At 48.3% G+C, this 70,555-nt stretch overlaps 4 protein-coding genes and 1 pseudogene across 5 annotated transcripts; 2 read left to right on the forward strand and 3 right to left on the reverse strand.

Moving 5' to 3' along the window:
• Positions 1-18,459: 18,459 nt before the first annotated feature.
• Positions 18,460-23,732, forward strand: LOC120649811 (magnesium transporter MRS2-I-like). The gene is made up of 11 exons (XM_039926709.1): positions 18,460-18,950; positions 19,331-19,360; positions 19,613-19,757; positions 20,707-20,828; positions 21,625-21,699; positions 22,399-22,626; positions 22,715-22,759; positions 22,871-22,915; positions 23,003-23,032; positions 23,258-23,377; positions 23,467-23,732. The coding sequence occupies exons 1-11, from the start codon at positions 18,723-18,725 to the stop codon at positions 23,551-23,553; spliced, it is 1,155 nt and encodes a 384-aa protein (XP_039782643.1). The 5' UTR covers positions 18,460-18,722; the 3' UTR covers positions 23,554-23,732.
• Positions 23,733-24,061: 329 nt separating this feature from the next.
• Positions 24,062-25,149, reverse strand: LOC120649812 (two-component response regulator ORR41-like). Of its 2 annotated transcripts, XM_039926712.1 has the most exons (4): positions 25,010-25,149; positions 24,755-24,904; positions 24,533-24,652; positions 24,062-24,369 (listed from the first exon to the last, which is right to left on the reverse strand). In XM_039926712.1, exons 1-4 carry the CDS (start codon positions 25,079-25,081, stop codon positions 24,316-24,318), a joined length of 396 nt encoding a protein of 131 aa, XP_039782646.1. In that variant the 5' UTR covers positions 25,082-25,149; the 3' UTR covers positions 24,062-24,315. The 2 variants fall into 2 exon arrangements, with proteins under 2 accessions (XP_039782646.1, XP_039782644.1); XM_039926710.1 differs by having other exon boundaries at positions 24,533-24,904; positions 25,010-25,147.
• A 5,916-nt stretch (positions 25,150-31,065) lies between these two features.
• LOC120649813 (E3 ubiquitin protein ligase DRIP2-like) lies at positions 31,066-36,319 on the forward strand. Its single transcript, XM_039926713.1, has 7 exons — positions 31,066-31,412; positions 33,109-33,208; positions 33,926-34,337; positions 34,454-34,884; positions 34,982-35,032; positions 35,534-35,606; positions 35,857-36,319. Exons 1-7 carry the CDS (start codon positions 31,292-31,294, stop codon positions 36,076-36,078), a joined length of 1,410 nt encoding a protein of 469 aa, XP_039782647.1. The 5' UTR covers positions 31,066-31,291; the 3' UTR covers positions 36,079-36,319.
• A 2,381-nt stretch (positions 36,320-38,700) lies between these two features.
• On the reverse strand, positions 38,701-41,040 carry LOC120649814 (PRA1 family protein B6-like). The gene is made up of 2 exons (XM_039926714.1): positions 40,016-41,040; positions 38,701-39,336 (listed from the first exon to the last, which is right to left on the reverse strand). The coding sequence occupies exon 1, from the start codon at positions 40,851-40,853 to the stop codon at positions 40,053-40,055; it is 801 nt and encodes a 266-aa protein (XP_039782648.1). The 5' UTR covers positions 40,854-41,040; the 3' UTR covers positions 38,701-39,336; positions 40,016-40,052.
• A 3,355-nt stretch (positions 41,041-44,395) lies between these two features.
• On the reverse strand, positions 44,396-48,585 carry LOC120647671 (annotated as a pseudogene).
• Between the last annotated feature and the right edge of the window lie 21,970 nt (positions 48,586-70,555).

Below are 70,555 nucleotides of genomic sequence, written 5' to 3' on the forward strand. Positions count from 1 at the left end.
TGATCCTATCGCTGAAGTGCACTCCCAATGCCAGAAGCTTGCGGATCCCGTCCTTGATGTCCGTATTGGCCGTGATGGAGTGCGGCTGCGGGTCCTCGCCAGTGTTTAAAATAGCGGGTTAAGGCATTTAACGGTTGGTGTTTGTAGAGGCTAAGAAAGCCTATAGCAGGCTACAATATAGCTAACTCATTTAGTGGTTTTATAAATACCAGTGTCGGCCCCCTAGCCTTGACACCAACTTCTTCTTCTGCAGAAACTATATCTACAGTATACTAAGAAGACCTTTATCTAGATACTAATATGATAGACCAATTCTATATGAAAACTCAACTCTTTATTCATTGTAACTTAATACAATACTCTTGCACTCTTTATGTGGCTACCCTAACATGATACTACTACACTACATGACAATCTTGTCATCTCCTTTAGACCTCTTATGCCATGATATGGCAAAAGGGGAGAGGAGCACCCCTATTTATAGGACTCCATTGCTCATATGATTTTGTCATGTGTCTATCTTCTACGTACTCTTTACAAAATATGTAACTCTTGAATTTTTTTTCGTACTTATCTAACCACACAAATATCTAATTTCTATAGTATTCCATATTTCACTATAATGTATGGTAACCCTGGTTCATGCATACTCTCTGATCTTCTAAAATCTTCTCACAATTATGCATTTCTACTTCAACACCATGCATAAATCTATGAGCAATTTTGCATAAAAATGAAATCAAAAAAATTTTATGTACTGAAGTACGTCTTGGGTTCATTCCCTGTTACATCATTGACAAAATACTAAATTTTGTAAATGATGAAGTATTAATACTCAACTAACAATAAATAAAAGATTAATTATATGATTTAGCGGGCTAAATAATCCTTAATTTAGCAGCTATAGCGGGATATAGCCGGCTATTAGCAGATTTAGTCCTTTAGAGCTAAGAGATGGATATTCTAGCTTTCACCCCTCCTAAAGGCTATAGCAGACTATAGTGATAGCTATAGTCAACTATTTAGAACCTTGGTCCTCGCTGAACTGGTACACCGTGTCCTTCCAAATGCCCTCGCTGAGCTTCGAGATGAGCAGGCCCAGCGCCACACAGACATCAAGATGTACTCCACGCTTGGACGGTGAGATGTCGCAGACGGCCAGGCAGTTTTGGAGGCCCTTACTATGGTGATGCTTGACCACAGCTCTCCACTACACCATGCGGTGCCAGTTGAGACGCCCACCTTTGCTGGTCATGGAGGCAGTGATAGCCTTAGAAAAATGAGCGTGCCAGCAGTAGCGATGCTTAGATTCGCGGGGAGTACACCGGCGATCTTGGTATTGCGGATGGCCTTGAACGCCTCGAACCGCTCCGGGTCGTGCTGTAACACCTCTGGTGTTTAGTACTGTTTAAACATGCAATTAATATGAAATGACAAGTTAAACCCCCAAATTTTCAATTACTTATAAAGCCAGAAATCCGTTAATAGACCGAAAAGTCAACTCTCACACCTTAGCTCAAATGAAAATTTGCCCAAAACAAGAGTTGTAGAGTTTTACAATACAAACAACTTTCGTATTCAAAGTTTTTCAAGTTACAACATGAAATTTGGAGCAAACCCCGAAAAACAGTGGGTTTAGGGGGTTTTCATTTAAACTTGAATTCAAATTTTTAACTTTCAAATCATTGCTCAAACGAATTTTTGCCAGAAAGGAAAGTTGTAGGCATTTGAATTCTGAACAACTTTTGTGTTCAAACATTTTCGAGTTTCTATGGAAAATTTTGAGAAAATTTTGAGTCAACACGTTGACCTCTCTCTTTCTCTCTCTACTCTCTCTCTCCCCCCCTTTCCCCTCTCTGCGTTGACGCCGCGCGCGCAGCGCCACTCGAGCGTGCACGCCCGCGCTGCTGCGCTGCTGCCGCACGCCCTCGCTGTGCCGCTGCCGCCCGCTTGCTGCTGCCCTGCCGAGCACTGACCTTGGCCGCGCACGCGCTCAGTCCCGACGGCCGCGCCGTGACAACCACGCAACGCCGCCCGCCGTTGACCCGAGGGGAGCAGAGTGGCATGACGGCCGCCATCTCCGCTCGCTGCGCTCCACTCATGGCCTTCCATGATGAGCACGCAGCTCGCCCCGTCCCGTCGCCGCTGCGACACCGCCGCCTCCTCGCTGTGCCCCTGCCCAGCTCGATGAGACGACGTGCCGACGCCGCACGCCATGGCGCACGCGCCTGCCCGAGCCGCTGCCCACGGCCGGCCTTCAATGCCGTGCGCCACCGACCCCCCCCCCCCCCCACCTCTCCCTGCAGCGCCTTTCCTCCCCCTTTTGCTGCGCAACAAAGCCCCCTCCCCTCTGCTCTCCGCTCTCTCCCTCTCCCAGAACGAAGCCCGAGCACCCACGGCGCCCAGGAAGCCTCGCTGTCCGCCATGACCGCCGCCTCCACCTAGCCCGCCGTGGGGCCCCCTCCTCCAGCCATCCTCCACCCTCGGGAGCCCTCTGAATCGGTTCTCCACCTCCCACTGGTCCTCTCCGGCCAGTCCTCGCCGCTCCTCCCTCGCCGGAGCGCCGCCGCGTGCCCCCTCCGCCGGAGCTGCTGCTCAGTGGCACCGCCACCACCGGCCGTCCCAGCTCCAACCGAGGCTATCCACGGGTTCCTCTCGACGCCGTGGAGCTTCTCCCCCACTTCTCCCACACCTCCGGTGAACCCCCATGCCGGATTCCGGCCAGCCATGTTCGCCCCACCTCTGTTTTCCGGCCAGGGACCTATTTGTAATCGCCCAAATCTTTCTAGGGGCCTAGATGCAAGATCTCATTTTCTTTTCTATTTGTTTTCAAAAATAGCGAACTTTTAAAATCGATATAAATTCGTAGAAAACTCGATTGATATGAGTTCCTTGTTACTAGATCTACAACTTTAATTACATGCACTTTTTCATTAGCTCACTGGATTTTGTTCTATATTAAATACAAATTTATTAGTACTTTATTTATATCTCAAGTTCTAGAAATGATCTGTAGGTGAATTTTGGAAAAATTGTTGTAGACTAAAACTGTAGGACACTGTAAAAATTTGAGGTCCATTTGACACTCCTAGCTATAGGTTTTAATTAGGACTTGATTTATGCCTAGGATAAATAGTTTTCTTTACCCAAGTTGATATGATATGAGTCATGGGTTCAAACTTTTACAATACCTTTAGTTTAGTTCCCAAATTCTACAGAAAAAGTTTGAGAATTTTTAGTTAAACCCAACTGGGCTAAATGAATTTGGGTAGTGATAAATACATTAAATCATGAAAAATAGTTTCCGTACCTATAAAAATCTTATATTTTTACCAAATCTGTAATTTGTGTACTTAATATTTCTGGAAAAATATGAACCTCTGAAACTTAGTAAAACTACCTGTGTAAATTATTTTTATTTACTGTAGTTGTACATTGTTATATTTTTCATGACATGTATGATGCTTAATTAAATGTGAAAATTTTACAGAATGCTCATATTTTGGTAAATAACATTTAGTAAAAGTTTCATTATCAGAACTTGCATATTTTTGCCCTGTAAAAATTCGTCTTGTTTTCAGCAGAGGCTAGGTAAAAGATTTTTCTTGGTGTTTCTGTTGCAGGAAATGAGCTGAAATTTTTATTGTAGATTTCTTATCATGAATTTCCTGCTGTGTAAAAATTTCATGACCAGGGAGTGTAGGAAACTATGGATTTTGATTTATACATGGACAACTCGTGTAAATAAAGTATTTTTGAGTTGCTTGGTTGAGTAGTGTTTTGGGAAAACCACCCCGGTTTCCTGTGAACTAAATCATGTTAGATAATACCCGATAAATGATTTTCCTGTGAGATGATTTTGAAAATGGTTGTTTTCAAAGTTGGGTTTTGTTGGATTACAACTCTATAGTGAAGAAATGAATGAATCGTTACCACTAAAGTAACTCACGCATATGCATTCATGTAGATTTGACTACTCTCGCTGACGGTACATACGAGCTGGTGCCGGAGTCCGAAAGTGAGCAGCGTCAAGCTCAAGTTAATCTAACTGAAATTACTGAAGACCTGAACCAAATTTCAGAAGAGCCCAAGGCTAGCTCCGCTCAGGAAGGCAAGCCCCGGAGCATGTCTCGTCTATTTTTAAATTTATGCAACTTATTGTTATTCCTATTGATTTATGCATTTAAGTTTACAGGGGTTGATTGGAACCTTAGTTGCATGATCCTAGGTACCTATGCTTGAACACTAGTATGTGTAGGTCGCTAGTTGGCTATGCTAATGGTCTGGTAGAAGTCGAGTGATTTCCTGTCACTCGCGAGAATTATAGGAGTTGGATGTTTACTACATGCTGCAACTATAAGGTCTACGGGCGGGGCTGTGGTACTTGTGAGGCCCCGTCTGTTTAGGGAAATTTGATAAGGCCGCAGTGTGTGGTAGTGGTGGTTAAGCGTTTGAACGTACTAACCACATGCCGAGAAATATGGTAATCGGTAAGCATAAGTACCTGATTGGCCCGGCAAGTGGACTTTACTTTCACCTTCTTTGAACGTCGTTTCACATGCGCGCACATGCGGGTGCAGAGTCGTCATACTCTGTAGTCGAGGACGGTGACCCTGATCCACAACCCGGAAATAAAGGGGAAATGTTGCACGTGTGACTCTGGGAGTAACCACGTGACGTGTGTTTAGGTCTGCCTTACAAGGTTAACAAATTCGATTCGAATCGTCCGCCTCTCATGGATATTGGGACTGCTTAACCCTTTTGCCACATAGAGTAAGAAGTGGAATAATGATGATGAGGAATATGGTTGAATGATGAAAAAAATTGTTTTTCACCATGAATGATATTGGATAGATGCTAATATAGAATGGTTAATCAAACTAGAACTTGAAGGCTAAAATCTGAAAATAAGGACTTACTCTTTGTTGTTTTTCGTCAAAAACAACCCCTCAAGCCAAAAACCTTGCATGTCTAGTTAGAGGGCTAAGTATATCCTAGTCGGGTAAGCCTTGCTGAGTATTAGTATACTCAGCCTTGCTTGTGGCTCAACTTTGTTTTCAGGTGATACGTTTGAAGATCAGATAGCTAGCTTGACTTGGCCGTGTACTTTACCTCCTGGTTGGTCGGTAGAGTGGGATACGACTCCGGCCAACGATGACAATGCCAAGTGATGTCATGTACGGGGCTTCATCATGACATCTTGTATCGTCATTTAGAACTCGCTTTATTTCCACTGCAGTTGAACTCTGAACTACTTTCAATTTGAACTTCAAGCATCTTTCTGAGATTTCGAACTTGGTTTGTAATAATTTAGTTAAGACTCTGTAATGTAATGTATTTGTGAAATGTTGTACTCTCTGGACTCATCTTCGTGTGGGTTGCATGTAAGCTTTGGGTTCGATCGACGCTCAGGTGGATTCTTCGGGACTTTACCCGACAGCCCTGCCGGATTACTCCGTTTGAAGTGCGTGTTAGCCAAGATTAGCTTTAGGGTAATGGTTAGTGCACTTTAGCCGGATTAATTTGGGCGGTACTGCCACACGTGCTTCAGGAACAAGGCCTCATAGCGCTCTATGGCCATGGAGGCCACATGGTTGTAGGGCAGGTTGGATCACCGGTTCTGGCACATGAGCACCTCGCGACACAGACGCTTGCGCGCATGGAAGGCGTCATTGTTCGACAAGAGGCGGCGAGTGATGGCTTCGCACAGCAGCGTGGCTTGGTCGAAGGATGAGTCCAGCGAGGGGCACCACTTGTCGGCGAGACCGATCTCGTGCGCCTTGCCGCTGTCGAGCTTGTCAACGTCAGAACGTAGGTGGTCGGCAAAGAAGCCGGCGATGGAGTCGAAGAGGAAGGCGCAGGTGCGGTCATTGTGGTACCTTCGCAGCGCCAGCTGGGACAGCATGGCTACCTTCATTATTTTGTTGCTGTTCGCCGCCGCCGCCTTCTCCTTGGTGCCGAACTCGGAGTAGTCCTCTTCCACGGCTCTCGGCTTGATGCAAGTTGTTTGCTTGGACGAGGGCATGGGGGTCGTCGGTGAGGAAATGGGATCGTCGTCTCTGTGGGCGCGCTTCCAGCGGCCTTGGCTTTGGTCGGCCCATGCCACGGCCTTAGACTTGGCTTCCTTGCGCACGTCAGGGCCCTTGATGAGATGATAGAGGAGCTCGGGGAAGTCCTTAATGTAGCCAAAGTCGGCCAAGGTGGGCAAATTGCAGGCGAGGGTGCGTGGATGGTATTGGTGCATCCAGAGCGCAGTGATGTAGAAGCCCTCCCTGACAGCCTTGCCGGTGCCGCGCATGCTGCGGAGGTTGCAGATGAGCTTCAGCGCGATAGGGGCGTCGTGGTCCTAGGAGGCGGCGAGGAGCTCACAGAAGCGGTTGGGCGATGTGTTGGCGTCAGCGAGGTATAGGTCGAGTCAGGGGTTGGCATAGGTGGCCCAGTTGGTACGAATGACGGCTTGGAGGGCCGCGAGGTCTGGGACCGGACGGGTCTCAAGCTCATCCGCATGGGACGGCTACAGCGCATCCACGGAGAAGGGGCGCGCGACGGGAGGGCCCAGGAGGCGGGGGTGGCAGAGGAGGACATGGCAGTTGCGGAGGAGGCGGGGGTTTGGGGTGGTGAGGCCCTCCATCTCCATGCCTCTTCGACGGGGAGCGCCCCCAAACCCCTTGCCGGCTTGTCCCCATGCCCTTGATGCGCGGCAGTGGGCCCACTCCACCTCAAAGTAGTGGAAGCACATATCTCAAAGCATGTGTGGCTTCCAGCGGGTGTGATATGGAGCGACTCAGCCTGATTAAATGCCCACCTGACAGCCTTCTCTTCCTCCTCCTCGCATTCTTTTTTCCTCCACTCCCTGCTCGACCCGACCTCCATGGCGCCGCCCCTCCCCCTCCCGCTATAGATCCACTCCATCCAACACCCGTTTCGAAGGAAAAACAAAGGAAAACCGATCCTTGAAGGTAGCTCCCCCTTGCTAACTGATTGATTTTCCCCCATTTTGTGGATTTTGTAGGGTTTGAGTTGGTTAGGGTTTAGGTAGGGTTTGAGTTGAAATGAGGATTGACTACGAAAGAGGTTGGATTAGTTGTGTTGTATCGTGCAATTGGGCGATGGTGACAGTTTTTGTATCGTGTAAAAACTGTTGCATGTATCAATTTGGATGTGATATTGTTGTTTAGATTTGTGTATTCCACTTGCATAAAGAACTAAGGTGTGAGAAATAGACGTAGTAGCAAACCTATTTTTCGTGTATTTTGGTAAATTTTCTTATTTTATGGTATATAAAGTTATATTATCTTCGCATTGTATGAAATAATAAAGTATGTAGTCACCCTAATCAAGTTATGTCTTAGTCATTTTGTGTATATGTATGTGTGTAGATGGATCGTTTAGTTCATTTATTCTTTGGTGGGACGGTCAATGAGAATGAAGCGCTTGCAAGAATGAGGCAAGAAGGTGCCATATTCGATGTGGCATCCTCATTTGATGATATAATGTGTCGAGTAAATTCCTTATTTAAAGTTGAAGCCCCTCTCTATAAAAAAGTTCGAAAAAGCCTTCGCCCTCCTATTCAACGGGGCCGCAAGATGAGTGAATGGAGTTAAAACTATACATGGTAGGTTTGATGTCGGAAAAGGAAGGTCTCCCTTTGTGTTAGTGCCAATTTCCTGTGAGAATAATTGTTTGTTTTACAAAGAGTTGGTCAAAGGTTCACATGTTGGTTGTGCAGAGATAGCGATTGATGTGTGTACTCGATGTCTGGATGTGCCTAGTGATGGTGTACACCTGACTCAAGAAGCCATTTAATCGGATAATGATTCTGATGCACCGAAGGAAGATGAAAATTGTGGTGATGATCTTTCTCATGACTCAGATAATGATGACAGTGGTGACCAGGTTGGGTTTGACACATGTCGTGTAAACTATGATTTCGATGAAGGCTGATTTGAGAATGAAGAGGTCGATGAAGATGGCATATCTCAAAGCTTGGAGGAAAATGAGGGTGGTGAAGACAACAATAATATATTATTTTCAGAAATTCTAGGAACACATCTTGGGCAAGAAACACATGTGGCAGACTCGGTTAGGGTGTCACAAGCATCTCCATTCGTGGCAACAGCACCCCAAGCAACTCCTTTGGCGCCACCAACACCGATGGCAGCTGAAATGCTGAAAGAGGTAGTTAGAGAGGATAGATCAATAATTTTTGGTATACGTATACCCCAATTTACTATAGTTGAGTTAAGGCAGTTGAAGGTTGTGCATGTGGAAGTTCCTGAGTTCCCTATTTTTCATTCTATTCCAAAATGCTCCGCCAACCATGTTGATGTCAATCCTGTAGGCTTCTCATGGTTCAGGTGGGTGCACTCCAAACAACAGTTCTACTCTATCTCTCCATCCATTTGGACATATGGTCCCGGACACAACTCTACCATCTATACAAAGTCCAAAGAGCGTGGCCACATCTTGCAGTGTAATTGTGATCTCATCGGTGGGAAGGTGGAATGTGTGTCTCAGGCCTCCATCGGTCGACAAGTGCTGTTAGAGCCGCATTATCTATCCTGGGGAGCTTAGCCTTGACCAACCACGCCAACAGGAGGAATCCATCCCGTTTAAGATACGGTGCATACCTATCATCTCAAGTGAGAGGCTTGTGAAGGCGTGACGTAAAGACTTCAAAACCTACAAACGTATTACTTTAACTTCTATACGCCCTGGAGAGCGAGGCCTGAGAGGCGCTGGTTGTCCGCGTGCTGACCCATGGATGGTTTTGGGGGCCCGCCAATGGCGCCGGAGGCAGACGCTCGACGCAGGCCGTGGAATCGTCGCGCTCGCATGCCACGCACACACCGCCTCGCTGCCGTGGGCCCGGCTGTCGCACCACCTCCCTGTGCTGTGGGTCTCAGCCTCCAAGTATGTCTGATAGCACAGGCCTACGCCTTCCGTACTCCACAAAGACCACGACTCACACCAGCACACGCAAGCAGCACCGGCGCGGCGAAGCGCGCCAATCCTCCTAGTATATATACACACACAAGATGCAAGATAGTATCACTGAATTGTCCTCCTGCGTCTCCCGGTCCGCCCCCGCCACGGCGGCTGCTTCCCGCGAGGTGGCATCAGGGGATGTATGTATTACACCCGTCGTTGTACGGGTACGGCGCATGCTCACCACACACGCAGCGTGCTCCAGTACCCACCTGCTCTGGTCCGTTGCGTCCCTCCTTCCGATCCGTAGGTGTCTGACCTCTGGCAGCCACCGCATTCCCGAATGTCAACAATCACTTGCTCCGAGGCGCCGCGCAAGAATGACTGCGCACTAGTACACCAGCGTGTTCTACAATTTACAATTTAGGGCGTCCGCAACGGTCGACGATTTGTCCGGCGATTTAGTTTTTTAATCGAATGAACAGTAACGCACAGTTGTCGCTAGCGACTCTTTCCGCGCTAGCGCGCACGCTTGCCGATGTCATCTCCTCTCTCAGTCACGCTCGCCCACGCTCCCGCTAGCACTGTGCCGAGCTCGTTTGAGCCGGCGACGTCGCTGGGGCTCTGTTTGGTTTGTTTTTTCTAGAAATAGTAATATTTTGACTGCTAATTATGGTGTCGAACAAAATCAGTTTATAAAAACTGAAACCAATGGGCCTTATTTACTCCCTCCGTCCCTAAATAACTGTCGCTTTCGCTTCCTGAGAAACAACTTTGATTAATTTTATATAAAAAATATTAGTATTTATGATACATAATTGATATCATTAGATAGATCTTTTAATCTAGTTTTTTAATAAATTTATTTGAAGATACAAATATTGCTCGTATTTTCTACAAATCGAATTAAACTTGTGGTAGGCACATGAAAGACGATACTTAAAAAGGGACAGAGGTAGTACTCCGTATGCCAATCCAGGGGGCAAATGCATATTTTTTTTTCCCAAGGTGAGACGAGATCATTCTTTAAGTTTGGGCCACGCCACACAAGCGCGGCGCGGTAATTACTGAACGTCTTGATGTGGGGGCGTTTTGGCGCGTAGCGTCAACGGAGCCTGACGTGGATCCAGTTCGGGAAACCTGGGATTATTTGTCATCGAATTGTTTGGATTTGGAGTCGTCTGTGGAATCTATGCCCGTTGCCAGAGACGTTGCTCTCACCTCTGAGTTTCAGCAAGCTGCAAGCTCGATCAGAGTACGCTCGCCGCTGGCAGCTGGACCTAGCTACCTTTGTACTCATCGCCTGATCTAGAGATCCACCATGGCCAGCCGTAGGAATCTTGACAAAACCTTTGTACGATCAGAGTGCTTTACGAATCTGGACAAAATCTGAGCCGTAGAATTTGAGTGATAACCACATAAATAATCACCCGATAGACACATTGAAATTCCGATATATCATCTACCATAAACCACCTGTTCCATGTTCCCATGTGAACCCAAACCAGGCCCATATTCGATTGTTGTGGCGTTTAAGAATGACCTCCAGCGTCTTTTTGGTCACCAAGTCCACAAATGTTGAGTCACAATGGATAGTCAAAACATCACACAAAGTATAATAACTATTTTTTTTGTTTCAAATCAATTTTTTATTATTGGAACAATTGTTATTGTTCGAGCAACAAAACAATTACTCTGTTATGCTGCCAACAAAACATAAGTGGGCCGGTTTGTTGGGACAATTTTAAGCCCAAAACACAACATCCTGAAAGGGTGGGAGTGGTGTGACAGGTTCACTCGGGGTCACACGCGTGATCCCGAGGAGCACCCACCGAGCAGGCGAGCAGCAATGGGAGAGAGAGAATCTCAGAGAGAGATAGGTTTTCTCGAGCCACAATAGAGTTGGGACTTGGGCCGTGCTGTGAGGCACTCTCGTGTCTTGTGTTGTTCGGGTCTAGGCTTCTAGGCATGCTCGACCCATTGTGTCGTGCCGTGCTGACACGCCGAGTCTTTTGCCGCATCCAAGTAAGGCCCGTGGCACACCGGCACGTCTCCTTGCCGTGCCGTTCCAAGCATGATCTTCCAGATACTCGCAGCCGGATTCAATATGCATCGATAGAGAAATGTTATTGCAATTAGCAAGCACATATTAGAAGAAAATTATGTGATTTTCTTGAATGAATATTTCCTTCCATGATGGCTACCAATTAGAAATGAAGATTAACCGCCTTGGTAGAACTGCGGGCTACATGTGGTCCGACATCCTATTTTCATACCGTGCTGGCCCAAGCATGATCCAAAATACGGACCGTGCCGTACAACCCATCGTGCTGAGATCCCAGGCACGGCACGGACCTTATGTTCGTGTCGTGCCAGCACGACTCACAATATTTTGTGTCGTGCCGTGCTTCGGGTCGTGCTAAAAGATTGTGGCGTAGCCTGCTCAAAAATGACACGGCCCAAAAGTCCCAGCTCTAGGCCACAAAGACATTCAGACAATTTCATTCAGACGATTTTGGCGGGTGCACCTAACCAAAAGATTAATTCCTCCAATCAGCCACCAGATAAATCTTCCTATGTTTTCTTTTTGCACGAGCAACACCACTAGAAGGCGCATCCGCGCATGCGCTACGTCTCCCGAGATATGAAAGTCCAATTGCTACTTGAACATCATTGACAATCATACTATCATCATTTGAAGGTCTAATACTCTACTTGTTGTCCTCCTCAAGGAAGACCGGCAATCTCAGTATGTGCCCTGGGCTGTAGCCGTTGCGTGAATCAGGAAATCAGACGAGTGAATCTGTTGCGTCATGCTGTTAGCAACCACCTCTGATTATGAAGCACAAATATAAGATCCAATGCAAATATAAGATCCAATGCAACTGATACAAGATGGATCTCGGGAAAAGGCAACAAGCAGGGTATTGGAGATAGGAGGAAGAATACTGGGACAACTCTAGAAGTATCTAGAAGATCAACGGTACATGAGAGAGAGGTAGAGGAGGAAGAAAAATAGTAGAGGAATAGGGAACAGATGGTTTTGATTTCTGAATAATCTTCGATGCCTTTCCATTACTAGCCTTAGTCGAGCCCTTATTGAGAAAGCTCACATGCATAGCACCATCTTCTTCTTCCTACACCCCCTACACGCACCGTGCTAGATTGTACCGGTCCCGTCGCAGCCTCCTCTCGTACAGAAGGCTCCTGTCCCGGCGCCGGCGGCATCAGGGGATGTATGTTACACATCAGTACCTCACACGCGGCGTCCTCCACCAGTAGCCACCTGCTCTGGTCCGCTACATCCCTCGCTCCGTACGTGTCTGTCTGGGGCGTCTGGCAGCCACCGCATTCCCGAATGTCAACGACCACTTGTTCCGAGGAGCCGCGCAAGAATGACAGTGCTAGTATTAGTACTAGTCACTTTGTTTGCTGGGCTGGAGCTGCAGCTGGTGCTGGAGCGGTATGAAAGAAAAATATTATTGGGCTGGAGACTGCTGGAGCTGCCGAATAGAGTGAGTGTGTTCTGCAACTTATTTCATTATGTGCCAATCCAGGGGGGCAAATGCATATTTTTCCAAGGTGAGATCATCCGTACGTTGACGTGGACGCGCACCGGTGAAACACTTGTTTATTAAGTATTTTGATGAGCCACGCCACACACTGACACAAGCGCGGTAATTACTGGGACGTTTTGATGTTGGGGCGTTTTGGCGCGTAGCGGCAACGGAGCTGGACGTGGATCCAGTTCGTGAAAGGCAAAATAGGCCTCCTAGTCCCTCAACTTTCCATCAAGGTTCAAGTTGGTCCCTCAACTTTGAAATCGGCCAATCCAGTCCTTCAATTTTTGTTTTTAGGTCAAGTCCTTAACTTTCAAAATGGTTAATCTAGTCCCTCAAGTTTTATTTTTGGATCAGATCCATCCATCAGGAGCTCATTTTGTAAATATCTAAATATGTTTAACATCTTCCATATACTTTTATGTGTATGTTTGTTACAAAGATCGACTGCTACTTCTTTTTAACTATATGGTAAGTCTAGAGTAAGCATTCATATTAAGTTTGCCAAAAATAGTTAGCTTGCGGAAGTCCGGATAAACATGCAAATTACCGAGTTTGAACTTAATTGGATATATATATATTTTTTAAAATAAATTGGTCTAACCAGATAAGTAAAGTGGACAATTGGGCAAAAAAAGTTAGTGACTTACCGTGCGCATAAATATATTGATTAAGCACATAACCCAAAATAGATACAATAGATATAAAGCATTAATATAAGCTGCCTAAGAAATTATGGTGCTTCAAAATAGTGAAATGAATATAAAAATAGAATTTGAGGGATTACTTTGGCCAAAAATGAAACCTGAAGGACTAAATTGGCCGATTTAAAAGTTAAGGGATGAATATGATCTAAAAACAAAACTTTAGGAATTAGATTGGCCAATTTGAAAATTGAGGGACCAATTTGATCCTTGGTGGAAAGTTGGGGGATCAATTTGTCTATTTTGTCTTCGTGAAACTAGGGATTCTTTGTCTCTGAATTATTTGATTTGGAGTCGTCTGTGGAATCTATGCCCGTTGCCCAGAGACGTTGCTCTCACCTCTCAGTATCAGCAAGCTGCAAGCTCGATCAGAGTACGCTCGCCGCTGGCAGCTGTACCTAGCTATAGCTTTGTACTCATCGTCTGATCTAGTAAGATCCACCATGGCCAGTTGCCAGCCCTCAACCCTGTCTCATCTTCCTTCGGGGGCAGTGAAAACTTACAAACCATGGAAAAGGCAGTAGATTAGTAGGAGTACATCCTAATATGTGTGTGTTTTTGTTTACGAAAAACTCGAGGACGTGACGAGATGCGTTGGAACAGCGCTTCTGAAGTTTCTTGCTTCAAGGCGGCCGCAGTCGAGCCGGTCAAATCAAGGAGCGCCCGGGAAAAGGAGTGGTTAATAGCAACTCCAGCAGTACAGTAAATGAGCTGTCATATAAAAATTTAGTCAATGGATATTAAAAATCAATTCCAGCAAAGAGAATAAATAGGCTGTCATTTTAATGGGTCTTCTAAATTTCTCTCCCCATTCCCAATTTGGTGGTCTTCTATGTAGGCTGCCAACTGTTGGAGGCCCAATTTACTCGGCCTGCTGTAGTGGAGGTTCATATTTAGATAAGTAAAATTTAGAAATGAATTTTTAAATAAATATTTACTCACCCAAATTTAACAGCACTAGTGCTCTAATATAATCTAACGCCTTTACCGAACGCTCTTCACAAATCACCATCGCGCGTATTCCTACGTTAGTTTTTACTACGCTGACGCCTCGACGGCGACGGCCGCACGGAATGCTGCCCGCGTCTTTTCAGGAAAGAAAAAAAAGAAGGTGAGCAGAGGATGAGTCAGGAGGAGGGTAGCCATCCGCGGTGACATCAGATGGCCTGGCAGCCATCCGCGCGCCGACCAGTAGCCTCAAGGGATTGAGATCCGCTGCAGTTGGGGTGGTTGACTTTGAGCCACTGCATGTGGGGCCCACTAGCACTGGGGCCCGCTGGCAGTGACCCAATGTCAGCAGCCCCAACGTCAGCTGATGCCGTGAACCGACACGCGTACGGGGGAACGCACGCAGGCAGCGGGGGCGGTTGCAGTTGCCGTTTCGGCGGTCGGCGGCGCTCGCCGCCGAGGCTGCGGGGACCGGAGGCGGAGAGGGCGGGCTGCCAAGCACCGCCGGGAAAAGAAAGATGCCTTTGGGTGCCGACGGCGCCCGGGCCGGCCCTGCACCCCTGCTCGCGCGGCGAGAAAAGCGCGGACCAACCAACCAGACCCCGTGACCCAGCACCGGCTCTCGGCTGACGGCTTTGGGATCGGCACGCCAAGGGCGCCGGGCGCGTGGCCACGGCCGGCCAGGCGGCAATCCGGTGGGCGGGCATCCAATTCGTTTCAGGAGCAGGGCCCCACCCCACCCCCCACCAGCCGTCAGCCGAGCCGCGTCGCCGTCGCGCGGCCGCGCACCGCGGCGCCGAGCATCTCGTGCGCTCGGCGGGCTGTGGACTCGACTTCAATGGAGACCCTGCTACCTCGTCGATGCTTTCGTATGTTCCACGCAAGACGCAACGTACGTGAACCTCGGCGATAGATCAGATTTATATTTATATAAAAAGAACCTCAGCCATAGTGAATGCTTCTACTACGGCAGCAGGCGCGTAGTGCTGTATAGTCAGCACACAGACAGTGTAAGTGCAACTGATGTTTGCGTTGAGGTAGAGCTTTCTGTATGCTTCCAATTATACTTTATGGCAGCAGGCTTGTGCTGTAAAGTCAACGTACAGGTTCGTGATACTTGCATTGAGATGGAGCCTTTTCTACCTGCGGAAACCGTATAGGCTGAAGGGCATCGAAGATGCCTCTGCGACATAATTGAAGCATGATACTGAACTTACAAACATTTCGAAGTAAATAAGGGCGTGTTTAGTTCCCTCTAAAATTCAAAAAAATTTCATCACTACAGTAGTTTCGAACGTTTGACCACTGATTAGAAATATTAAATGTGAATAACTGACAAAACTCATTCCATAACCCCCGGTGTAATTTCGAGACAAATTTTTTAAGCCTAATTAGACCATGATTGAATAATGTCGTGCTACAGTAAATAATATCTAATGATGAATTAATTAGATTCATTAGATTCGTCTCGCGATGTACAATCCATCCATGCAAAAAATTTTATAAATATACTTCATTTAGTACTTCTAAATGCCAAGATTCCACTTCCAATTTTTTTGAAAAATGGAACTAAACACGGCCTAAATACACGCGCAAGACGCGAATCCGACATGTTTTCAACTAGTGCCCGCTTGAGGAACCAAAACTAAAGGACCATTAGTTTTTTTCCCAGCTATATACATTTGCATGCTTCAGATTTCATAACAATTCCTGTCTAGGAATGTCGAGCACATTCAGTAAAGAAAGAATACCCAACAAATCTTGTGTCGGTTTTTGAGCAAAAAAATACCGTGCCATTTTTCATGGACTACCTTAGGGTGTGTTTGGTTGGAGAGCGAGGTAGAATGGAGGGGTTCCATTCCAGATTGGAGGAATGGAGTGGCTCCGTTTTTATGTTTGGTTGGAGGGATGGAGTGGCTCCATTTTCTGTTTGGTTGGAAGGATGAGCATTAACAGACTTCTTATTCCGTTAGCCCCCGTTTGGTGGGACCCACATGTCATGCACTGGTCTTCTTCCTCCCCTCCCCTCCGTGAGCCTCTGCACCCGGCGCACCCGCTGCCCGCCGCCGTCGCGGGCTTGGCCGCGCCCTGCCCGCCGCCGAGCTCCGCCCGAGCCGGCCGCACTCCGCCCGCCGTCGAGCTCCGTGTGCGCCGCCCTCCTCTGAGCTCCGCTCGCGTCCGCGGAAGAAGCTCCTGCTCCACCGGAGCTCCAACGCACCCGTGCCGCCAGATTCGTCGCTCCCTGGTCGCCGCGCCGCCGTCACCCTCCGCCCAAGGTCCGCCCAGCGCCGCCGCTCCGGGTTCGCGCTGCCTCCACCGCCAGGATCTCCGCGCGCCGCGCTTCCCGGTCTTCCCCGAGCTCCGCGCGCGCCGGCTGGCTCCGCCCGCGCCTCCAAGCTCCACGCGCGCCGGCCGCGCCTCCACCGCACCGCCCAGGGTCCACCTCGCGTCGCTCGAAGCTTCGCCGCCGCCCCTCCGCCCGCCCCGCCAGGCCCCTGCGCCGCGGCGGTCGTCCCGGCCGTGCGGCCCCTCCGCCTGCCCCGCCCGGCCCCTGCGCCTCAACGGTCGTCCCAGCCGCGGCGCCACCGCTCGGCTGCCCCACCTGCCGCGCGCCGCTTGCCCCGGCCGCACTTCTCGCCGATTAAATCGCACAGGAGCCCGCATCTTGTTGCCGGACGGGAGAGGGAAGGAAGCAGAGAGAGGGAGGGGCGCATGACGGAAGTTGAACGCCGTCGAAGTGGGATGAACTGGTTCGGTCGTTTTTGTCAAACCAACTCATCCCGAATCTTAAAAGAATATTCCTCTTTCGAGGATGAGTTCATCCCTACGTTCTCCAACCAAACACTGCAAAAAACGGAATGGAGCGGCTCCGTCCTGGTTGATTCCTCCAACCAAAAACGCATCCTTAAGCGTTTGACAAAAAAAATCAAATCAAATGAATGCGTTAGCATTTCAACTAAAGCAGGTCCTCCATATGAAATAAGATCAGGGTCTTTACTGCAAAACAGCCTGTCAATTCATACAGCCATTGATTATAGGAAAGCTTTAACTACCATGAGCATATATAATTGGGTTAATTTGTTTGGTGCCATTACAATTTTACAAGTTCTGAATTCTACCATTACAATTCACCTATTTAGATTCGTGCCATTACAATTCTGAAGTTGTTCGAGTCGTGCCATTTTCTACGTCGTTGATGCTTTTGGGTCCACACACAGGTCATTATATTTTTGTATGGACCAAAATACCCATGGTGTTGCTCTCTCTCCACATTACCGTCTAGCAGGTCCTACATGTCATATCCTTCATCATCCCACGCTACTGCACCCAGCCAGCAAAGGCGGAGAAAGCCAAATCGAGGCCCGAGGACACTCGATCTACGCCCGGAGATGACGAATCGAGGCCCGGCGGCGGCCGAAGGTTGATGATGGATGGCGCAACGGCCACCAGGCGGACGGACGGCTCGCCCATGAGATCCGCAGGAACTGCGCAGACGAGATCAGGTGGGGTTGGCTTCGATGGGCAGCTTCTCCCCTCCTGCGATTGGACGGAGCGGAGCCGCAGAGGAGAGCGCCGCCAGCTCGATGGGTGGAGCTGGACGGGCTACTGCTTCTGCTATGACAAAGCTACTAAAAACAAATGGGGCTCCTGGTGTCTCGATCAGCATGCCGCCTCCCATTGATCCAAGGTGGGGTACTGAGGTGGGCTGTAGCGGATTTGCTCTGCCCCTGGAGATTCACCGCCGGGAGGGAGCAGGACCACATCTGCCCGCCGCTTGCGGTCTTGCGTGCGCCATTGGGAGCTCACCCCTGCCACGTCAGGCATCAGGTCGCGTCGCATCTCTTGTCCTCCGCAGCGACCTCGCGGTGCTACAGATCGGATGCACGGGGACGGCGGCCACCGGCCAGCCGGCTGCTGACGGCTTGAGGTCGCTGCTCGCACCAGCAACGTTCGAGGTCCCCTGCCGCTTCTATTGCCGAGGACCATAGTGGGATCGGAGAAGAAAGATATGACATGTGGGACCCGCTAGACAGTAATGTGGAGAGAGAGCAACAACATGGGTATTTTAGTCCATACAAAAATACAACGATCTGTGTGTGGACCCAAAAGCATCAAAGTCGTAGAAAATTGCACCACTCAGACAACTTTAGAATTGTAATGGCACGAATCTAAATTGGTGAATTGTAATGGTAGAATTCAAAACTTGCAAAATTATAATAGCACCAAACAAATTAACCCTACATAATTAGGTAATTAGGATTCCTTTTTCATCCCCTCCGCTAACCAAAAGTACCAAACTGATCACCCGTGCTCGTATTCGTAGATCCACCCATCGCACGCACACACACGAACCCTACGGGCACCCGAGGTCCGGAGCAGCCACGCCGCATCTCTCCTCTTCTCTGCGCACCCACCCTCCTCTCTCTCTCTCTCTCTCTCTCTCTCCCGTCGTCGCCATTTATTACCCCTCTTCGCCGCAAAATTCCTGTCCTAGTAAAGGGTCCTGCGTCCACCGTCCACGTGGGCGGTGGCTGCGGCGTGGGCGGGCGCCGGAGATGTGAGAGCCGCCGCGGCGTTGGAGATGGCTGCGGCGGGAGCGGGGGGCGGGGGCGAGGGGAAGAAGCGGGGCGCGTCGCGGAGCTGGATCCTGTTCGACGCGGCCGGGGAGGAGCGGGTGCTGGATGCCGACAAGTACGCCATCATGCACCGCGTCGACATCAACGCGCGCGACCTCCGCATCCTCGACCCGCTGCTCTCCTACCCCTCCACCATCCTCGGGCGCGAGCGCGCCATCGTCCTCAACCTCGAGGTGCGCCCCTGGTCCCCGCCTCGCCGATGCTGAGCAGCTGAGGTGACTCTGTGCTACCAATTATGCGAGGAATTATTGCCCCGGAATTACTTGAATTTCGGTTCCTTTTGAGGATTTTTTTGGTGTTACATGGTGCTTTGTGGCTAGACGGTGCTGCCAATTGTTGAGCGGCAGAACCAACTTTTTAGTAGGCTCCGCTTGACTGATCCCCTAGCTGCGGGTGATTTTTCATGATCTCTGAATTTCTGATGGAGGTTTTGCATTCATGGTTAAGGGCGCTGATTACTTTGATGCAGCTGCTTTATCTCAACATGTAAAAGGCAGTTTCTAACAAAGTCTGTTTTCTCTTTTGATGGAATCTTCATCGGTGGTTCGAGCAGCATATAAAGGCGATCATTACTTCCGAGGAGGTAAATTTTGAATTGTACTGCTTAGTTCTTCTTTCGACTGGTTAGCTGCTATGAGCTTTCAATTTGTTCTTCTCATAATCTGGGCTCTAGAGTAGTAACAGGTTTCTGTGAGTTAAACTTGCAATATCACTCATGCTAACTTGGATGATTAGATATCTGTAATTTCATAGTTGGAACTGAGGATCCTAAATACTCCTTTCTTAGGTGTGGTAGATGTGGTAACTCACAGCTGCTGTGTCTGGCTTGGCTCAGGTTTTGCTTAGGGATCCATCTGATGAGAATGTAATCCCCGTAGTAGAGGAGCTCCGGAGGCGCTTAGCACCATCAAGTGCCACTCAGCATGATGGAAAGGAGAACTTAAGTGGCCAGCATGATGCAGAAGGGGCGGAAGAAGATGGTAAGTTGGGCTTTGCCATTCTTTTGTCAACTGCTTGTGGTAGAAGGATGTTTCTATATTTGTGTAATGTTGATGTAGTTACTTTGTTTGACATATATCCCTCTTGTATTCCATTTTACTTTGATGCCTGAACAAACAAGCAAAGAAATGTTTTTAGCCATAAAAAGTACACAATGAATAAATGGATGTAAAATATTTTGATTGAGATATGGACATGCCATTGTGTTCCTTCCTTTCTTTTTTGGTCTGTGTCCTTGTCCAGGACATTCTTTTGGGAAAAATACGACATGTTGGGTCCAAGTAGAAAGTCCACAGTATATAGCCATGGCACTTGGCACCTAACTGTGATATGCTAATGCGCTATCATGGTCTCCTTGCACTGGGTCAATAATGTTGTATGGCTCCCCTCTCTCTAAATTATGTTCATTTGACTTATACTAGGAGTTTCGCATAAATGAAATTATGAAAGCGACTTGAGATATCCAAATTATGATTTGTTTGTGAATTGTGACGTGTGTGTGTGCCTGCACACTATCCCTTTTCTTTTCTCAAACAAAGATGATCATGAAGAAAGAATAACATTGACCAGAGCATAGTAACATATTTCTAAGTATAAACCCAAATCGATACTTGATTTATATGAGACCATTATGTTTCATTTCTGTAAACTGATCCTATGCTTTTTTAAGTTTGTCTACTGTAGAAAAACAAATTACAGTTCACGTGCCATTTGCCCATTTGGAGCCATATCTTGATCCCCTTGGGTCAATTGATGGCAAACATTCTATCTGTGTAATTGGCTCATGCTAGATGAAAGTACAACAAAAGCCTGGTTGTTGTTTCACTAATGTTTATTCTGGTTGGATTGTTTTGCTAAGTTCTTAATGGATTCCCAGAGTATTTATACACAATTCATTAACATCCTGCAATCTGATTTCATGAACTCCAGAATCTCCTTTTGAGTTTCGTGCACTGGAGGTTACTCTGGAAGCTATATGCAGTTTCCTTGATGCGCGCACTACTGAGCTTGAGACTGATGCTTACCCAGCTTTGGATGAATTGACATCCATGGTGAGTGAATGTGCTAGCATACTGTGTTCCATTAGTATGAACTTGATTAGATCACTCTAGCACGTATTAACAAAGTCCAGCCCTGGAAACATGATCTGATTTGTTTTAAGTAATATTTGAAAGATATGCTAATTGCAGGGTTCAGAAATGTGCTACTTTACATTTTTTTTCATAAATGAAATTTGGATATACATGCAGACATTGGATAAAGTAATGCTGCAGAATCATCTTTTAGTTTCTTATCTGTAGGGAACTAGGGAGAGCTAGCATTGTTTGGTAGAAATTTCTACACGTAATGACAACAAAAGATTGCAACAACAGTGACCTTGATGCTCGACCTCCCTTAGCCCCTTTTGGTCATAGATATTCTGGCATCATTTTGGTAGCAATCAAATTTACATGCTGATTTGTAAATAAGGCTAAACGAATACTAAAATTGCTATCTTTCAAGCATGCTAGTCTGAAAGTGAAAACATAAGTCTATATAAGCATAATTTTCAATTCATTCTAACTGTAACAGATAATCTGCTGTGTGATTAAGTTTAATTCACTTCCAACATAATATTGGCTAAGTTGCATGGTGGCACCCCAGAATAAACTAAAGCTGCATTGGTGAATAGTATTGACAAAACATGCAAAGCGATCTCCTTGACAACATCATATGTTTCCAGGATTCAGTATACCCATGAAGGCACATTAGTAGGATCTTTCTAATTCCTAATTACATCCTCTTCATACACTGCTGTAGCAACTTCATTTTTTTCCACATTAAGCTGAACTGTTGTGGACCTCACAGATCAGCAGCCGCAACTTGGATAGAGTACGAAAGTTAAAAAGCGGCATGACAAGATTGACTGCAAGGGTTCAGAAGGTCTGGTTCCTCTTCATTCTATTCCATTTGATTTGCTATAACTTTTATGTACAGTGAAACTTTTGCATATTTTCTTGAGAATGTGGATCTTGTGCTATTCACTGTATTCCGAAAGTCATGTTGCAATCCCAGTTCCTATGCTTTGTGGAAGCTTAGCTCTGATCATGAGCCATGTCGCTGCAAGAGGCTAGACAGTCGTGACAGGAAAGCCCAATGTTCATTGGCCTTTGGGGATTGATAAGCTTAGAAGATAGAATTGACTATAGGGATCAGGAAATATGTTTTTTTTCCTAGTAGGTTCAATTTGTTCATTTCAAGAACTGAAGCAAACACTAAGATGTCGGTATCTGGAAGAGTGCTGAATTGCTGATGACATTTCTATACTTTACTACACTGAGTTTTTAATTTTAAGAAACAAAAGAGCAAACTTCTGATTCTGGACCTGTGTTGAATTAGCTTAGTTTTGTACCGTATTGTTTGCCTTAAAATGCTTTGATGCGATTGAGTAGCTTAGTTTTCTGGAAAACATATTCTCTACAAATGAACCAACAAATTTGGTTGACCTTTCTGTGTAAGATATTCACAATGCAGCCATTCTAAAGCTAATTATTTTATGATGTACGAGTCTTGGATTTTTGTTCTCTTTTTATGGTTTTGTCCATAAACAAAAGGTATCACAAAATGTTCTCTATTTGCCAGGTGAGAGATGAGCTTGAACAATTATTGGATGATGATGATGACATGGCTGATCTTTACTTGTCTAGAAAGTTGGCTGGGGCATCTTCCCCTGTCAGTGGTTCTGGAGGACCAAATTGGTTCCCTGCATCCCCAACTATTGGTTCAAAAATATCAAGAGCAAGCAGAGCCAGTGCACCTACCATACATGGAAATGAGAATGATGTGGAAGAACTGGAGATGTTGCTGGAGGTTTGTATTTTGCTCCTTTACTTGAAGGCCATAACTTATCGGTTGTTATTGCCTTTGGTTAAGTCTTTGGAGTTTCTTTAATTTGCAGGCATATTTCATGCAAATTGATGGCACTTTAAACAAATTGACAACGGTAAGTTGGCGTAGCTGGTTTTAACTTTACAACATCACTGTCCTCATGCTATGAGAACTTTTAGGATTTAGCCCTGTGCTGACACTGTATTTTTCCGCGGCACCTTTTCAGCTGAGAGAGTACATTGATGACACGGAAGATTACATCAATATCCAGGTAACGTTTTGTGTTTGCGTGCTAGTATGTTTTTACCATTCAGTTTCTAAAGTCTTTTTTTTTGTTTTTCTTTCTTTTGCTGTGCAGCTTGACAACCACCGTAATCAGTTGATTCAGGTAATTTACAATAGCACAGGACATTGTTAGATATGTAGAAACTTCAGAGATGCAGATTGGTTTTAGACAAGTAGCACCTTAGTAGTTTGATGTTAATCAATAGGTGCTGAATGGGCAGTTCATTCCCATAAACTTGTCGTATCACCCAAGCAAAGTCTTGATTAATACTTGTTGCATTTTGGCACTATGTTAGTGTAACATATTTTTTCCTTTTGATCCCCGCAGCTAGAGTTATTCTTGAGTTCTGGGACCGTTTGCTTGTCGCTTTACTCGTTAGTTGCTGGAGTCTTTGGTATGAATATACCGTACACCTGGAATGAGGACCATGGATACGTCTTCAAATGGGTAAGTTACTGCTCGCACTCTGACATGCTGTGTGATAATTGTCTGATTGATGGCTTGTTGTTTTCTGTAACTTATTCCCCCTGTAACAGGTGGTTCTCGTATCCGGGCTTTTTTGCGCCTTTATGTTTGTCTCCATTGTTGCTTATGCGAGGCACAAGGGTCTCGTTGGATCCTGAATAGCTGAAATAACCGCAGCTTGCTTCCCTCAACTGTAAATTGAGCTAGAGAGCATCAACTTTGCGGTGTGATTCATCTCTTGTACCAAATTCATTAGTATCAAATTGGGGATATTGAATAGGAACAATTAATAGAAAAAAAATTAATGCAAAAGAAATATATGGCGATGTCTCCCACTTGTTTCCCGGTTTCTTAATGTTTTCTGCGAGTTATCGAAGTTGACGCTATTAACTAGGTAGCTCTTTCTCAAATTATTTCATAACTGTTGCACAGGTATCTGCGTTCTCCTTAACTTTTCGTGTAGAAAAGCCTCCCTTTTCCTCTTATAATTTGAATCATTGCTTGTGACATTTCTGAATGAGTGTTAACACGATGGCACCAGCGTGACAATGATATTCTCATATCTCGCGTGATTTGAGTTTCTGGAAGTCCTTTACCCTTCTGCAAGCTAATCTTACTTTACTAGAGGCCTATGCCTCCTGTTGAAAACATCATCTTCTCTTTGGTATAATAAAGCGCTTTTTTATAACATCGGTATAATAAAGCTATTACTAACACATAGAGTGGTTATGAATTGTACATTACTACCAGAGGCGTCTGCTTCCTGTTTTGAGCGACAGCTTCGGACACAAACAGCTACAAGGCCCAAGGCCCAGAGACTGAGACCTTTGGGAAGAAAGCCAATTCGATATGGAGTACTTTTCTAATGCGAGGCTTCATTTATTTTGGACCTTATTGAGAATCTGAGATCGCAGGCAGAGCTACGCGAGATTGAATTTGGCGAGGATATTGTCGAGCTTCTCCTTGGACAGCGGCTGCGAGCACACAGGTTCAGACAGTATCAGGAAATGCTCACTGAATCATCTCAAAGAAACAATCGCTCGGAACAGAGCCGCTCAATGCTGCACTGCCCACCTACCCCTTGTACAAGAGAGGAGTCCGTGCATGAGAGAGCACGCGGTCAGTTGGCTGGCTCACCTTGGGCGTGAAGTGGTCGGCCCCGGCCTTGATGAACGCGTCGGCGTCGGCGGCGAGGCTGTCGCTCGACAGCCCGACGATCGGCGTCGTGACGCCCAGCGCCCGAATCTGCCGCGTCGCCTGCACGCACACGCCGGTCGGCGTCAGCTCGTCGACGTCGCTACAGTTGAAACCGGGCGAGTTTGTTGTGTAACGGCGCTCGCAGCCGCACCGACGAGGTACCTCGTGTCCGTCCATGACGGGCATCTGCCGGTCGGTGAGGATGAGGTCGTAGGCGCCGCCCTCCCGCACGCGTCGCACCGCCTCGGCGCCGTTCCAGGCCTCGCTCAGCTCCACGCCGCCGGCGTCCCGCAGCAGCGCCCTGGCCAGAAACTGCGCGCCAGGGCGATCGCACCAGCCGGCCCTCAGCACCGAGCATGTACACACTAGCTAAGACTACTCAGAGTTGGTGCGTGCGCCCGCAACGCACGTACGTACCCGGTGGATCTCCTCGTCCTCGACGAGGAGGACCCTGATCACCCTGCGCTCCGCCGCCGCCGCGCCCGCCATTGACCCTCAGACCTGAGCTCAGGCAGCGCAAGCACTGGCAAGCCAAGTGCGCGGTGTGGCAGCTCTAGTTACCGGCGGTCCGGCCAGGCGGCCGGCAGGGCGTTTAAGTATCCCGGCGGGGCACCGGGCGCGCAGGTGGTCCTGCCTGCCGGGACAACAACGTTGCACGGAGAATTGCATGGGAGGGATCTCCACGCAATCTACCGGTGCCCGCCCCGTTTCGGCAAGGCCGGGAAGGCTCCATGTGCCCGAGCCCTGATCCTGGCTCGTCGCCGCGCGCGCGCGGTGGTGGTGGCTCCCGGGTCCGGAGGCGTGCGCCAGCACGGGACGCGCCCGATCGGTCGACCTGCCGGTGCCGTCCGGAACCACCGCACGAGACGAGGTTGCGTGGCTGGCTACTGCGATCGATCGATCGGGCAGGAGCGTTGCCGCTTCGAGGTGGGGGGGAGGGGATCTATCGTCGGCAGCGGCTGCTTGCCCGGACTGGTGCTAGAGGTTCTGGCCGGCCTGCGCGAATTATTGGGCGGCCTCCTGCGTCGTCTGGCTTGGCAGCTGGCAACATATAGCATGTACTGGTCCGTATGACGGTAGGAGCCTAATCGATCGCATCGGTATCACGAGATTTATCAGGGCTAGTGCCGTGTCGTGTCATGCCTTGATCTGCTAGCATAGCAAATATGGTGTACCAGCGAATGTGAATTCTTTTTTTCCTAGTTATATTAAGAAGAGAAGGAAAAGACAGGGATCTGATTCCTAGCCATTGCGTACAGAAAAATGGGCTTCCGGTCTAGTGGATTGACATCCCATATGGCCCAACTACCCGTGTTAGTTGGGCTTCCATTTTCCACTCGGGCAAGGAAAGCCCAGTAGCCCATCTCTCGCCGCACGCGGCGTCTCCTCCTCTCCGTCTCTCTCGTTCCGGGCTGATTTAACAGCTGACCGAACGCGAGTACGCGACTGAGGGGGTGTTTAGAAACAGGGACTTCAAAAAAGTCCTACGGATTTTTTATATTTAAAAGTACTAAATAAATATTAATTATAAAACTAACTGCAGAATCTTGGGGCTAAACCGCGAGACGAATCTAATGAGGTATCTTAATCTATGATTAGCGAATGGTTACTGTAGCATCACTGTAGCAGATTATGAATTAATTAGGCTCATTAGATTCGTCTCGCGAAAAATCACTCAGCTGTCAAAAAACATTTATAAACAGATTTTATTTAATACTATAAAATAGTAAGATTTCTTTTGATGTGATAGGGACTTCTGAAAAAAATCCTCGAGCCAAACAAGCCTGAGCTTCTGCCCGCGTTGATTCGAGACTTGGCTTCCACTCCGCTCCACTCCACCTCCTCCGCCCCTCGTTGGCCCCCCCGGGCGGGCCGCCACCGCTCCACTCGTCGCTCCCTGTCAGGTTAACGGCAAAAGGGGAGACCGTACGCGATGAAAGGTGTCAGGAGGTTCCAAGGCAGAGGAAGCAAACAAAGTCCGATATCCCTGGAGAGTGGAGACTGCTTTCTTTCTTTCTGCTGCCAAGTCCGGCTGCTAAACCCACACAGACCGGAGGCACTTGCCACTTGATCGTGCGTGTTGCCCAGACTGTTCTTGACAGATTTTTTTTTTTCTGAAGACAAATTCAGTGCTGCACAACCATTTGACAGCACGCGGTCATGCCTGGCTGCTGCAGCCCCCTTCCCTTCAACAGCCGTCAGAAAAAAAAGGTCGGTCGAGGTGAGGAGCATTGCACGACGGATGGACAAAGGCACAATCCGGGTGCAGCCGCGGGCGCTGCTGGACCACCGCCATGGGGGTCCCCAGCTGGGAGTCCCTCTTCACGTTTCATCAAGTGCCCTGGCCTCTGGTTAGACGAGCCAAAACATGGTACCGTCGTATAGCAGATTCTGAAGTATACTGCTAGAATGATTCGGCGGTTACATGCCCCCCGCTAATTCTAGTCTTATTATAATAATAAAGTCATTAAGATTGGATACATGTCTCTCTCATCCATTGCCATCATAGGCCATGAGACCTGATATAATCTCCTCTCAGGCTTTTTAGATGAAAGGCCTCATGCTAGCATAAACCGAGAGATTCCGGGCGCGTCTCAGAAAAACCAAAACGGCGTTACTATAAAAGCAGTTACATAAAACTGCTTTCCAGCTGCAGACATGATCGCTCACCGAGCAGAGCAGATTGATATTTTTTCTACCATTGGACAAAATTGAATGTGCAAATTGAATTTTCAACTTCCAAACATTCTTTCTTCCATAGCTTCCAATCAATTAACCGTTGTGATGCCCTGCTTTGCAAGGCTCTTTCCGTCTCCTGGCACCTTTGATCTAAAGAACGTGAACCTAGCTACCCTGGAGCCTTTGCACAGCACCATCCAACCAGCCTCCTCCACGTTTTGGCGATTGGTGGTGTTTGCCGCCACACTTTATGCCCACTACCATCACCAAGCCCCCCTCCCCTGCCTCGACCCCACGTCCAAACTCGGTAAGCCTCGTTCTCCCTAGTTCGGCACCCCTAACTTGATGCACATAATTTCGTTAGAGAAATAGGGTATTAGGTTGGATTTCCCTGGAATTGAAGCACAAACTCATAAGAATGGGGAAGAAATAAGTTAAGATATCCAAGGAGGACAAAACAAAATTTCTTTTTTAACATCACCATAAACAACATAGCACCGTTGGTTAATTTGATCCTTTCGAGGGGAGAAATTAACCACGGGCCGGCCTCCGCGTCGCCCTCCGCACGGGGCGACTCGGCGGCGCCCCCAGCCTCCGCTGCTACAGCCTCCGCTGCTGCGTAGCCACCATCTCCTCCTCTCTGCTCGCCGCCGTCGGAGGTGTCCGCTCGGAAGCCCGCGCGGCTCCTAGGAAGACGGCGGCGAGGACTTCGATCGGGCTGGCCGCGTGCTCCGCCGTGCGGGGGCGGCGCGCGGTCGGCCGGCGCCGAGCCGCGGGGCACCGGCGGCGTGCCGGATCCGTGGCGCCGGTGGCCGGATCCGGGCCCTCCACGGCCGGATCTGGCGGGGAGCGTCGGCGGCGAGGCCAATGGGGCTGCGGTGGCGGAGTCGAGGTGGCGGGAGTCTGCGCGCGGCGGAGGCGGCGACCTCGGCGCAGCCCGTGGTGGCGACCAACGTTGCCCGCGGTGGCAGCGACGGTGTAAGGCGCAGGGCCGCGCGCATTGGCGGCGTTAGCGTGGAGCGAGCTGCCCGCGCGGCGTGGGGCGTGCAGCCCTCGCGCAACAGCGGCCTCGACATGAGGACGGGTCAGCGGCACGGCATCCGCGCGACGTGGGCGTGCGGCACGACATCCACGCATCTGCGGACCGGCGACTCGGCGGCGTCCACGAGGATGTGGCCCGTCGCGGTGCCCGTGCGGCAGCAGGCTGGCGCCGCGGCGGTCCATGGTGCGCCGGTCTTGGCCGTGGAGGGCCACGGCGACGTACGACCTGCGCGTGGCCGTAGTGAGTTGCGCCCGCAGGGAAGAGCTGATATGCTGGTGTGGAGCTGCCGACAGGGTGGCGAGGCTGCGGCCAACGGCAATGTGCGGCGGGTTAGGGGATGTCGGTGATTTGGCCTGCATCTGCCCGACTGCGGCTGGCGCGGCGCGAGCTGGCGTGTGCTCGCCGTGACGGGTGGCGGCTTGGTGGCGCCGCTGGCCCCTGGAAGACTTCCGTGGTTTTGCCGGTCGGTGGGCGTGCAGCTAGAGATGTGATTCTCCGGGCGAAAGCCTCATCGGCTTCCTGCTGGTGGCGATGACGACGACCCTAAGGGTGTCGTTCTTTCCGTTGGGGGCGTCATCTTGGAGCCCATCCCTTATGCGCGGTTTTCTCTAGGTGAAAACCCTGTCCACTTGTTGGACGGGCGACGGCGGCGCCATTGACGTCGTTACCTTCTTGGGGGCGTCGCTGGTGGAGACCCATCTCGGCCTGACGGTGGAGGTCTTGCCGGTGGCTTGGCGGGGCGGTTTGGTGCAGGTGGCGAGCTTGAATGGGGTTGCCGATCTTGTGCGGCGGCGACCAAAATCATGTTGGTGGCCGGGGGGCGTCACATGGATGTTGGTTTTGGCTGCTTGCAGCGGACTGCAGCGGCTGGTGTTGCTTGGCAACTGTCAGTGCGGCGTGGGACTGCGTCGGAGGGCAGCGCTTGCGGCCCCAACATCATGGGACGGCTTGGCTTGCAGCGGACTGCGGCGGGTTGCTCAGCCTTGCTCGGCGACTCCGGTGTGGTACATCGTCGAATGGCGGCGCAAGCAACAACTTGGCTTGCTAGTATGGCAGCGGTGGCTGCTACGTGGGTGGCGCAACACGATGCGGTCGTCTGGCATGCATGGTTCGGCTGTTTGATAGGGATCTTGGAACACGGGCAACACCATTAATCATCCTGACAGCGATATAAGAAACGAATTTGCGACACGGAGTACTGTGGCGGACATGGCAAGGCCCCGCGTGCGGTGTCTTCTGCGTGGCGACGAGAGCGAGGAGGTCCAACGGCGGGTGTGGCGAGGCCCCCGCGCGTTGTGTCATCACGGTGGTGATGGCGAAGGCAGCCTGCGAGAGGTCCGGATTCGATGGTTTCACTCTGTCGGATGGTGTATGGTGGGGCAGCGGCACTATGGCAGTAGGTTCTGCATGGCGGTGGCCTCCTCGGTGTGGTGCAGTCTGGGTTTTCTCGACTTCTTATCGACGCGGGATTGTGTTTCGACAGCGACTTCCTAGGCAGAAGAAGGTTGGTAGCCGCGGCATCTTGGCTTGCTCGGCCGCTGTGGCCTGCAGTCTTTGAGTTTTTACCCGTGTTGATGCCCAGTCCAACCTGGTGAGAGTTGAGATGGTTTGTTCCCCGTGTTGATGCCCAATCCAACCGGGGGAGTAGAGTTGCGGAGTTCTCTGTGTTGATGTCCCAATCTAACCGGGTGTGCTCTCTTTTTTCGTTTCTTTTTCTTTTTCCTGTCTATGGTCTTCTAGACTGTAGTCTTGTATTTTTCTACTATATTAATAGAAACTCACACTATCTTGTGTGGTTCGTTAAAAAAAACATCACCATAAACTAGCTATCTACTGGCTTGCCACATAGGTATTCACTAATCATCCTCTTAGCACTCCTAACTCGCCTCACCACTTGCTATCTGTCGATCCAACAACCTCCATCCCACCTGCCCCAACAGATATAGTTCACTAGGTGCCGACGAAAACCAACTATAACTGACTATATGTTGAGTCGATTTCAATGTGGAAAGTGTTAAATAACTATCTATTATATATCATTGTCGCCACGAAAATTGGTGTATTCGCAGGCAAGTTGGGGGGAACCCTACGAACTGTCAAATAATCCACTCATGTGAGGAAAACTGGTTATCTTATTCATCATTTTTAAATGAAGGAAAACGTTCCAGCCTATGCACCCACCCACGGCTATCTTATTAATCGTACAAATTTACTTATAATTATTGCAAAGCTTCAACGAACGTCGAGTGTGATATCAAGTCGCCAAGAGTTTTCTAATTTAATTTGAAGAGCTCTGTTGCAATAATCTTAAAGTACCGTAAGATACTTTTAGGTATTTTTTCCATTGAATTTTTCTAGCTGTTTATTTATAAAAAATTAAATTAATTAGTATTTGCTTCCACTCTTTTTTTATTTGGTCCCACATTTTTACCACCAGATACTTTAGTCTAGGTACTTCTATGTACTTCTTGCCTTGACCACCGTAGGATTTTTTTAGATGGACGACTCTCATTTTTTTCAATCATTGTATAACTTCTCTAATTTAAAACGTGTGAAAGCGATTTCATGGCAACATTAAAAAAACTACTCAGAATACGTTTTCCTACGTGGACGTATCCGGCGTAAACACTGGGGCAAGAAATTCTCCCGGCCCTCGGGTTGCGCTGCTACGCGCACCCGGCGCCGCCCACACGAAATCCCACCGCATCCCCTCTATTTATACACACCAATACGGCGATATATAAACCAGACATACTCCTCAGCCCCTTCTCGCCCACCCCGCGCCTCGCCGGAGCTCCGCCGCCGCCACGGCGCCGCACGTTTCCGCCGCTGCCGCCTCCAGCCGTCGAATGCCTGTGGGGACACCTCTCGACGCCGCGTCTTCCTGAGGCCGAGGCTTCCACGCCGCGAGGCCGTGCGTCCCACGGGGTTCGGAGGAAGAGGAGGTGGTCGGCGGCCGCCGAGGAGGAGCCCAGGAGATGGGGGCCGCGCGGGGGGTGGCGCGCGTTCGCCGGGATGCACTCGCCGCGCGCATGACGTGCCCGCTCTGCCGGGGACTCCTCAGGGAGGCCACCGCCATAACCCAGTGCCTCCACACATGTGAGTTCTCTCTCTTCTCTCTCCCTCCCTCCCTCTCCGTCTCTCTGTTTCCCCGTTCTCTCGTGCTCCCTCGCTGTGCCTATCCCTGCCCGCGCCCGCGGCGGCGGTCGCTATGGTTTCCCAGCGCCGCGCCGCCGCCCCCGTGTGGGCGGTCTCCTCCCGCCGTGTCGCGTCGCGCTGCGTCCTTTGGTTTTGATGTGGGATTCTTCTCCTTCTCTCGTTCTGGTGCCCCGGGCGATCGGGCTGGTGTCCGATGCGAGTTCTTTGATCCCAGGACCCAGGAGGGTGGCGAACGCGCCGCCTTTCTCGTGGATTGTGGCTTTGGTCCCGCGTCTTTGCCCGTCGTGTCCACCTTGCGCGGCGTTCAATTCGCGTTTGCTTCCCCGTGGCCGGCGTTGCTGTAGGAGCTCAGCGGGCCATGGGCGTCAGGGTTTCGAGTCCGGCAACGCCGGCGATGGTTCCTTCCACGTTTTCGTGCATCCTAGCGTTTTCTTTGCCTGTTCTCGACGATCCCGAGGTGCCCTGTGGCGCCTCTTGATCTGCACGAGGTCCAAAAGGCGCGGGCTTTCTCCTGGCCTCGGTCTGCTCTGTCGACGCGGAGCCGCTCGCTGGCTGCTGCGGGAGCGACCCCGGATGGTCGTGCCGCCGCCTACGACTGGACCGGCTGGCGGCTGCCTCCGTGGTTCCTTCGCTCGTGCAATCGCTTCCTCCTGGCTCCTGCGCACGCTCGGGCTCGGTTCTCGCCGCCGCCACCCGCGCCATGTCCCTTTTGTCGCTGGAGTATGCTCGGTTCTTGCTCTTCCAAGTTGGCAATGCCGCAAAGCCGCGGCGCGCCGGCGCCCCCATGCGTCTCGCAGGTCTCATCGCCGCCGCTGCAGGCTACTCGCAGTCTGAGCTCGAAACAACCGGTGGGACGCGTCACGCGTGCCGCTCTTTATCTTGGGCCCTGACCTGAGCAGACCCTCGGCGGTGATCGCCGGTGCCATATCCTCGTGGCTCAGCCTCCCGTTCGCGATCCCTGACAGGGTGATCGAACAACTTTCGGTGCATGAACACTTGCGGACCGCGGAGCTTTTGGTGCTAGGGGAAAAGGCTGTAAAGCGTTGGGCACTTGTTGCAGAGTGTATGGGCATTCTAGTAGCTTCCTGTGAGTTTGGTAATGGTGGGGGAGTTTGGAGATGGTGCCATTCTAGCCTGGTTCTGATCAGAAACGTGGCATCCTCGGTTAGCAATAAGTCTCTGTGCTTATGATTGTAGGTTGAGAATTGGAATTCAGTAGGATGCTGTGATTGTCGACTGCCTTCTAGTTATTTGTGGAGGGAGTTGGGGTTTGTATATGGAAATTAGTCAAAGAGTTCATGCCTTCATGGTATAGGGCGGATGCCAGTTCTTTAGCATTCTTGGTCGATAAAATATTCTTGGTTTCACTGAACTGAACATCAGTGTGTCTTGAATAATTTGCGACAGAAGACATGCATGCAGCTTCACTCTAAGTGTACTAGTGTAGTGTTGATGTCAGCCATGCTGCATAGAGCAGCATATATACTTAATACTACCAAAGGAAACGGTTCACTGGACAGGAGCCTGCAGAGTTTGCGCGCTAAATATTGCACATTACTTGTTGCTGCGAAAGAAGTTAACATGTGTTGTTACTGTAATAGGTTCTTTTAACTTCTCTTGTGACTATTTTCAACAGTTTGTCGGGTGTGCATTATGGAGAAAATAAATGACGAGGATGTTAACTGCTGCCCAGTATGCAACATTGATCTTGGCTGTGATCCTGAAGAGAAACTCAGGTGAACTAGTCGTTCTAAGTTTTGAATTTCTTCTGTGAATAATTGTTTCTCCTTACTCAGTTCTGGCAATGCCTTTTACTTTTTGATTTTGATTATTGTATAAGTACAACCTTGAAGTATTAATGTGATGTGAAGTCCTACACGCCATGCTATTGCTAATAAGTTACAAAAATGTGTATCTTGAAAAATTCTTTGTCGAACTTAAGCGGTCTACCAGCAAGGGCGCCAAGATCAAGGGGTGGTCAAAGTGCAGAAAAAGGATCACCGAGATTATCACAACGGATAAAACCTTGTGAAAGAAACCCATATATAGGGCTATTTTCTTAGGATATATGTAATTCAGACAAGTGAGCTCCATAAAAAAATATAGCCTCATCTTATCTGCTTAATACTAGGAGTAAACATTAACTTTCCTTCGACACTGTTGTTTCCTTTTGAAGCTCTGGTAGCATACATCATTTCTTATGATCATCACTTGAGGAAGGATATCAGCTTGTAACTACCTTCTTTACAGAATTAATTTGACAAAAGTTGGAGAAACCAACCTCCTCTACCTTAGCTCTTTTTTGAATGTTTTGTTTGCCTCTAAGTACCCGGTTTCTTGTTTGTGTGAAACAGAATTGTTGGTCATAGTGCTCAGCTGCTTATTTATGTCTAGTATATCGAATGATCAACTATGGATTGCTGCCTGACTGTGATTGTTTCCCTGTTTTGAAGGCCTGACCACAACCTTCAAGATATCAGGAATAAGTTGTTTCCAATTAAGAAGAGAAAAGTTGATTCTGTAAAGGCTCCAACAAGATTGCCACCAAAGAGAAAACAGAGGTCTCTTTCTTCCTTGGTGGTTAAAACTCCAAGTGTAGCCATGCGGACTGGTTTGACTGGAAAGAGAACCAAAGGTACAAGAAAGGCAGCAGCTTTTCGTGCGACTTCTCCCAGTAATAATGGAACCATGAAATCACCAACTAAACCTGAAGATCGATATCAGAAGACTGAGAAAATCTCAGCACCACAATCTACCAAGGTGGCAACACCTGCAAAGAAAACTGAAAGTCGAGATCGGAAGAAGATCGAGAAAACTTCAACACAACAACAGACCAAGGCAGCAACAGCTGTAAACAAAAAACAGGTAAACATGAAGAACTATCTGATGTTTGTGCAATAACAGATTATTTCATGTAAAAGTTTGGTGTGAATTCTCTTGTAAAATTTATTTTTCTCACAAATCATTATGCTTCAAAACAGCAAAATACAGATGTAGAAGTCTCAAGTAAGTCGTCTTCCAAGAGAAAGAATAGCAAGGCAGCTGAAAAGGAAGAGCTCCAGAAACCTTCAAATCATTTGGTTTATGCTGCAAGCAAGACAAAAGCACCTAGGTCGATTCCCAAAATCCATCCCGTCACTGAAGAAAAAATAAAGAAGAAAGAGGGTGAACTCCCAATAGGGAATGAGGAGACAGAAAACGAAGTAGCTATTCCTGGAACAAGGGTGGGGGAACATTCAAATGAGCCAACTCTTGAAGAGAAAAATAATGGCAGTTCCTCAGAACTTGCAACAGCGACAAATAAAGCAACAGCAGAGGATGTTTCGAACCAAGGATTATCTGGTTCTGCAAGCATTTTGCGTGGTCCAATAACTAATTCCATCTGGTTCTCATTAGTTTCTTCGCCTAACCAGTAAGATTGCACAATCTCAGTACTCAGAATATGATTGTGATGAGCCTATTATGCTTTTTTTTTCTAATTTCAGTTCAAAATGCTTATTTATTTTCAGGAAAGGAGGACCACAGCTGCCTGAGTTATCAAAGATTTATTTGAGAATTAAGTGAGTCTCATTAAGTCCCGTATTTTTCTTTGATTCTTGCCATGCTAGGAAGCTCTTTTATGTGCTGCCCTCTTATTCATAGGCTAGACTTGTCCAAATATTTGCTCGGTTTGTCCTCTCCTGGCTATTTAACATACCATGATGATGAATTGATGATGATGTAGGAATGTTTTTAAGGAATGCACGATAGTGGTAAATTTGTAATGCTACAATCCCTTGTTCGGTTTGTTAACTAATTATATTTCAGCTCTGATATAACATGGTGTTTTGTTTGTAGAAACACTAATGAAAGTACCTAGAAAAAAACATCATCATCTTGAGAATTCGGGCCAACAATCACAATATGCTCCATGGGACTATCTTATAGGAACTTCTATTAGGCATTCGAACTTGCAAACCACATTACTGAGCATTCCAATGTTTCTCAGCTGTAGTGGCATGTATTCTGTTCCCTGAATTCTAATTTCTTCATTTCATACGATTTTTTTTTCTTTACTTCAGAGACAGCAGCTTGCAGATTTCCTCGGTACAGAGGTACATCGCGAAGAAACTGGATATAGCTGATGAAGATGAGGTGTTTTTCTTGGACATCACTTTATAGACTTTCATTTTGGTTAACACAGCAACAAAAACCTGCCCTGCTCTCTTCTCAACCTGCCTGTTTTAGAGTATTTTTTCAGCGCATACATCAATCATGAGAATGTGATCGACCACCAGGATACAGATAATTGATTTTCAGCAGAGAATCTGACTGCCTTTGCTATGGATAGAACCGAGTTTGTAGATTTGTTTTAACCGATCCCTGTGTTTGTCCGCGACTGCAGGTGGAGGTCACATTCCACGGCGAGCCCATCTGCCCCTCGAGCACGGTGCACGGGCTCGTGGAGCTGTGGCTGCGGAGAGAGCCGGAGCAGCCCGTGCAGGCATCGCTGGGCGCGCCGGCCACCGGGTTCGTCATGGCGCTGGGCTACCGCCGCCGCCACCGCCACCGCCATTATCCGGACGTGCCCTGCGAGGGCGACGGCACCGCCGTAGAGCCTGCCTGAAGCTGCAGCGCTGACGTTCGGCGCTCCTGTCCATCCTTTCATCAGTCAGCTAGAGCTAGGATAAAAAAGAGAAGAAAGGAATCACCCCTACAAAAAAAAATTTCTCGTTGCTTGATCTTGTAAAGAGGGAGAAGAAAGAAGTTAGCGTGTCAGCAGTCAGTTGTTCAGAACCTTAAACAATAGATTGTGTTTACTTTAGGACATCTCTGACGGAAAAAAAAAGGTTACGGTGAAAGTGAAATCGATCTCGTGTTCTTGCCCGCCGTGATTCGTCGCTCCATTGCCGTGCCAGGCCGTGCACAGTGCCATCTCTGCTGTGCTATTGCTAGTATGAGCCCAAGGGTGAAACCGTGAAGGGAGACGGCCAACATCGTCGCCGGCGTCGAGTAACTGCCTGTCGGCTGGTTTCTGCCCCCACCCCGAAAGGCTGGTTTCTGGGGTGCGGTTATCTATCACCTCAGGTGATAGATCCACAAACCATCACCGAAAGTATATGAATTCTAGCGGTAGTCCGTAATTTTAGACCGGCCCATTTACATCTGACTACTCTCGCCTACTATTTTAAATAGAAAGGAATATGTAATAGGAGGGAGAGAATCTGTGCATGTGCATGCGTACAGAAGTAAATAAAAGTGATGACATCATTCACATGTATGCAAATCTTAAATTAAAAAAACTATAAACAATAAACCGAGCATCCAAATTAAATTTAAATACCACCATTACCTTTTTTATGATAAAATCTTCAAAACAAGACCACACTTGTCTATGTTTACATGATATTTTTTGATAAACATTTTTTAAAATACTAAATACTTAATTTTTGAAAACTGGGAACAAATATTTTAAAAACACGAATAAATTTTATTTTCTGCAAACAAAAAGTTAAATATAACGAACAAATAATAATATACAACGAACAAAATATTACACATCGCAAACATTGAATTGTATAGGGTATATAATGAAAACTAAATGTCACGAACAAACGGGTCAATGTTACGGAACAATTTAATCTACGAAGTGAACAAATAATTTGGTATTGCGAACAAATTAGTTACATGTAGATAAAATAAAGATAAATACATCTACAATATAGTCAAACATATATATATATAATAACAAACATTTCAATGTAAAATATAATGAACAAAATTGAAAAGAAAAAGGGAAAAGAAAAAATAGAAGAAAAACATATTAAAAGAGAGAAAAACAAATAACGGAAGGAAAAAAAGAAAGAATGCAAGGAAAAAGTGGAAGGAAAGGAATGATAAATAAAAAATAAAAGAGGAAAAACAAACATGTGAGATACCCTCCTTTTCTAAAGAATTAATTATGAATTTATGTTCATATAGAAAACAAAGAAGAATGATACAGGTTAGAAAATAAAGGAACCATCTACTTTGGAATAGAAGAAAAAAATAAGTAAATAAATAAGAGGAAAAAATTAGTAACGATGGGAGAAAAGGAAACTAGTAATGGTAGAAAAAAGTAGAAAAGAAAATGGCACATCGATGCAACGCCAGCACACGAAGACACGCCGGAAATGATGAGACTAGCGTAGCTGGAACATGCACGTTGCCTCCCATATGGTGGGCCAGCTCCAGCCTGGCAGCAGCCCATCGAGAGTAGCAGCATCCTTGAACCGACAGAGCACCAGATGGAAAAACGATAATGGGCCGAATTTACATCACGAACCCACGTTAGAACTCTTCAGGCGATGGATTCGTGGTTTGTAGCCCGGGCGATGTATAGCCTCCCGGTGGTTTCTGTGGCCCTGTTTGGTTCCACCTATCGCAAAAATAGAATTTTACATGTATAGAGTACTAAACGAAATTTATTTGCAAAATTTTTTCACGGATGAGTGTAACTTTTCGCGACGAATCTAATGACGGTAATTAATCGATGATTGGCTAGAGTAATGCTACAATAACTAATCTCTAATCGTACGACCAAATGCCTCATTATATTCGTCTCGCGAAGTAGAACAAAGTTGTAAAGTTACTTTTATAAATTATTTTTATTTAATACTTTTAATTATTGATCAAAATTTGCGATACTTCCTATCGCAAACAAACTAAGCAGGGCCTGTAGTGGCCACCAGGTCCTGGCGTCCTGCCCGCTGCTTTGACCGCTAACGGTCTCTGCCGCGCAGCTGACAGCTTCACGAAAAAAAAGGGGTTGACAACTTGAGCTCCACGTCATGGCTGGATTGGCCGCGCCTCTCTCCTTGCGCGAACGACGCCAGCTTCCTGGGCCCATGGCTCCTCGATTCCTCCGCGTTGCTGACGACGGCAGGCCAGGGAGAGGAGGGGGTTGACGAGTGATTCCCTTCTCCTCCAAGGAAAAGAGGATGGCAGCCCCTTGTTCTGACTTCGCCTGTGTGAGCGAAGCAAGCAAATGCCGCGGCGGTTGACTTTGACCATCTGTTTGTCACTGAACGTTTACCTCCTGATGATTTTAATTTCCCTTCTTGTCGCTGAGATCGACCAGAAACAACACGCATCCGTCGTCATACCGGCAATAGCTCCTTCCCAGGCCAAACATTTGCTCCAGCCTCCACGGAGCAAAACCTAGACAAAATGTTGCCGTTGGAGATCCAGACGAGGCTAACCCAGAACATTGCCAGCATACTGTATATTAATAAGAAGCGCGAAAATTATTTTCCTCAGCCAAAACGCTGAAACAAGAATTATGGGCGCCTCCAGGTGATTGTCGCCTGAAAAGAATTACACCCGACCCATCATGCTACAGAGACTGCAGGCAAAAGGGCACAACAAGAGCAGGTGACGGACTGTTCCCTGGTTTCGCTCACAAAGAGGACAGAAATAGCTGTTGGTCCATCGGCGCCCACACACAGGCGCATGCCTTGGAAGAAGAAGAGAAGAGTATGTCAACTAGTGATCCAGCGCAAATTGATGCAAAAAAAAGAGAGTTTGTGAACAGCATTGAGAATGCCATCCCACTGGGAGAGCATCCTCTGCCTCTGGATCATGAAGGAACACGGAGGTTTCACTTCCGTTGCCTCCTGGCAAAGCCTGAATCTCCAGTGGTTCAGAAATTCAGGCAAGTGTCCCAGCAAGCAAAATGTCACCAAAACTGACGCACTGCAGATGCAATGTAGTTAACTGTTATACTACATAAGAAAGAGCAGTTTCCACAGTACAGTTGGGCATCTCCAAGGCTTTCTTTCTTTCGGAGTTGCTGCTTATCCAAAGTTATAGGCCAAATAGGTATTCAGGCATGCGGCAGCACCTCCTAATCACAGAAGGGAGAAATAGCTCAAGTGGACAGAAAATACATTACACACATGCAGAGTCAAGTTCAGCAGCATCCAAAATTCCAGACAGAAGAAGGAACAAGATCGTGGACACAACATGATTTTCGCATCAAAATTCAGGCCATGATACTATACTTCACACATACTTCTTCAAAAAAAAAAAAGATACTATACTTCACATATATTGAGATAGTCTAAAGGTCAACGGTGATGGACATATACAGGCACTACAGGGCTGTGGAAACGGAAATATGGATCTACGGCAAGGCACAAGTCAGATAATATATTCTACAGGATGCACCCTCACTCCATGTGCTAGAAATTTACCAAATGCACTGAGAGAGCTGAGCTTGAAACGTCAGCATTATAATGTGCAGGCAAAATCGCAATTGTCATTCTCAGATATAACAGAATCACAAATGAACACCACCACCACCATGCCAATGACCATCTGATTCCAGCAATGGCTTCATATGTTCATAGTACCATTGCATTTCACCACAAACATAATGTGACAAGCAAATCTAGCATGTTTACACACCCACAAGACAACCAATATTAGACACGGTGATCAAATCCAACTGCTAAGCATGGTAATTACAAAGAAATTGCAACCAACCAATACATCAAGAGTGCCGAGCTCTGGAGAGACTGCACCTTGGAGACCATCATCACACCACGGCCAGGCACGGGATCAACCAATACGGACGTAGGTGGGCAGGATGGGCCCGGATGCGGCCACCAGGCCGTCCCCGGCGGCATCCTGCTCCGTGAGGAAGAGGTCGTCGGTGGACCTGAGCGCCGCGTGGGCGCCGACCAGCGCGGCCCCGACCATGAGGGACCCCACGACGTTCCACCCGACGTTGGTGAAGAGCATGGCGATAACGGTGACGCCGCAGAGCGCGGCGAGCACGCTGCCGTCGTCGAACTCCATCCCCAAGACCCTCAGCGGCTGGCCCCCCTGCGCGGGGCGCGCGAAGTAGAGGAAGAACCAGGCGGCGCAGAGGAAGAGGAGCGCGAAGAGCGTCCCCGGGTGCCAGAGCAGCGAGGCCGCGAAGACGGCGACCACGGCCAGCGCGTAGTTGGCGCGGAAGTAGGCGGTGTTGCGGCGCATCCGGGCGACGGCCTCCCCGAGCGAGGGCGGCTTGGAGAAGGCCGGCGCGCGGAAGACCTCGGCCCAGGGCCGGCGCGCCGCGATGAGCGCCTGGCCCTGCTCGCGGAAGCGCGTGACGAGCTCGGCCGCCCTGGCGAGCGGGGACGGCGGCGCCGTGGGGTCCTGGATCGGGGCCTGGGTGGAGACCTGCGGCGGGGGAGGGTTGGGGCTCGGGTAGGGGTAGGCCGACGGGGGCGCGGGGTTGGTGGGGATCTTGGCGTAGCCGGCGCCGTAGGAGTACCCGCCGCCGCCGGGGGAGGAAGAGGCCGGCGCGACGTAGGCGGGGCCGGAGCCGTACATGGCGGCGGGAGGAGGGGGCTGGGCGGCGGCGGAGCTGCGCATGATCTGGGTGGGAGGGGGGAGGAGATCGGATTGCAGGAGCCGGGAGGTTGGGGAAAGGTGGGGAGAAGAATACGACGCCAAGCTGGTTTGAGTCCTTGGTTTGGCCGGACCCCCCGACGCGAAGAGGGATGGAAAGATGATTGCGCGGACGAGTGATTCGCTGGAAAAAGAGAAGGCAATCGGGCTCTATTTGTGGAGGAGGAAGCTGGTGATGCCCGGGATTTTTGAAGCCGGTTTGCTTCGTGGCAAAGCATAGAGTAGCCTCGTTGATTTGCAGTCTCTACCGCACGTCCGACTACCTTTGACTTCAGTTACCGGACCCGTTCCTGATGTCTAACGGGAAGAAACTGACGATGACCCATATATACACACTTTCTGCAGTGAGTCAACCATATATTATCGGTATCCTCCAAACAGTGTGTGCAGGCTCTATATCCCTTGTTCGATTGTACCGACAGGTTACTAAGAACAAGCCAGTCATTGATGGTTACGAACAACAATGCTGTTAGGTTCAAGTCCTCTTGTTTGTATTCGTCCTACATTCGCCACAGCAATAATCGTTCCTCGACCAATGGTCTTAAGTACACATCGATGTCATTTCTGAGCTGCTTTGGGCCCGGGATAAGTATAGTCATCATGATGAATTTTCGCTTCATACATAGCCATGGTGGAAGATTGTATATGCATAGAGTGACATGTCAAGTGCTGTGCCCACTGCTCATCTCACCGAAAGGATTTATGCCATCCGTACTCAAACCAAACCTTATGTTTCTCGCATCCAAGGCAAAGTCAGTGTACGTTCTATCTATTTTTCTCCACTGTGACCCATCCGCTAGGTGTCTCAACATTGAGTCTTGCTTGCGTTCCTCTTTGTGCCATCGCATCATCTTAGCATTATCTTTATTTCTAAACAGACGCTTCAAATATGGTATTATAGGCGAGTACCACATGACCTTGGCGGGAACTTTCTTCCGGGAACGCTCCCCCTCAACGTCCCCAGGATCATCTTTTCGGATCTTGTAATGCAATGCACCGCATACGGGGCAAGCATACAAATTTTCGTAGTCACCTCGGTAGAGGATGCAGTTATTGGGACATGCATGTATCTTCTACACCTCCAATTCTAGAGGGCAAACAAGTTGTTTCGCTTCGTACATCGTGCTAGGCAATTCGTTGTCTTTAAGAAGCATTTTTTTTCAAAAGTTTTAGTAATTCACCAAATCCCTTATCTGATACACCATATGTTGCCTTCCATTGCAGCAACTCCAGTGTGTTTCCAAGCTTCTTCAACCCATCCTCACATCTTGGGTACAACAACTTGCGATGGTCCTCTATCATCTGTTGGAACTTTAGCCTCTCTTTTTCACTCTCACAATCTTCCCGCTCACCGCACAATGCCTGCCCAAACTCATCGGTGGACTCATTTTCTGCAGCATCTGCTTCAGGCTCTTCCATGACAGTATCATCGTCAAAGGCACTGAATTCAGCATGGATTGGAATTTGGGCATCATCATAATCTACTTCTCCATTGTCTTCCATCATAACGCCCTTTTAGATGTTTGGTCCAACATAAGTATCTGGGCATGAAACCATGACGGAAAATGTGACTGTGAAGGGTTGTTCTAGAGAAATAATCTTTATTATTCTGGCAGTGTAAGCATGGGCTGCACATGAAACCATTCTGCTTGTTTACCTCAGCGACATTCAAAAAATAATGCAAGCCATCAATGAACTCTTTAGTACGTCGGTCAGCTTTGTACATCCATTGCCGGTCCATCAGTATTGTTTGAATAAAATGAATAGAAAAATAAACAGTCTACATAATCTATCACAGAAACATAATAATTTAAATGGTCCAAATTAATACCATTCTTCATACATCACGATTAATTAAAAGGTCTACATAATCCATCACACAAACATAATAATTTAAATGGTCGAAGCTGACATGTAGCAAACTCATACTCCCTACACTTATTTTTACAACAATATAATGAAAACACATACAAAATACAACTAATTATTCATAATACAATAAAAAATTAATAAAATCCTAAATAGTCACATTGTAATATATATACATACTCACATTGTAATATATATACTATCATTGTAAATAAAAATCTAGTTTTAATTTATAATAATAATATGAACTCTCTATACATGGAAAATCACACATCAACTCTCTATACAAAAAAATCACACATCAACTCTCTATACTCATCTAGATAAACTAAAATAAGTATATATATATATATGCAGCTAAAAGTACCACACACATTTGAGTTCAAATGGTATGAAAATGAAGAAACTTTCACAAACCACCCATTTCTCTATTTCTAAACAATAAAAACTGAGCTAAACAAAAAATGAATGATGAGAGGAACAAGCTCCTAACCTTTAGAGCTGTTGAATGGACAGAGAATCAAAGGGTCTTCACAAATCGTGGACGAAATGAGCAAGAACTCCCCCCACCCGAGCCAAAAACAGCAAGAACACTGAGCTAAATGGCTCGGGCAGGGGGGCGGGGGATATAGGCCGGGACTCTTTTGTCCCGGTTGGAGCCACCAATCGGGACCAAAGCCCCTCAATTTGTCCCGGTTGGTGGCTCCATCCGGGACCATTGGTCCCAGGGGCCTTTGGTCCCGGTTGACCTGGACCAATGGTCTCGGATGGAGCTGCCAACCGGGATAAATGGAGGGGATTTGGTCCCGGTTGGTGGCTCCAACCGGGACAAAAGGCCCCTGCCTCCCACGCTGCCCCGGCTAGCCGTTGGACCCGGGACTAAAGCACTCTTTGGTCCCGGGTCCAAAGGCAGCCGGGACAAATGACTTGGACCAAAGACCTGTTCTGTAGTAGTGAATACATTACCCATCATGCCTGCAAGGGCGAAAACTCAATGGGCAAGTTGTCAGCTAGTATGTTCTTTTCTTTTTGTCTGATTCTACAATTTGCTAATTAAGGTACCATGAACTTTAGTAATGTTCGTAGCTGAATGTCCATCAGTTTAAGTGTTCACTTGTACATTGACGCGGTCTTGAATGTGCGATTTTGAGCGATGGATTTTATATGAAAATGTATGGTGATAAAAGAGTTGCCAAATGGCTCATATTATGATTATGAAAAAAAATGTTCCATAGTACTACATGCATACTACCAATGCAAATTGTTGTGCTTTATTACTTATAATCGGAGAGCATGGACACTGTCTTTGTTTCATCAGTTCATACATGAATTATTGGCCACAAGAGCCGTCAATTATTTGGGTCGCGTAACGTCGCGATAGACACCAGTGTACAGTACAAACTTAACCACACAGGACACACCGCAGTGTACATACAATACACGTAACACACCACACACGTACTGCCAGACAGAATACAGAACAGAGAATCGTTGCAGCGCGGCGAGATGAGATAAAATGAGGCCATGCCCACAAGTGCTAGGACGGCACGTGGCCAGCACGAGGTCGCAAGGCCCGTTTGCATGCATGTGCATGCACCGCAGCGACCGGCGAGCTATCAAGGGCGAGGCCAAGGCTACTAGTCCGCAGAGACGGCGGCGACCGGGACGAACGGAGTGGCGCACAGCATCAGCAGCGAGCGGCGGCGCACGCCGAGGCCGGGCGCCTCCTCCATGTCCACCTCCTGGACGCCCTCTGGCAGCGACCAGTCGAAGTGGTAGAGCATCGCGACCAGCGCGAGCTCCATGCTGGCGAGTCCGTAGTTGAAGCCGGGGCACATCCTACGGCCGGAGCCGAACGGCAGGAACTCGTAGCTGCTGCCCGTGAAGTCGACAGTGCCCTCCTCGAAGCGCTCCGGCTTGAACTCCTCGGCGTCGTCCCAGTACCTGGGGTCCCGGCTATACATGTCCAATTCGGGCCGGCCCGCCGGGCGGCCCGTGGCCCGGCACGGCGAGGCACGGCCCGAGCATGGCCCGGCACGAGGTCCGTGCTGTGCTTGGGCCGGCAGGTCGGCCCACGGTGACGGCTCGAGCACGGCCCGGTAAATGTGTCCGGCCTGGCATCGGCCCGGTATATATACCCACCCCTCCCCTCCCCCTCATAACCCTAGCCATTCGGCCATCCCCTCGCTCACAGCAGAGCCGCCCGTAGTCTCCCTCGCTCGCCACGCCTCACCCATCGTAACCCTAGCCATTCGCCGAAGAGTGGAGACGGACACCGCCGAGCCGCCATCGACGCCTTCTGATCCTCTACCCCTCTCTCTCCCTCCTCGCTCTATCCTCTTCCCTCTCCTCCTCTCTCGCTGCCTCCGTAACCCTAACCCTAACCTCGATCTGGTCAAGTTCTGTGCCAAGCTCCGCTGGTCGTTTTCCCTCGCCGCCGGTGGATCTGGTGCTCCGGCTGCGCAGGTGAGCCGTACGCCCATCCCTCTCTTCCGCACGAGGTCTCGAACCCTAACCCTAAATCAGTAACCCTAACCTCTATGTTCTTCTTCTTTCTCTTGTGTTGCAGGTCGTTGGCTATGGGTCTTCTTCCATAGATCCGGTGCCACGTGGCCGTGAGGGAGCCGGATACGCCGGCTGAGGAGGCGGCCATGTCCATGGAAGATGATGCCATGGACGACGACTACTATGCTGCCGCCGAGGCCAAGGCCGACGAGGCGGAGCGGGAGCTTGAGGCGCAGAACGAGGCCGAGGATGCCCGGCGCTTCATCCTGGGTAGCAGTGCAGATGCTGCCATCGAAGTGGATGCTGCCATCGAACTATTGCATAGAAGTTATTGTCTTTTCTTCAATTATTCTATGACTCAACTGTTGCACTATCTGGTGTTTATTACCCTACATCACCCTTAATGCTGCATCATATTTTGAAAATTGCTAGGCATCTAAATGCATATGAGAACCATGAACTGCTAAGAACTGTTGTTGTTCCTATGAAAACTAAGTTCTTCAAATACTGGAGGGAGATACCCCTCCTGTATTCATTTGCTTTCATTTTTTATCCTAGAGCTAGGATGAGGGGGTTTCATAAAGTATTGCAGAAGTTAAGTGTTCTTAATGGTCAAGATTATGCTAGATACCCATCATCTATTCGTTGCAAGTTAACTAAGATGTTTCAAGTTTATGAGTCCAAGTTTGGTGATGCTTGCTTGAGGACTTCAACACTGCCAGCTGTTTCTGGTACGAGAACTGAGGCCTGGGATGATATATATGGTGATGAGGAAGCTTTTGCAGGTAATCCTGGTAATGGTGCAGGTACATCAGCTAGTTCAGGTCTATCTGAACTCTCTTCTTACCTTGATAGTGACACTGAGGTTAAGTTTGGACCTGATTTCAACATTCTAAACTGGTGGCAGCGCCATAATCAGACTTATCCTATCTTATCTATACTTGCTAAGGATGTTTTGACTGTCCCAGTGTCTACTATTTCTTCAAAATCCACTTTCAGCTTAGCTAGCAGGGTCCTCGAGGAGCGGCGGCGGCGGCTAACACCAGACATGGTGGAGGTCCTCTCATGCATCAAGGATTGGGAGTTGGCGGACTTGCACAAGCATCACACTGTAGAGAAGGAAACAAAGGACCTTGAAGCAGCCTTTGAAGCTATGTACCTGGACAATGAGGAAGAAACATCACCTGGTACCAAGCGAAAGGAGCAAGAAGGAGGTAGTGGACCTGATGCTGCTGCTAGGAAGAAAGACAAGGGCCCAGCAACTGAACCATCCAGTTCAAGAGGCAAAAGAGCTTGAACTTCAATCTCTCTTTCCATTCTGGCTATCTAATATCTATTCATGTATCTGTAACTGTAATGAACTATGACATGGACTATGAACAATGAACTATGAACTAAGGAGCTGGCTGTACTCTTTTCCTTTCTAGGGTTTTCTCACGAGGTGTGAGTTTTTACCTAGGAAGGTTTTTAATGAGCCAGCATTGCACTAAGGCTCCATTTACATTTTGAGATGCATTGTTCTGTGTTCTGTGATGGTTTGAATATCTGGATGATCTAGTTTAGTAGATTGAATGATTATGCCTGGTATTTTGGAGTTTGGTCATAAATTGTTGAATGCTTGAGTTTGAACATATGAAATCTGTTTATATTGCATTATTTGGAGTTGATTGAGTTCTTGTGTGTCCTGGGCACGGGCACGGCACGACACTGCCAGGCTGACCGTGCCCCAGGCACGGCACGGCCCGTCTAAGCTTAACCGTGCCGTGCCTGGGCAGGAAAGCCGGCACGGAGTGCTGGCCCGGCACGGCACACCCAAATGGACATGTATAGTCCCGGCCGATGGCGAACGCGTTGATGATGACGCGGGACTTGACCGGGATGGTGTACCCGTCTAGCGTCTAGCTCGCACGCCTCGATGCTCTCCCGAGGCACCAGCATCAGCGCCGGCGGGTGCAGCCGCAGCGCCTCCTTGATCACCAGCTTCAGGTACTGGAGGTTGCCGCCCTGCTGCTGCTGCAGGTCGGCCTCCGTCACCACCGCCTTCCCCCGGAACGCCTCCCGGATCTGCCCCTGCATCTTCTTCATCACCGCCGGGTTCTGCATCAGCTCCGACATCCCCCACTCCATCGCCGACGCCGAGGTCCCCGTCCCGCCGGCGAACATGTCCTGCGTGTGCGTGCATGGGTGCTCGGCCTCGATCAGTCGTGTTCGTGTCTGCGTGATGATGATGACTAGCTATAGCTAGGACGACGACGACTTGCTTACCAGTATGATGGCCTTGATTCTGCTGTTGTTGAGATGGAAGCCGAAGCCGCCTTTCTCCTGCAGGCCGATGAGCACGTCGACGAGGTTCTCCTCGGCGTTCCCGGCGCCGCTCTTGGCCTTGTCGTCGAGGACGGCCTTCCTGTCGTCGATGATCTCCTGCAGGATGGAGTCCCCCGTCCGGTGGATGTCTTGGAGGCAGCGCTTCATGCCGGTGACCTTGGCCAGCACGGCGGTCCACGTCGGGAACAGGTCCGGGATGTTGAAGCCGCTCGACAGGCCGACGCCGGCCTTGATGGCCGCCATGAACTCCGCCGTGTTCCTCCGCTTCTTGCCGAACGCCGCCCGCGACACGATGCTGTTGGTCAGGCTGTGGAACATCACGCTCAGGTTCACCGGCGCCGACGGCCCCGCCGCGCGGATCTCCTCGAGCTTTAGCGCAACCTGCACGCGTCGCGTACAAATAAAAGTCCGTGAGCGATCCGTCACGCTACGTTTTTTTGTTTCCATTTGAACTGTGCAGTTCGAGTTGCCATAGGACGGCCGGCCTGGCGGCCTGCATGCATGATGCATGCATGCGCTCACCTCGTCCTCCCTGATGTGGCGGAAGGAGAACACGCGCTTGGGGCTGAGGATCTCGGCGGCGCAGAGCTGCCGGAGCTTGCGCCAGTAGTCGCCGGAGGGGGAGAAGAGGATGTCGGCCCAGTCGTAGCCGATGATCTCGCCGGCGAGCAGCTTGGGGCGCGTGGCGAAGTTGGTGTCGTGGGTCTTGAGCACCGCGCGCGCTGTCTCCTTGGACGACGCCACCACCAGCGGCGTTTGCCCGAGCCGCAGCATCATGAGGGGCCCGTGCGCGGCGGCCAGGTCCCGCAGCGCGCGGTGCGGCAGCACGTTCACGAGGTGGTGCATGCTGCCGATCACCGGCATGCAGCCTCCACGGGCCCGGCGGCAGCCGCGCCGCCCTCGGCCTCATCAGGGGCGCCGGGGCCAGCTTCACCAGCTGCAGCAGCGCCACGGCCGCCACGGACAGGAGGAGCGAGTGGAAAAAGTACTCGTCCATGGCTAGCTGAACTGCAGTGTAGAGGACTGTGCTTGCTTGCTGTGGACTGCGCGTGGTTGGGGCCTTGCTTGGGGGCTCGTATATATAGGGCGGGCGAGAGGGGCTCCAACAACTAGGGCGCCGCATGGTATGAATTATTGGCCTGGCCGAGTCGTCACGATGATGGCGTCACTCTCCTTAAGCTAGCAGCTAGCAGGGTGTGTTCTTAATTGGACGGTATCATTAGAGCTGGAGCATCATATCGACCATGCGTTCACACCCAACGCTGCAGCAGGTTTCGTGAATAACGTGCCTGCTGGGCATCGCGCTCCCTAATGCATGGCATTTTTTTTGTCAAGCAGTGTACACGTATCGCGTATGTACGTATAGGTGGGATGGAACGTGTAGAGGTGACGCCGTTCCATCTTCCATCACCGGTCTGCATGAGATGCCAAGCAACCTCCGGTGGTTGATCCGATCCGCTAGCTGCACTTGGAGAGAGGATAAAAAGAAGAAAAAGTGAGCCCATGAGACTGAAGCCCGATCGATCACAAGAGGAAACGACAGTACAAACAGACGCGTCTCGGTCGATTTTCTGACCATCTGATCCATCAGGCAGCGACGACCGAGCTTGAGCGTACGTGAGTTAGTGAGTGTGAACAGTGCAGTAGATTAATTTGCCTGGCACGTCGGACGTTCCTACTGGCACGGGTCGGGACGAACCGGCGAAGCCGTACACGTACGCCCCGGATGGCCTCACCCAAGAAACCCCACAGCGTTGTGGTGGATGGCAGGATAATCCTAAACATTGGTGCGTGCTCAGCTACGGGGGCGCACGGCGCGTAACGTGTTAAACATGGCGCGTCCACGTGCACGCGTGCCTGCTACCATCCGATCCTGTGCAGTACAAGTACACTAGCATTTGATTACGTGCATGACTTGCTACCACCCGGTCTCCAATATAATTCTTTAGGATGTGTTTAGATCCTGTAAAAATTTGGACAAAATTTATTGTAGCAATTTTCAACCGAAGATTAGAAGGAATAACATGATCTAATTATAAAACTAATTACACAGATGGACGGAAATCACAAGATGAATCTATTAAACCTAATTAATCCATTAGATGTTGTTTACTGTAGCACGACATTGTCTAATCATAATTCAATTAGGCTTAGAAGATTCTTCTCGAAATTACACCCGGGTTATGAAATAGGTTGTATCAGTTATCCATATTTAATACTTCTAATTAACGGTCAAACGTCAGAAGTTCCTGTAGCGCCGAAATTTTTTTGAGATCTGAACATACCTACCTAGCTAGCTGATGGTGGTGGTTATTAGGTCGAGACGGGCATACACAGTGGTTCCAGGTGGATAATTTTTTGCTTTTGACCGGAGCCAATTAGTTATTAGTTTGTATCAGTTTAAGCAAACCTGTCGTGTGGAATCAAATCACCCATATGTGTATGGATGTATGTATATGCTCCTCAGCTAATGCATGCTTAAAAAATTAATTAGTGGGCAAGTTTATTGCAATTGATTCGTGCTCAACCGATTAAGGATGTGTTTGTCATAGCTTATTTTTAACTTCAACTTCATCTATTTCACGCAAATTGAGATACTTTGTGAAGTCATTGTGGGTGAAGTTGTACCAAACGGCCTCATATACAGCAGGATAACGAATGTACCATTGAATTAGAGGATATAAGTATGTAACTAAGACCCATTTCAGCAGGGCTCCTTCGGCAGCTTCTTCACCGGCTTCTCAACGAGCGAGACGTTTGAACCGAACTGCTCCTCCGCAGAAGCCCCTCGAATCCCGTCCTCTGGAGCCGTTCTCAAGGAGCCGGTTGAACCGGACGGCTCCTCCGCGGAAGCCCCTCAAATCCCGTCCTCTGTAACCATTCGGGACTCGGGAGTGTGGGAGAGAGAGAGAGAGAAAAAAAACGGCTTCCCCGCGGCTTCTCCCGCGTTGTTTGCCATGCCAGCTTTGTCCCCGCGAGGAGCTGCGGGCGCGGAGATGCGAACGGCAGGGCGCGAGTGGTGGTGCTGCGGAGACGGCGGCAAGCGCGGGCCCCTGAGCGCGGCTGCAGCGGACGCAAGCGCGTGAGCGGCGGGGTCGCGAAGGTCGGAGCGGGCGCAGAAGGCGAGCAGTGGTGCCGTGGACTGGAAGCGGCAGCCGCAGCAGGCAAGAGCGCGCGAGCGGCCGGGTCGCGGATGCAGGAGCGTAAGCAGAAAGCGAGCAGTGGTGCCGCGGAGGTGGCGACGAGCGCGGCCGCGCGGGTGCAGCCGTCCAGCGGGTGCTCGCTCGCGGAGGCCGGGACACGCGCACTCGCGCAGGGCGGAGGCAGGCGCCAGGGGGCGAGCTGCGGGAAGATGTTGAACAAATAAGGATGAGAGAAAAAAAAGGAGAAAAGAAAAAATAGGAAGAAAAAAGAAAATATAGAAAAGGAAGGATATTATGGATATTGGATAGCTAGAATTAGTGGTTTTACCAAACGTTTTCTAGCTAGATAACTTGGAGCTAAAAAAAGCTGCTCAATCAAAAAGCCAAAGGAGAAAAAGGCGGCCGCGGCGGAGCTCCTAGTAGTGGAGCTCGAGGTCCGCAGGCCAGGGGCCTGCCGCCTCTTGGCGGTGAAGCCCAAGCCCCCCCCCCCCCCACCCCAGACTTTCGACGAGCTGAGTTGGGAGCCCCCCCTCCCCCGGCCCGAGTCTTAGAGCAGCGCGGTGGGGAAGGTACGGAGGGGCAGCGGCGTGCGGAGGAGAAGGTAGGGTGAGGGAGAGATGTGAATGAGCGGGCTAAAACTACTTTCTATTTATACCTGCGCGGGCTTATTGGGCCGCTTCCAGGCTTTTTGAGCCTCGGCCCTTTTTCTGAGACGGGTCATTTAGGAGGTCCGGCTCAAAAAATGAAGGTATTTTTGGAGGCGGACTTCTTATAACGCTCGCCCTAGTTAATAAAAAGTAGGAGGTGGTTATTTTTTAACCGCTTTAGTAAATCATTTTTGCGATGTGTTTTTTTTACCATCTCAATTAATAGAAAATAACCACCTAGGTTAACCAGGCATTTAAAAATTCTCCAAAAGAACAAGGCCTATGTTTCGAATTCAATCCGGACGCACCTCTCTTCTAACCGCCAAGGTGACACAAGCCAACACGTGTCGAGTTCACCCTAGGAACGGTTAGAAAAAGCTCGACTCAAAACGGAAGCAAATGGAAAGCAATCTACTTGATCCAAACATAGCACAAAGCGGAAAGAGTAGATTTACCAAAGTGCCGAAATAGCTTTTCAAACACAGTAGAACAAGAGCTTACTTTAATGACCATGTAACGATTCAACAATGATTAGCACAACTCAAAATCAAGCATAAACGAATTGAGTAAGATCTTTGGTAAGCAAAAAGCACAAGCTAATTAGCAAGCAACAAATTATGCTCAACACTCAACAAAACATATACACGAGCTCAAATGCATTTTGTGATAAACTAATCCATTTCTGAAACTACCGACAAAGCAAGCAAGCTGTATTAAACAAAGCCAAGTCAAAGATTGTTTACTGTTGCATGAAAGAGATGGATCAGTAATTAATCACCTGCATGGCTGAAAGAGGAGCTCTGCTGTTTTTCTTGGGCCGGGTGCGCACGAGCTGCTGTTGGCCGCCTGCTCCCCTCTTCTTGGGCTGCGTGAGGCTGCCTGCGTGCTGGGCTGCCTGCCAGAGCTTGCCACTGCAGCGCTGGGGTGCAAGCTGTGTCTTGGGCCGCGTCCTGCTGGCTTGCCTGGGCCTTCGCCCCGCCTGGGCCGCGTCCGCACGCTGGGTTCGAGGCGGTTTTTTCTTTTTTATATTTAAAAAAAATAAAATTTCAAAAATATATGTCCGTTTTGAAATATTTCAAAAATATACCCCGGTCGCCCTCCCATAGGGCGACAGGCCCAATGTGTAATTTTTTTTTTCAAATTTGCAACGAAGTCCCTGGAGAAAAAAAAGGGGGCCTGTCGCCCCCCCCAACGGGCGACAGGCCCCTGTCGCCCACCCCAGGGGCGACAGGCCCCTGTCGCCCGTTGGGGGGGCGACAGGGTCCTGTGTTTTAGCCTGGCCAACAAAGCCTATTGAATTTCATTCCTCCAGCGTCCGAAGATTATTGAATTTCATTCCTCCAGCGTCCGAAGATTTATTGTGATATATTTGCTGAAGGATTTGGAAATCGAGTTCGAATTATCATGAAATTTACGGAAGGTGTCGGATGTCAATTTTGGTGGGCGATGCGGCCTCTAAAGGATGACACTAGAGAAACTACTTTTCATGTGATTTCGAACTATAAACTTTTTTGTCAGCGCGGATGTCTGGTAGATGCAGATTTCACAAACCTATAATGATTAGAAATTAAAAACGAGATCTCGTAAGCAATTCGGACGATTTCGATTATCATTTATTTGTACTTATTAGTTACTTCTACCAATAGAGCTTAGAAGTTCGAAGTAATAATTTATTGGTTGATTTTATCCTTAACCATTTCTTTTTTTTTGACACGAGGAACTCAACATGAATCCACTAATTGCTGCTGCTTCCGTTATTGCTTAAACCCTGGCCACCATTCGCCGCCATTCCCTTTGTCATTTGAGACTAAAAATTCAGAAAAAAAGAGAGGGGTGACGAGAAGTAATAATGTGAACCACCAAATTTTACATCATAATACAACGATAATGAGACACACATCACACATGCAGTGGCATGTCAGAACCCGTTGCAAACTACGGTAAACAGATTCCGGACTAACCTAACATGCCTTAGGTAATTTAAAAAAAACAGAATAAACACAATGATGCAGCATGTCACTAGCACTAGGGTAGTCCTAATAGCCGTACCCCCACGTAGCAAACTGCGTTGAGCCTTCTCCGCAGTATCCACCCATTGCAGGTGGTGCAGGCGGTGGTGCCGGAGGCGCATGGCCCTTCTTCTTGTGACAAGGGCAGTTGCAGTAAGGAATAGTGCATGGTTCATCCTGTGAACCGGCTGCATTGCTGGTATCATCAACTTCGTCGTCTTTGTTACCCTCGCTCACTTCCTCATAATGGTTCACCTTACATTCCAGATCAAAGATCTTTATCTGGAGGTACTCGATGAACTCCTGAACAGAATCAATTGGTGCAGGATCTACCCATCTAGTAAAACCACAGTTTTCTGGAGCATCGGAAGACTGCAAAACAAATTCCAGGTAAGGTGTCTCATTGAAGATAAAGAAATGAAACAACCAAGTATTACCCATGCGTGTGGACATTTAAAGAAACGCCGACCGCCATCCATCCCGTCGGTGCACATCTGCACTAAGCAGTCCTCACCATGTCTGCATTTTGGCCACGGTTCTCTACGGTTATCGTATTGTCGAAGAGAAGTTTCATTGGTAAATTCACTCTTGTGCTGTGGCGGAAACTCAAACACTGGTTCCGGAAAGGAATCAGGTCCAAGAGGCCCCTCCCATATTATGGGGTCTCCCTTTCTTCCCCCTTTTCCTTTCCCAAAACCATAGTAATTCTTCCCGCTAGACCCACCTCCAGACATTGGGTATACAATGAGCTTTGGTGTTTGAGTGGTGCTGGGAGTTCACAAACTGGTGAGTATTTATAGGCGCACAAAGGTCTGATAACCGGAGTGTGGAGTGTAAATGAACATGAAAAGGCTATAGTATTCGCACGCTCCACAGCGCTCACTCGTACCACTTTAAACACGGACACGACCTCTCGTTGCTCTTGATTTGTACCCTCGCACGCTCAACACCGCTCACTTCTCCCACTTTAAACAACGACACGACGTCTCACTGCTCATGACTTCAGCACTTGCACGCTCTACAGCGCTCACTCGTGATTATTGCACTGCCCCGACATATCCCATCGCCCGGAACACTGCAGGGCACCGGCCTAATCGTCATAATTTCACTACTCGATGCATCTCTGTGCATGCAGACTCACAACACTGCATTACTGCCGCTCGGTCGATCGCGCCTAGATGCCGCCTTCCCCACTACACGCCACAGACCTTCGCTGTAGAATGACAGGTCCGTCGTCCTCGCCAGAGAGACTGCTTTGAAGGTGAGCTGGTGTGGTTGCCGTGTTGTCACATCTTTTTGAAATGTTGGAAGAGCACTGCTATTAGGTTGTCGTCTTTTGTCACGTATGTCTGGGCAAACAATGCGACATTTGGGAAACCTGTGATCGCCGTGCTGAGCTTTTTAGCAGCAGACCCTGATGTATTTCTTAGTTCTTAATTCTTATCGTTATATTAATGTGTGTTTTTTAGTATTCTAGTGACATGAAAAGCTCCGAAAATATTAAGGAAAAGTTCAAAGATTTCATAGACTCCCGGCTACAACTGCAAATTAATGGTAAAGGCTACAACACACAGAGTTAAGCTCTTAACTTAAAACATAAACAACTAATTGCAGTGGCATGTGCACGCGACAAGATAATTTCTTGTTGCATCTAAACCTACCATGCCTTATGGAATGTAAAATGCCGGGATTACATGGTACTACTCTACTGAGTGCACCTAGGATATTTGCCCTTCCTAATTGCTTCGGGCCCGGCTTCCTTCGCACGGCGTGCCCTCTCTCGCTTTCTCTCCCTGTCAGCTTCACATTCGGCCGCCGCCTTACGATCCACCTCCTCCATCCTCTTGCGGATCTCTTCTTGCTCTTTGTTGCGCTTCTCCTCTTGCTGCTCCTCGTGCTTCATTCGGCGCCAACGTTCTGCAACCCATCTTGCTTTTTGTTCCACAATGTCCTTTGCCTGCTGCGACTGCACGGTGTCGAACCACTGCATAAAATCACAAAGAGGCGGAGGAGACTTTGTCCAACACAAGTTAGAATCATAATTCAATGTTAGGTCATATAGAAAAATAGGGTATGTTATCCTGCTACCTTGGCCCGGTCTTTGCCACATCGCTTAGGTGGATCATATTCGTAGTTCTCACACATAAAGAACCTCATGCCGTAGTCATCTCCTAAAACCTCAGATTGCATGAACTTGCATAACGAACCGCAGAAGCACATTGGCACATTAATTCCTTTGGGTATGGTGGCTTTACACTTGCTCCACGGAATGTAGGTTGATCCTGACAAAGACATTGGCGCTATAGTGTGGTGCGCCAAATAACAAACCATAATTTAAGCAATGCACATATCGTATACCAAATCGATGCGTGAAAATATAGGTACTGTTATAATTCTATTGTCTTATACTGCAATATCAATAAGGTACTATCATAATTCTATTCTAATGTATAATTATTTTATTTGAAAAAGTCTGTAATAGTACTCAAATTGTAATACTAAACCAGTGTTCTAAAGCACCAAATCTAATTCAGCTAATCTGCTAATTAAATTAAATTGTTATACAATATCAACGAATTTATACGAAAGTTACCGGTAGATCACAAGTGCTGAATCCGGCAGGGCTTCGCCGCTTTCCTTCTCCTCACTCCTCTCTTTTTTTTCTGGATTTTTGGTGGAATTTTCGGGCTCAAATGAGGAGGGAAGGGGAGGGATGGGGCTTTTATAAGGGGGGAGACCCCGGTCGCCCGCGGGGGGGGGGGGGGGGGGGGGGGGGGCGACAGGCCCCCTGCCGCGACTGTGGGCCGGGCCCAGCGGCGGTCGCCCGTGGGCCGGGCGACAGGCCCCTGTCGCCCCCCAACGGGCGACAGGGCTTATTTTTTTTTCTCCAGGGACTTCGTTGCAAATTTGAAAAAAAAAATTACACATTGGGCCTGTCGCCCTATGGGAGGGCGACCGGGGTATATATTTGAAATATTTCAAAACGGACATATATTTTTGAAATTTTATTTTTTTAAAAATATAAAAAAGAAAAAACCGCGGGTTCGAGCTGGGCCTGCCACCGCTGCTGGCCGGCCTGGAAGCGAGCCGCCCCTCACGTGGACAGCGAGCGAGAGCCTGGGCGCCGCCACACACCGGCTGCAGATGCACGCCGCCGCTCGCCGTTCCTCTGCGCACCACCGCGCGCTGGCACCATCTGCTGGGCCGAGCTGCCGTGTGCGCTGCCTGGCTCGCGCACCGGCACCCCGAGCTCCTGTGCGCTCGCTGCTCCGTGAGGATTCCTGTGCGCATGAACAGACAGGAAGAAAATGAGGAACTAAAAGATGCGAAAGTTCGAATCCAAATTACTCCATCAAATCTCCATGAATCCGAGCGGAACTTCAACCGTACATCCGCAACAACTAGTCCTAACAGATCCAACAAGAATCTCATGAAAAGCTCAAGTATCCATCGCAAACTTTGGATTCAACCGAAACCCTATCAAGAACACGGCTTTGGGGAAAACTTCAAAATCCAAGCCGATTCGCGAGGGATTTGAGGGGGAATTGAAGCAATAATGTTCACAAGGATTCTAGCAACAAATCCCCTAAAAAATCCTGCCAAAATCGCACCCAAAAGCAACGAACGAAAATTCATCCAAAAATCACCCAAAAATGCGCAGAAAAGAAAAAACGCAGTCAAATAAAATCAAGGATTCGAATCTTCAATCCTGGAGGGCACAAAGAGGTTTGGGCCTCCTTTCCCAACAAAATCTCCCACAAATTCTAATCCGAAAATAATAAGAATTGGAGGAGCAAATAAGAGCTAACTCCTCCTCTAGCCATGCCTATATAGTCCTACTGAAAGACTAAAATACCCCTACGCTATTTATTACATAACCGCCTACGCAGGGACAAATTCGTTCATCTTTTTGTACAAGCCACGGACGGACACGCCGCCTTCACGACTTTGCTTCGTCTCGACGCAAGCTTCGCGATGGCGCCTCGTGCCCTCCACCCGGACCTTGACCGCGCCAAGTCCGCCCCCGGTTTTGAGGCCCAAACCGGTCAAACCCGTCTCCCACGGTTTTGAGGCCAAACCAGTCAAACCCTCTCGCACGCCGCCGCACGACGTAACTGACTCTCCGGTTTTGAGGCCAAACCGGTCAAACCGCCGATGTCGACGCGTGTCCGACCTCACGCGGAGCCTTGACGCCTTCAAGTCGTTTACGCGCGCCCGCCGCACCGGTCGCCTACTTGACTCGCCATCGTCCTCGTCGACTTGGCCGACGTCGTCTTCATCTCCATATACTCTTGCTCTTTCATACACCGTGTGGACCGCCCATGGCTCCGCACGGCCTCCTCGGGTCCCTCAGTCCTGGCCTACTCGCATTCACCCTTCACCGTCTTGGTCCCTCTGCATGAACCTTTCGCTTATCCGTGCCTACTCGCGTCCATCCTTCACCATCGTCCTTCCTACACCTGCACATCACAAGCCAAGAGATACATCAAATCCACACGATATTATCAATCACTCATCATCCAAGGGTGACCACCATTGGTCCTCAGTCTCCCCCTTGATGAGTGCATTGACAACACCCAGCACAAACTCATCTTCAGAACAAGATTAAAAGAAGAAGAAGAAAAAGAAAACAAAGCTCATTCAAGATCTCCCGTAATGAAAAATCTCAATTCCCAAAGATAAGGGCAAAAGCTCGACAACTGAGACAAAACAAATGATCCCTCAAGAAAAGCCAGAAAAGGGCTCAACACCGATCATGTGCAAATCCAAAGCTCAAATCAAACGCCGGCACCTCAAGAAGAGGTAAAAGCTCAATACAACCGGCACGAGAGCAAAAAAATGCCATCAAACTCATTTCAACAATTTTGTCAAACGCTCATCACTATCAAATCAAGACTCATGTCAACTTGATTTCCATATTATCTCCTCCTTGATGAGTGTGTTGACAATATTAAAGAACAAGAAATGGTTTGAAAGACAAAAGTCGAAAATCTCATCCAAGTGATCGAAAGGCAAGTAAAACTCCTATCCATGTGAGCAAATGCCGCATAAATATCAATATATCAAAGTCACTTGCATGAGAGGCATCACAAATACCAAATCGACTTGGAAAAGTCTCGGCCTCCAAAGATATGGGCAACGACTCAACACAACCGAGATGAGAAAACATAATCAATAAAACAGCAAAAGAGGGCACAGAACTCACAAGCACCCACTAAGCATATGCAACTGAGAAACTCGCTCCCCCCTAAACACAAGCACTCCCTCAGAAAGCATGTTACAAAGAAATGCATGCACAAGAGCAAAGAAATGAATGCTCCCCCTTAAATGCAAAACCCTTCAAATGCAACATGTCATGAAAAACTCCTTTTTTTTGACAATGCAACCATCAAGATTCACATGAAAGTACAAAAAGCATGTCATGATGTGTACAATCTACCAACCTTCTCAAATATATCACAAAGCATTTACAAAAGCTATAAGTGAACTAATACATAAGCAGATAGGTCATAGGGAGCAAAAACAGTCGCCAACATGAAGATATTATAATATGAATGAAAGGCGATGCATGTATTCAAGTTTTAGGAGATTATAAAAGTATCACTACATGAGCAACCATCCTGCCATGAACTACTCTTGCAAGAAATAAACTAGGCCATGAGAGCTCATACATGGAAGATACATTCTCAACTAGAGATCATTGCAAACACCCATATAAGCATCACAATTCATGTAAAAGCTTGATGAAATCAAGTGCCTACTTCTTTTGGTAGACATCATGTAGCAACAAGCAACCAAGAATATAAGCATTAAGTACAAAAGACTTGATAAATGCATTTTCATCAAAGTTCATTCAGTTTTTTTATGCAATACAAAACAAGTCACATGAAGTGCCTTTGGGGCACAAATAAGCCATGCTCCCCCTTGGATGCATCGTGGGCTAAACATTTGCAATGATACCTAGATCAAAGATCAAATTGCAAAGAACATGAATTCCAAGCAAAAGCTAAGCATGGAGTGTTGGTATTTTGTAACGTCACGAATAAAATCCGCAAGCACATGGATACCGCTGTAGCTTTCACCCAAGAGTATTCCAGAGTATTCTATCCACTAGGGAATGTGAGTACACTACCTACGGGTTCAGGCTATCCAAGAACACACACACACTGGTGTAGGAGGATAGGAAAGAGAGGACTTTTTAAGATCTAGAATCTATGTTTAGAAGAAGAGATCACGTCGCCATTATACTTCGAGCTAAAGGTATCGACCGGCTTATACAAGCCGATAGTTCCAATATGTGCTCTATCCAATATCCGAACATGGAGGATTACTAAAAGGCTCGAACAGGGCTGTCATCATCTGCCGGCTACCCCTACAAACCGTGGGACTATCAGACAACTGAGTGGTATAGTCCAGCCTAGACACCATGTCTATGCTTTTCCCTACTAACTCTAGAGGCGTACAGGGTTATCCTTTTCTAACCGGAGCCCAACTCTAGAGTCAAATGCTACTCGCTAGCATACACATCAACTAATATAAGGCAGAGATGATAACTTGCGATCTAGACTCTAATTCTAAATAAACAAAGAAAGTCTCGAACACTTACAACCGAATAAGCATCTGTCGAGGTACAAGTGGAGAAGAGCGCCGACAAGCCCGGCACATCCCCTGACTATCTCCCTCACTCTCGTAGAGGTACAATTTGGAAAAGAGCGCCGTTGCCGGCGCCCCTCCTGAGTACCTCTACTCCTAAACTCCCTAAGATAACTCCTCACCTCAAGTGAGGACTCAAGAGAAGAGATGATGTGGTGTGTGGTGTGTGTTGTGTTGTGTTGTGTGAGTGTGTGTTCCTATTCTCACCCCCTCCCCTTGTATTTATAGGAGGGAGCCACCAGCCATTCGCCCGAGGAATGAGCCAAGCCGCCATTGGGGATCAACCACACCTCGCCATGTGTCATCTGAGAGGCGGTGGGGCCCGTGGGCCGTCGCCACTGGGCCGGCCGACCGTGGGCTGGCTCCGTTCACCCCCGGTCTTTGGTCAGATGGCTGCTAGGTGGGCCCCAATGTCATGTATATGGGTAAGGGCCTGTCTTAAGTCGGTTTGGTAGCTCTGGTGGGCTCTTGGATCCTCGCGAACGCGTCTGATTCGTCGAGAAGGTGTTGCCTCGGATCGATGACGTGTCGCCTTGCTTATGGGCTGCGTCTCTCTCTCTCATGTGCAGCTGCCAAGTGGTCCCTTTTGGCCTTTGGGCTTGCTTGTGCTTGGCCCAGGAATTTATACCTTGGATAATATGCTTGTTTCATGCAGTTTTGGCCCAAATTCACCTGCACACATTCTCAGACCAGCATATGTAGAATTCAACAAATAATCATCCTATGCTAACATTTATTCCTTCTGATGCTCGACTTTTGCACAATAGTTGACGGTCAAAATGGATCGTTAGTGACCATCAACAAGATCCCCCACACTTAGTTCTTTGCTCGTCCCCGAGTAAAGGCAAGAACTAAGGCAAACCCGACTTCATATGATATGACACCTGCATACAAATTATTCTAGGCCTTACCTTTGCCTGTGAATTTTGATGTGTCTACCATAAATGTTTGGGAAGTTGAAGAGCGGAATAGTGTTGACTTCAGTCTCCTCCACTTTCCTGCTATATGACTGGGATTTTAGAAATATTTTTGCAAAGATCAACTATAGCTTTACTTCTCCATAGGATCTCTCATGTCGCTCACTGTGTATGTATCCTCACCAAGGCTTTGCTTCTTTTCACCCTACTTCTAAAGATGGCTTATGTGGAGCTCATGGTAGGAAAAATGGAAGCATGCACTTGTGTCACATATATTGCAAAATCAAACAACGGATCCATGGAGATAACAAATCAAACAAGTTGATCAAGATCATGCACAAATGTGGAAGTTGGATGGTAATGGAATACTCCTTTTATGAATCTCTCTCCCTTTTATTTGGATAACATGAGGACATGGCAATATGACTATTTATTTTTTTTCTTGGACCTTCTGTGTCCTAAGTTTTTTTTTGGTCATGCTTCTTGGGCATGCCATCTTTTCTCTCTTTTCTTTTCTATAGCCCATGCCTCAATTGAAAGATACGAGAGAGAGAGATCATTAAACATGGAGTTTTATTTTATGGATGGATGGAATATGGTAGCTAACTTCCAGTGTAGAAGTTTAGCTTGTGGAGTGCACATGATCTTGATCAAGCAAGTATGAAAGACATCTCACTAGGGTCACAAAGTTTGAAAAAACTCAATGCAACAACAAGGCACATATGTGTAAGATTTTTATCATGAAGATCAACATATAATTTTGGTAGGACAAACACGTGGAGTTGTAAAGCTATGGAGATTTTCTTTTGATAAAAATTTCCCAGATATATAAGCAGAGAAAGCAAGGATCCTTCCATCAAACCATATCTCACTAGTCAACAACTTAACAATTATGGTTTCCCTAATGATATGACTCACAAGCTCAGGTTTAGCAAAGAATAAAAAGTATGCAAGCCAATCATTGAGAAGCATAGAACCAGAGGATATCCTTGAGTTTAATTTTTAATGATTAATCAAATGTTTTTCATTTAAACTCATAGGTTGGGGAGAGTGAGGGTTATAGTACGCAAACCATCGCGAGGAAGAATGAATGGTAGTAGTATCGGTTGTCCAAACCTTGCTAGCACCGATTCATCTTGGCCTTTTGCATTCTGGTTCGTTCGGTGTTGTGCACGTGTTGTGGGAGATCTAGAGTGTATATGCATGAGAGTTCCGAGAGATCTCCCCCACACTTGTTCTTGTACCTGGTGCTTATTCAAAAACAAAAATATGGAAACAAACTAATAGCTCTACCGGTTTTAAGAACCAGGGAGCTCCTAAAATTTATTGAAACTAGAAATTAATCTCACCAAAATACTTACTCAAACAAGGCTGAATTATGATTGCATCAACATGCATATGTTGTGCAACATTAATCCAAAACCTCTACTTACCTTCCCGTTTGAATTCAGCTCACTGACTCACCCAATTGGATTTGGAGATTTCTGCAGGGGTTAGTCCACATATGCAACTAATATCTATAAATATTAACTCTGAGGTTCATCAATCAAACTTGACACCATGTCAGTTTGACCGAAGAAGACATTTTAACCCAAACACCATGCTTGATTTAAAAGGTCTATGAATGTATGCGCTGCGTCATACATTCGAACCAGAGCATAAATACACCACGGCATCTTGTTGATGGAGATAATATTATCACCATGGCAACTCCTCCCATATTTTTTTCATTTTTTTATAGAGCAAGATACGAGGACATACACCAATTCCAAGACAAGATATGAATTGAGAAAAGAACTTACTTTGGGGTACTCACATACCTCCCCCACACTTGGAGTTTGCAAAACTTCAAGTGTATGGAGTTCAAGTCTCCTTCAGTAGTTGTTCCTTCATCAAGGCATATTGAGGTGTTGTAGTCGGTGTAGCTCACATGTTCATAGGCATTGTCTATCCATCATTCTCTTTGATCTTCCCCTAGAATGGTTAGCGACCAAAAATACCCGAAAGAAAACTATATCCTAGAACATGCTCTTGCTTTTACTGAAAGGGAAATAAATAAGTAAATAAATAAATGATAGTCCGGGCTATCTCCCGGCAGTGCTTTGTTTCTAGTCATAAGCTCGACCATGATAACCCTTGTAGCCACCATTGGTGATGAGTCATTGTTTCACTCCCAATTGATGAAGCTTGCTACAAGGTTAGTGTCACGGTGCACCCACGAAATCTGCAATGTTTACGATAGACATATGCATCTACAACCAACCTTCTGAAGATTTTGCAAAAGAGGACCTTAAGTTGTTGTTGTCCTCGTGTGTGCACGGTGCACTAAGCATGCCTGACTCTGGATTTGCATTGAATGAGCATGGTCTACATGGCATGTCAAAAGTGAAATTCTCATGCTCATTTGAGGAATCTTTTTCATTGGACTCCAGAGTCGGCGCCTCGCAAGATTTCTTGGCCCATTGATTCTCCATCTCAAGAGATTCATCGCGAAAGATCATAGTTGTATCTCGATCAAGGTCGAGAACAACAGATTCTATGCCATCGGAAAGAGGCTCAAACTCGATCAAGGGTGATGATGGACGTTCTTCTTAACAAAAGTGAAGGCTATCTTCCGAGTCGTATTCTTCAGAGGATTCTAGAACTCCCAAGAGAACAGACTCGGATGATATGAATGGAGATGTATACATCATCTTCTTGAGCGGGTTTTGCTCGGGAAGAGGCTTTGCCAGAGAATTTTTTAAACAAGGAGTAGCAATAGCAAAAGCAGTTTCCCTAAGCAGTCTAGTTAGGCTCCCTTGATGAGATGTGCGTGAAATTTCAAGTGGGTAGCCTATGAGAAGATCAAAATTGAGGACATCGAAGATATGAAAGTCTAAGTGCACCTCGATTTTGTCTAAGGTTAGCAGCATAGCACTTGCGACCCCCCGACATTCAGTAATGTGTCCAAAGGGATAACATTTGAGTAGCTTGTCGGATGGTCTTAGCGTAACATCACCCAACAAAGTATACGCTAAGTGCCATAGCATGATGTTAACCTCCATAATGGGGTTAACATGGGCTTCTATGGTAATTCCTCCTATAGAGCATGGAAGGATCGTAGAGGATATACTCGTCCAAACATCTTCGAAAAAGCATCTCGCTCCATCTGACTGTTCCACCTCTACGACCTCCTCGAGAAATTGTTCGTGAAGAGAATCGGGAGAAGAAGGAGGGACCGTAGGACTAAGGGAAGGTTCTGTCAGGAGATTGTTTAATGGATCGATACTGATAGAAGAAAGTTCCTCCCTTAATTGGGCGTCATGGAGATTCGAGGTGTTCTGGATGTTTCCTAAAGGATCATCCTCGAATCGGGAAGAGAAATACGAAGGTTGAATTTCTTCTTCGTTCGGTGTTTGTGGTTCGGGAGAGGGCTCAATAGACGAATATTGGGATGTGAAAGATGAAAGCTCAGATTCGATTGTTGAGAGACTCTCATGGCTCGACGCGGATTCCTTCCGGTGGGGTTCTCCTTGGTTGGTGGGAAAAGAAGAGTTTTCTAAGAAACTATCCAAGATTCCTCTTCCTTCCGCTGGAGTTGTTTGTACAAACGAACTTCCGGCGGTGAAGTCGAGTTTTAGAGCAGACTCCATGTCTAAACCCGAGCAAAAGATGTTCAATGATACATCATCGGGTATAGATAAGTCTGGACTAGATGCCAAAAGGCATAAAAATCTGGCCCAAGCTACACCTATAGACTCCTTCTCTAATTGCTCGAAGTCGAGGATGACAATCGGTAGGGAGTTTATGCGTTTAATGAGAGATAACGAGTGACAAAAGTCAGCTCGAAGCTCTTCCCAATCACCGTTCATACTTCCTATCATGAGGGTGTACCATTGTTCCGCCCTCCTAATGAGAGGGAAAGGAAACAATTCCCACCGCAAGACTTCATGTGTCATGCCTGGAATTACCAAGCTCAAACACAGTTTCTCGAATTCTCGCAAATTGTCAAGGGTATCATCATTGATCGCTCCAAAGAAGGGTCGTTTCCGAACCAAGGCTATAAAGCCTGGGTCGAGTTCATGGTTAGATGAGGAAGATGGTAATGGCTCAGAGAACTCGCCCATTGGGGTAGGGAGCCGTGGAAAGGATAGCTGCTCCAAGGGTAGCGGGGGTAGAGGTAGAAGGAAAGAAAATGAAAAAGATACGAGGACGACTGAGTCCGAAGATAATGTAGCTGCCGTTCCCCGGCAACGGCGCCAGAAAGCTTGTTGGTATTTTGTAGTGTCACGAATAAAATCAGCAAGCGCACGGATACCGCTGTAGCTTTCACCCAAGAGTATTCCAGGGTATCGTATCCACTAGGTAACGTGAGTACACTACCAACGGGTTCAGGCTGTCCAAGGACACACACATTAGTGTAGGAGGATAGGAAAAAGAGGACTTTCTAAGATCTAGAATCTATGTTTAGAAGAAGAGATCACGTCGCCATTATACTTCGAGCTAAAGGTATCGACCGGCTTATACAAGCCGATAGTTCCAATATGTGCTCTATCCAATATCCGAACATGGAGGATTACTAAAAGGCTCGAACAGGGCTGTCACCACCTGCCGGCTGCCTCTACAAACTATGGGACTATCAGACAACTGAGTGGTATAGTCCAGCCTAGACACTACGTCTACGCCTTTCCCTACTATCTCTAGAGGAGTACAGGGTTATCCTTTTCTATCCGGAGCCCAACTCTAGAGTCAAATGCTACTCGCTAGCATACACATCAACTAATATAAGGCAGAGATGATAACTTGTGATCTAGACTCTAATTCTAAATAAACAAAGAAAGTCTCGAACACTTACAACCGAATAAGCATCCGTCGAGGTACAAGCGGAGAAGAGCGCCGACAAGCCCGGCACATCCCCCGACTATCTCCCTCACTCTCGTAGAGGTACAATTTGGAAAAGAGCACTGTTGCCGGTGCCCCTCCTGAGTACCTCTACTCCTAAACTCCCTAAGATAACTCCTCACCTCAAGTGAGGACTCAAGAGAAGAGATGATGTGGTGTGTGGTGTGTATTGTGTTGTGTGAGTGTCTGTTCCTATTCTCACCCCCTCCTCTTGTATTTATAGGAGGGAGCCACCAGCCATTTGTCCGAGGAATGAGCCAAACCGCCATTGGGGATCAACCACACCTCACCACGTGTCATCTGAGAGGCGGTGGGGCTCGTGGGCCATCGCCACTGGGCCGGCCGACCTGGATGGTCGGCCGACCGTGGGCTGGCTCCGTTCGCCCCGGTGTTTGGTCAAATGGCTGTTAGGTGGGCCACCATGTCATGTATATGGGTAAGGGCCTGTCTTAAGTCGGTTTGGTAGCTCTGGTGGGCCCTTGGATCCTCGTGAACGCGTCTGATTCGTCGAGAAGGTGTTGCCTCAGATCGATGATGTGTCGCCTTGCTTATGGGTTGCGTCTCTCTCTCATGTGCAGCTGCCAAGTGGGCCTTTTGGCCTTTGGGCTTGCTTGTGCTTGGCCCAGGAATTTATGCCTTGGATAATATGCTTGTTTCATGCAGTTTTGGCCCAAATTCACCTGCACACTTTCTCAGACCAGCATCTGTAGAATTCGTCAAATAATCATCCTATGCTAACATTTATTCCTTCTGATGCTCGACTTTTGCACGATATTTGACGGTCAAAATGGGTCGTTAGTGACCGTCAACATGGAGCTAGCATTCAAGTAAAAGAAATTCATAACCAAGCAGCTACTCATGAGTGATAAGCATTTAAAGTTCATAGATCAAGTTTAGCAAGTGATTCATAAAAAGATCATATGATAACATCATCACGAGCATAACATGCACATACCCACAAGATCACTAACATATGCACTATCTCACAGTGAGCCTAAGAAAATACTCAGGATATATAAGAGATGCTCATCTAGTGCATAGTGTACAAGATGCAAAATGATACAGATGCAATGCATGAATTTACAAGAATGATCAAAAGCCAAATAAAAAGGCCAATTAAACAAAAAGGCACACATGCAGTTGCAAAATTAGAAGAGGCGGGGTTCAGCTCAAGTCAAAAAACCTCATGAGGAGTTGGACTGATTCTCGGAGCAAATATGAAAAGCATCATCCAAGGACCCAATTGAGTACCATGAGAAGGATACCAATTGAAGGACCAAAATGGATACCCATTAAGTGATCAAAAGTGGATACTAGATCCAACACAAGTCCTTAGCCCAAACTCCCCCTCAAATAAAGCTGAACTCCCCCCTCAACTAAAGACATCTAGGAAAGCTAAAGCTAGGAAAAGAATGGACAGAAAAGCCAAAAAAAAAGCTCCAAAACCAATTACAAGGGGGGGAGAACTCAAAGAAAGAACAAAATGCAACTCGAAGACAGGACAAGCCCAAAAGCAAGTTAAAACTCAACTCATGTTAAACAATGTCACAAATATATCAATTTGAGGAATTAAATGAATAAAAGCATGGACTTGCAAACATGTCAACTAGTTACAAAGGAGTCTATACAAAAATACCGATAAAAATATAACAAATGAACACCATGTCATTTTAACAAAATGAAGCAAAAAGAGATCATGCCGCGAGGTTCATGAGGATCACACACTACCATCTGTCAGTGCCCTGACCCGGCGGTCCGAACCCAACCAGTGATGATGCTGCGTGTTCCTCGTCCCAGATGTTGATGCAAGAGGCAATACAGTAATGCAGGGGTTTATCCTGGTTCCGGCCGTGGGGCCGTACATCCAGCAAAGGGGTGTGCGAGAGCACTGTACTATCTTGCACTAGGGGTGCCTGTAGTAGGGGGTACAGGCGAGGTGAGAGAGGGAGGGAAGCTCCCAAGTCTCTGCTAGAGAAGGAGTTGATTGAGGCGAGTGCCAATATCGGGGTTCAGAGGAGCATGTGTGCTCTTCTAGTAGTGCAAAGCATTGTGTCCTACCAAATGGGCCGACCCCCCCTAAGGGAACGCCCGCCTCCTCCTTTTATAGACATAAGGAGGCACGGTGTACATGCACAGGGGTCATGAAAGTCGTCGTCTTTTCCCCGAATCACGGGGGTGCAGTGGTCGTGCACTGTGGGAAGTACACTGTGGGGTATGGCGCCGGGCGTGGCTGTCATCCTGGACATCGTCCTTGGTCTGGCGGAGATCACGCCGACGTCCTGGTGGCTCCAGCGGGCGGCGTGGCGGCGTTCCGAAGGTCCTGCAAGCCTGGGTCTTGTCCTGGTCAAGGCCGGAGTTGCTTCCGAGAGTCGCACCCATGCCATTCGCGGGTTCCGCGGAAGGGAAAGTACGAAAGAGGCATGGGGAGTTGGCAGCATAGTAGCCGGAGTAGTGCCGAGCACGTCTTGCACTGCGTTGCAGGTTCCCACAGTGTCGTCACAGCGTCCGGAATGGTAGGGCAGCGACCGGAGTTGGCGGACAAGACTCCGGTCACAGCCACTGTGGGGAGTGGCGGCTTGACGTCATCTGACCCGGGCGCTGTGGAGGAGTGGTTGGCATTTAATGCCTTCGTATGGCGGGCGGGTGAGCGGAAGTGCCGTTTGTCCTTTCTGCCGAGGGGTGGCTTTGCCCGGCGTCAGAAGAGCACGCCTCAACCACTCGTACTTAATATGGGTGGGTGAGGGAGCTTCCAGCGTAAGGCTTGTGCCCGCGCCCGCGTCCGCGTGACACGTGGCGGCTCCGGACCCCTCCCGAGCAGCTAGCTGAGCCGAGAGCTCACGGGGGTCCGGATAGATACGTGGAGGTCCCGGACCCGTCTGCCGGGGTCTGGGTCCTCAGCCACAGGTGCTGAGCATTTCCATCTCTGGGACACGTGGTGACACCGGACCCGTCCCCGAGCGGGAAGCAGGTCCGGGACCGTTGGTCTGGTGAGATGGAGTCGGACCCTAGGGGTCCGGCTGCTTAGCTCCTTAGGGTGTAGATGATCCGCTTTCTCGAGGGCAGGCTCGCTACCCCTGAGCGAGGCGGAGGTGCGGGGCGCGGTCGAGGGCTTCGGCTGTGTGACACCTCAGGTGTTAGCACCTTTAAATCCAATCAATGTACCTTAGTTAAAGTTAAAAGAAAAATTTGAGAAATTAATTTAAAGAGAAAGGATCAAATAAAAGACAAATCATACAAAAGAAATTAAAGGAAAAAGAAAAAAAAGAGTGAAAAGCTACTCAAAATTTAATTCAAAAATGTGCACAAAATTTTTGTTGGCTCATGAGAGGTGTTTCAATTGACATGTGCTCAATTGAACTTCAGCCAAAATCAAGTCAAAAATTGAATAAAACTAAAGTCCTTTTGTGCAAATATGCAAATGTGCCAATAGTTCAAAATGTGATTTTCAAATGAAAATTTGCATAACACAAAAGTTGTAGATCTTGAAAAGTTATGCAAAAATGGTATTCAACACTTTTCCATTTGAGCCCTCTAATTAGGAGAAAATTTTTGTTTACCGAGAGGTCCCTGGAAATTTCAGAAATCACAAAAGAGCCCCCATCTCCATCTCTCTCTCTCCCGGTGCTCTGTTTTCCCGCCGCCCGCCGTACGCCGCCGGTGGACTTCGTCCACCGCGCGCCCGCGGCCAAATGGACCCGGGGAAACCGTTTAGCGCCACCTGGCCTGCCCCTTGGCGCCCTCCCACGCCCACACGCGTCCCAGGCCGCTCCCGAGCCGCCACGACGCCCCCCAGCCATGCGCCGCGCCGCTGCCTCCTCCGCCCGCTCGCCGTCGACTCGCCCAGGCCGAATCGACCGCCCCCAGTCACTCCTTTCCTCACCCAGGAGCTCTGTGGCCTATAAAGACCCCCAGAACCCCCGCAGTCGCGCCCCTTCTCCCCTTCTTCCTCCTCCCGCCGCTCCGCCATGGCCGCCGAGATCCAGCTCGCGCGGACCGGCTAGCCCAGCCCCACATTGCCCCCTCCGACCACCGCAACAGCTTCGCCACCTCCCAGTTACGCTCCACGCGCGCAGAATCGAACCCAAACCCCCTCCCGACGCCGTTCCCCTTTTGCGCCGCCGCCGGCGAGCTCGGGCTCACCGCGGACCGGCCAGCTCCGGGGAAGACCGAGCCCGATAGCTACCCCAGAAGCATCCACGAGCTCACGCGGTGCTCGTGCGCGCCTTGTTCCCCCACCCCAAGCCCTCCTTCGCCTCCAGCGCCGGCGAACCGAACAACCGACCCGCCATCAACGCCGACGAGCTTGAACCTGTGCTCCAATCGCTCGAACGTCGACCAGGGTAGGTGTTCCTCGATCCTTTCTCCCCCACGCGCCTCCCCGTGGCAGCCCCGGTAAGCCCTGCACCGCAGAACACCACCGGCAAGATGCCACGGCGGAGAAGGCCGGCGAAGGACCCGGTTGTAATTTCTTTTTTTCGTTCAAGGGTGTCTCTGCAAGTTTTACAGTGTATACCAGTGAACTTCTAAAATGCGAAACAAATCACAGAAAAATCAGAAAAATGCAAACTCAACTGATCTGGAATCCTTGTAACAAAATCTACAAATTTTGTAACATTCACATTTGCAGAAACTCAACCAAATTTAATCTAGGGAAAAGATTAAGAAAATCACCTTATGCATGTTCATGAAGTTCTGCTCATTAAATGACATTGATTT

The sequence above is a fragment of the Panicum virgatum genome, chromosome 9K, assembly GCF_016808335.1.
Source record: "Panicum virgatum strain AP13 chromosome 9K, P.virgatum_v5, whole genome shotgun sequence".
Classification (NCBI taxonomy): Eukaryota; Viridiplantae; Streptophyta; class Magnoliopsida; order Poales; family Poaceae; genus Panicum; species Panicum virgatum.

Excerpts from the sequence above, each read along its gene's own strand:
- LOC120649811 (XM_039926709.1), top strand. The coding sequence starts at position 18,723 with ATGGCTGCGGCGGGAGCGGGGGGCGGGGGCGAGGGGAAGAAGCGGGGC. Across the intron at positions 19,361-19,612 it reads CGATCATTACTTCCGAGGAG|GTTTTGCTTAGGGATCCATC; the intron begins GTAAATTTTGAA and ends GGCTTGGCTCAG. Across the intron at positions 23,033-23,257 it reads ACCGTAATCAGTTGATTCAG|CTAGAGTTATTCTTGAGTTC; the intron begins GTAATTTACAAT and ends TGATCCCCGCAG.
- LOC120649814 (XM_039926714.1), bottom strand. The coding sequence starts at position 40,853 with ATGCGCAGCTCCGCCGCCGCCCAGCCCCCTCCTCCCGCCGCCATGTAC.
- LOC120649812 (XM_039926710.1), bottom strand. The coding sequence starts at position 25,081 with ATGGCGGGCGCGGCGGCGGCGGAGCGCAGGGTGATCAGGGTCCTCCTC. Across the intron at positions 24,905-25,009 it reads AGGACGAGGAGATCCACCGG|TTTCTGGCCAGGGCGCTGCT; the intron begins GTACGTACGTGC and ends CCTGGCGCGCAG. Across the intron at positions 24,370-24,532 it reads CCGACCACTTCACGCCCAAG|CCGCTGTCCAAGGAGAAGCT; the intron begins GTGAGCCAGCCA and ends GTGTGCTCGCAG.
- LOC120649813 (XM_039926713.1), top strand. The coding sequence starts at position 31,292 with ATGGGGGCCGCGCGGGGGGTGGCGCGCGTTCGCCGGGATGCACTCGCC. Across the intron at positions 31,413-33,108 it reads AACCCAGTGCCTCCACACAT|TTTGTCGGGTGTGCATTATG; the intron begins GTGAGTTCTCTC and ends TATTTTCAACAG. Across the intron at positions 34,885-34,981 it reads TTAGTTTCTTCGCCTAACCA|GAAAGGAGGACCACAGCTGC; the intron begins GTAAGATTGCAC and ends ATTTATTTTCAG.